Genomic DNA, 60,948 nt, shown 5'->3' with positions numbered 1-60,948 from the left:
TTATTTTATATAAGTATATGTACATATTATGTATATATATTTTAACATTACAAATTATGTTTTTACTATCTTAAGTATTATTTCAAATACTATATATAGTATATCTCTAGCATTATCACTATCTATATATATGTGTTTTATGTAACTTCTCTAAATGTCATTTTTTACATATGTGTATTCATTGTGTTCTCGTATTTGATACTAGAACTACATTTAATCTTGCATGCATAGTTAGTGCTTGTTAATATTATTGTCATATTCATTATTTGCTTCTATGTATTTCTATCTTTTATTTTTATTTCATATCCATTTGCTTTACATCTAAAACGAAAATCTTTTTCTAATTAATTTCAATAAGCAAGGCAACATACCGATTTAATATTAAGTCATCGATTTCATCGCTATGTTGGGTGAACATCAATCGACTTGTGTTACAATGGTATGTCCTTCTCAAAAACCAAAAAAATTAAAATTTCTCGTGTTTTGATCGGATCACGATTCAAAGTTACTTTGAACTTGCAATTTTGAATATTAAGATAACACTTGTTTATAAGATACCAATTTTGGGCGTTGCGAGGGTGCTAATACCTTCCTCGCGCGTAACCGACTCCTGAACCCTAATTTTTCTCTGGATTTTGACGTAGACCTAAACTCAGCCTTCTTTTTGTTTTAAAAATAAATTTATTAGGTGTCCGATCTCACCTAAGAAAAGATCGGTGGCGACTCCCTTCTTTATTTTAAAATCAAACTTCAGTTTTCAAGTTTTCAATAAATCGCCTCAATTAGCGACCGGAAACCAAATTTTATGTCGCTACAATATTATATGTGCAACTATAGTAATAAACATGTGACAATTATTCGGTTTTACATGTGAGTAATAAATTGGCCCAAAAAAAGATAAATGGTTCGACATGTTCTTATTGTTAATGCTTGCTTATTACACTAATATATAACTTACAAGTTAATATTTTGTCAAAAGATGAAATATTAATGGTGTCCGATATCTTGAGATGAGTTTTATTTTTATTTAAATAATTTTGGTTTAAATTTGAAGTCTTATGTGAAGTTGTTTATGATATTTTTTTAATTTATTAAAATATTAAAAATGAGAATTTTTGTATGTGTGAAATTATTAAGAAATATGATACTTTTTTTGATCAAATGACATTAAATTCAAGTCATCCGCGTAAATAATACTTCTGCCTAGTTGTGCAGGACTATGAATATCAGGCGCCGCGGCTGGAGTGTGGAGTGCGTTTCTAAGATATTGGACATATATGAGTGGACTTAAGACTTGTATATCATCTACCCAAAACGCAAGTTTAATTTGCTTTCGATTGCTTTTCTTCTATAAATTACATTGATGCTGACCAAAGCAAATAAACAATAAATTATAAGAAATGTTCATCAATCGTACTTGTTAAAGTAACATCTAAAACAAAAACAAAAGAGGAATGTTCATCAATCACACTTATTAAATTGATATTTATGTAAAAAAAAGTAAATTAAGTGCTCATCTTTATAAAGCAACATGAACATCATCATTTTATGACCAATTTCATGGATATATGGAGCATTATCTCATCATCTTTCATCAAATGGGCCCTTTAGTTACTTTTTGTGGTAGTCAAGATAAAGACCGTATCATTTTGATCAATGACTTAAATTAGTGGCTATGACTAAGTCATCCCGTAAGTAGTATTTGGAAATTTATACTTGTATCCTAGGGTTTGATGCATGTCCATCTTATTCCAGTCACCTTCCAAATGTTTAACCTTCATCAATAATAGTAGGCTTCATGTAGATTTGGCTTTTTATTATTTGGAAACTGGAGTTGCTTGGAAAATTTGTATCTCAGTTGACCCTAAGACTTCAGCAAATCTTAGATTTGATTTACCACAACACCCACATTAATTGCATATCACTAGTCTACCACTGATGTCTTAAATTTCTAAGTATTTGCCTTCATTTTTCTTCACTTTCCTGATGGCTTTCAAAATTTCAAAATTATCTATTCATAAATTTGAAAGTAGATTCGGTCATCAATGCAAATTTGCCTAACCAACCATATTTAAGAGAACCAAAAATGCCTACAAACAACAAATACCTTTGCAGCATTAGTATCTGTAGGTGCTTTTTCAACGAGAAACAGAGAAAAAAAAAAGCAAAAAACGACAGCAAAAACGTTGCTGAATTGATCTGTATTCCACTTCTTTAAAAAATACAACATATATAGTAAAACCAATACCAAATACAACCAAACTTTTAACTACTCCCATTAATAACCTTGTAACTTGCAAAACTTTGTTGCACATAAGTGGATTATGTCAATCAATACCTAAACACGTCAAAACATCAACAACTAAATTCATTTTCAAGTGAATTACATAACAAAGGAACTAAAAAAATGTGTCACGCTAACTCGATGTTAAGTACTAAAAGTAACATGTCTTAATCTTATTCTTAATTTTTTGGGTGATTATTCGATGCTAAAGATGAATTTTATACATTTAATATTTTAAATTCATGTTTTTATACTTTATAGAGCACTTGGGATCAAAAAGAGGAAAAAATGAGCGCAAACTTGAAAATCAGAGCAAGTTACATGAGCCACATAGACTAACCCATTCTACACGGCCATGTGGTAGGTCGTGTCAATTTCACAAATTTGCACTCTGAATTGAGGAAAATTGCTATTTTTAGGTTTATCGGGCATTTTAAGACGTATATATGACAAAAATAAGAACATAGGAGAGGACCGTCATATAATATTCAAGAAAACAACTTGAAAAATATCATTGAAGCAGATTTCTATCAAGATTGAAGATTCCATTTGATTTCTTAAGAGATTATCATGAGTTTCTTTATTTCTTTCAATTATACTATCTCTTGAATGTTTTTATTTTCAAGCATAAACTAATTTTTAAAAATACCTAGGGAAGATAAATCATATGATGAATTTTGTTGTTTGATTTTTATTTTACGAAATAAAAACTTAATTTATTGTTCTCAATTATGTATGCTTACCTCTTGGTTTGCTATTTTTAGATTATTAATCTATATTTGATGTGCTTAAATCGGTAGTTGAATAGACCCTATTTAAGAGTAGATCTTGAGTAATTGAGTGAAGTTGCATGCAATCCTAGAAATAGGATAACATAAATTTACCGGATTAGAGTTCAATCTAATAGGGGAATCCATAGTACAAGTTAATACGATGATAGAGATTTTAATTAGAAAGAAATTTCAATTAATCAACCTAGAGTCAATTGTTCTTATTCTTAAAAGAGATATTAGCATAATTTAGGAATTTTTATTGATAAAGTTACTTAGTAAAAAAATTACGTAATTTAGATTGATAGTGACAGATGAAATCTTGGTGAATTCTTTCTTGCATATTGTTTTGCTTCTTGGTTGTTATTCAATTATTTTCGTGTTTTGTTCTTTGCCGTGTTTGTTAGCTAATTAATTTAGTTAACTTTAATTTTTAATCAATTACTCGATTTATTCGGTTAAATAATAGAAAGATGGTAATAATTAGTACGTTTAGTCTTCATGGGAACGATATCTTTGCTCACCACAGTTATATTATTAATTGATAGGTGCACTTGTATTATTCAAAATTTTAGTTGATTCATGACTTATCACTCAACAAAGTTAGCATGCACCAAAGCTTCAATTGTATCTCGCACCTTGCCACTTCGCGGTGCCATCTCGCTGTTTGCCTCTTCACGGAATATTTCGTACTTTGGCACTTTGCGGAGCATCTCACACTCTGTCATGTGTGGAGACAGCTCGTATATTTACAAAAAGTTATATCCTAGGAGTGAGTTACAAAAAGTTCCTTTCTTGCAGCTACCATGGTGCTAGAAGATTTTAACATGAGACATTGAGCTTTGTTGTCGTAATGGAAAAGTTAAATTAACCGCAATTGAAATTCCAGGTGAATTATATAAGCCTTTTACTTCTCAATCTGGCGAAACTTTATCATTTCAAAAGCAAATAAGTGTTAACATTAATGGAAGACAATTAATAATGGTTGCCATTAACATTAATGGGAGGCAATCAATAATGACAACCACCAACTTTGGAAAAGTGGCAAGGGATAATTTTTTTTTGGTCCTTGAGATAATGGGCTATTTATTGTTTGGTCCTTGAACCTCAACTATAAATAGGCCTTCTCATTTCTCATTTCAATTCATCCCAACCAATCTTTCTCCCTTAGTTTTCTTTTTCTCCCATTTGAGAATTCTTAAGGAATTCTATTTGTTTGTAATACTTTGAAGATAGTAAAGTTATCATCTGGTGTTAGTGCCTGAGGACGTAGGTATAATTTACCGAACCTCGTTAAAACTATTGTGTTCTTTCTTATCCTATTTTTCTTTCAATATTTGAGGGTATAATAGTAATATTTAATTGTGCTATTAAATTACTATAGAAGGGATATTCTGTCTAAGGAAAGACTTGGTATTTAAGAGATCCATGTGATCCACCTCTCTTCCCTGGAAATTGAACTTTGTGTGATTTTTTAGTACAATAATTTACACGCTTCCGACCCTATTGGAACAACAATAAGAACATATAATAAGAACATATAATACTATATTTCCACTCACATAGTTTGGAGTGCATTTGGATAAAAAAATATGCATCTTCAAGAAACTATACTTACACATTTCGATCTCAAGGACAAATATATCATGAAAGTTTTTGTAGCAGAATCAAATTGTATTTTATTTTATCTACTAAAATAATAATAAATTAATTCATGTAAAATACTATTTTTTCTTTTCAAAATTTTATCTGTTTTTATTCAAATTTGTTATATATTTTAAAAATCATACGGTAGTCATTTAATTATTAATAATTTTCTTTTATCACTTAATTATAAAAAAATAAAAAATAATCATTTAAATATTAGTAATTTTTTTTAATCACTCAATTATTCAATTTTCTTTTTTTTCATCACTAACAGGCTGTACTAACAACGCAACTTTTAATATTAATATAATAATAATTTTAACCCTCAATATTTATATATTATATCAATTTAATGTTTTTCTTTCTCATCAATCAAGGGAGTTTTATAAAAATAAAGTTTCTAGGTACAAGAGGTCCATTACAAATGCTACAAGAATAAAAGAACAAAAAATTGATGCAACATCAAAACAAATCATCCTGAAAAATAGAAAATCCTATCCACCTGGCTGTATCAAGAGCATCCACCATGAAACTTTAAAAGCATTTTATAAGCTCAAAAACTGACCGAATCAAACTTTACGCTAAACTTTGTCATCCTAAAAGAAATGCGATGTCCATACAATCTAAAACCGTTTAGTCTCTCTATAGCTCTAGTGACATCACTCTCACTTTCGCATCCAATGAACCCAAGCCTACGCCCACTCTTTTCCCTATTTCGCGGAATAAAAGCATCAATGACCTTACCATGGAATTAGAAAATATACCATAATCCTTTCCACAGGATTTTCGATGATAAATTATTGATAAAAATGGTTTGACAGTGACTCATCTGATGGCCGTTCTTAAGTGATTATGTAGTGGTGGTTTATCTTACCGTTGATGCGAAGTCAGAAAATTTTAAAATTAAATTGTAATTTTTAATATAATAAAAATATAATTTCACTATTTTAATAATCTATATTTTTATAATTTTTAAAAGATTAAATTAAAATTTTCTCATTTTTAGAGGGATCAAAATGTAATTTTACTAAGTTAAAAATATATAAAAAAAGAAAATACTTAAAAATTTAAGATAATTTTTATTTTTCTCATTCTTTTAAATTTAACTCTCAATGATATAAAGAAAAGTAAAACTTCAAAAAAAAATTAAATTACACAATTTGTAAATGTAAGGGTTATAAATGTTTTAAAATAAAGACTAAATTGACATAATTTATAAAGTTGAAGGTTAAAGTTACTATTTTACCAACTTTAAAAGCTATCACCGTTAGCCCATTGGTGATAAAAGAAAAAGATAAAATTAAATAGTTAAGTAATAATTTTATAATTTTATAATTTTTTAAAATTAAATGATAAAAAAGAAATTTACATGGTTGAATGATTATTATTGAAATTAATTATTTACGGGATTGCAGACAAATAGTCAATAGCAGTGGAGAGCAGTCTATTGACTTGAAATCGTCTTGGTTAACCACTTCCAACAAACAAAAAGGAAGTCTTCGTCAACCCTATCCACTAATGACATTACAGTGAATTTCAGTGGGTTCACACTTATAATTGTATTGTATCAAGTAATATGGTTACCCATTGTTAATTATTTTTTAGTTAAATTATATAAAAAAGATTCACAATTAAAATATATTTTTAGGTTTTGATGTATTTTATCATATGGTTGAAGTTTAATTCCTATTTATGGAATAAAATATATTTTATAATCAGCCGTTTATCTTTCTTAGAGAGCAGTTGTGGAAAAAGAATAAATAATTATTATAGGTGGTGGATACCTTGATTTTAACAAAAAATATCTATGTTCTTCTAGATTTTGAATTTATATACTTCGAGATTTTGAATTTACTTCTCTTATTTTTATATTCATGATTTTATTTTTCCTATTTTTCGGATTTCAAAATTCAATTCCACTTATATTTAAGATTCAATGATGTGAATTTTTAAACTTGAAAACAAATCTTATTTACTATTCATGCAAAAAAATTATAATGAAACTAAATTTAATAGAAAATTTAAAGAAATTAACATTAGACTTACAATTTAAAATTTAAAAAATAGATTAATTAATAAGTAGTCATTAATTATTATTAATCATTTTCTTTTCTATATTTTGCATGAACTTTGTCTTTGGTTAAGTAATGGTGTATGCCTCATAATTAATAAAAAATACAATACCATTAGTATTATTCCTTTTAAAATTTCTCATTATAATTTAATTTTGCTATATTTGATAATATTTTAATGTTGTATGTTGGGCTAATCACACGAAACTAAAAGACAAGGGGACCTATAATTTAAAATAAGTGTGTGAACGCCAACCTAAGGGCGGAAGCCAAATTCCTTTAAAGAGAGGAAGGTGCAGGTGAAATTACATGTCTTCTAATTTGTCATCAAAGGACAAGCCGAGGGCGGAAACCGAATTCCTTAAAACACTAATTTCAGTTCATTATAAAAAAGTAAATTTTTTTTTTGTTATTCTTAAAAGATAAATTTACCTGAATATTTAAATCAAAATAATTAGTAATATTAATTATTTAAACTACTTAATAAAATTATAAAGTAGAAAGATGAAATTATATCAGAAATTAATATATAAATATCAAATTATGTAAAAATTATTATTATTTTGAATATTGAAAGAAAAGTTTTATTCAAAAACACACCTGAAAAAAGGAATTAAAACGGTACATATTCTTACCAAAGTAGAACATAAACCCATAAATGTAAATTTACAAATAAAAACACCCATATTATCAAAGTTGAATAATAAGCCAAGCAAGAGCAAGCTATCCTCTAACAACACCTTAATCATATCTTTAAACCACTGCGTTGAAAATGAACCCAAAAAGTAAGAACATAGAGGCTTCGAGCCAAATCTGACCGAAGCAGTTGTGCATTTTCCCTCCAATTCACCTCGGGTTCAACTATGACAGATAGAATGGAAAAATTAAGTCTAAATTACTCTACATGTATTATCAATTCAAAAGTAAATATAAATTTTGGTCCAAGTTTAAGCAAAACATATTTGAATCTCACCTATGCAATTTGGATGAAGTGCTAGTTTCTTTTTATTCCAATCCTGCGAACCCATCTTGTAAAATTCCTCTGCCAGTCTCTCTCAACCATTCTAACCAACCACCATGGTCTTCCCGTTGTGAATACTATGTATCCCGTACTCAATCCCAACACTACTCCGCAGCTATACCCCATCATTACAACTTTCCAAATAAAGGGTATTGCTGAATCTTCATCTTCCACAAGCTTTGGTGTTTGTGGCTTTCGTTCCTCCTCACTACCACATTTCTTTGATAGTGGAAAGCCGCACAAATCCAAGTTGCCAGCATAGGAATCAATATCAAAAGTATTGAATTGATATCCAACAGGAATTGGTCCAAAAAAGTTGTTTTGCGACAAGTTTAACACTGCCAGAAATGTCAGTTTCGTCAACTCGGAAGGAATTCTACCACCAAGCTTGTTAGATGACAGATCTAATGATTCAAGTGCTGCCATATTTGCCAATGACGGTGGTAGGGTATCGTTTAAGCTGTTGTGTGAGAGGTTGAGCACTAAAAGAGCATGAAGTTCACCGAGTGCCTCAGGGATTCTTCCATTGAATTGATTGTTTGAAAAATCTATGAGTGTGAAATCAGTTAAAGATTTGTCCAGATCTAGCTCTATCTCCAACCTTTTCATGGTTACTTTCACAAATTTTTTGTAGTTGTGGGATGTTTCATCACCTGGACGACAATATACCCTTACACAATACACACCTCCAATGTGACGTGGTTGTGAAGCTGCAACTAATTTCATACGTTTAAAACTTTGGAAGAATTTTTTCGGAAAGGGGCCAGTGAACTCATTTTTAGAGAGATCAAGAATTTGCAAGTTTAAAAAGATAGAGGTAGCCACGGAATAGTCTAGGCGACCATAAAATCTATTAGAGCGTAAGATAAGAACTTGCAGGACTGGAAGTACACTGAGCCGATAGGGAAAGAGATCGTACAAGGTGTTGTTTGCTAGGTTCAAAAAACGTAGCCCGGTACAATTAACAAAGGACCGTGGCAATAACCCTTCTAATTTGTTCTCATTAAGAGCAAGAGTTGTCAAACTACTTAATTCAACACAAAAATCAGGGATTTTTCCACTCAAGTTATTCTTTTGTAGGTTTATGATACTGATCCCCGAACTAAAATTTCCAAGACATGATGGAATAATTCCACCAAAGTAATTCTTAGACAAATCAAGAATATCAAGTGAAGTCAAATTACAAATTGAAGGAGGTATTTCTCCTGTCAAATTGTTATCTGAAATCAGGAACTTTTGCAATGAAGGTGGCGGAGCTGGAAGAGGACCTTGGAGTAGGTTGGAACTAAGATCAAGGGTAAGAATATTCTTCCCTGGAAGTTGCTCTAAACTCGTCATTGAATTGCTTGAAAGATTTAAATAAATCAATTGTTCCCAACCTTCTGATTCCCATTTGAAAATTGAACCCTGAATTTTGTTATTGGAAAGATCAAGACTGCTCAAGCTTTTCGCAGACTGCAAGAAACTCGGGAATTGCCTTAACTTGTTATTGGAAAGATTAACTTCAGTGAGATTCTTCAAATTTGATGGCACATCTAAGTTGATAACACCACTAAAATTATTTGTCGAAAGATCGAGTGTTTCAAGACTCTCTAGCTGTGAAAGCATATCTCACCTAATGACTCCACTCAAGTTGTTTGATGAAAGATCAAGTCGGGTAAGCTTTGAAAGACCAAAGAAAGAACTTGGTATTTCACCATGGATGTCATTATCCGCCAAATCAACCACTTGAATTGAATTGGGCTTTTGAATTTGATTGAATGGACCTGTGAGACTGTTATTACTGAGCTGTAAGTATTCTAAAGATGGCAAAGTAAAAGGCCAAGATGGAACTCCTCCTGTTAGTAAGTTATCAGTTAAACTGAAGTCCTTCAAATTCTGAAATCCTGTTACATGAATTGGAAGAGGACCTTGTAGCCTATTGGATGACAAGTGCAAAGAAGTAAGTTGTGTGAGGTTGAACATCGATGGGGGAAGTTGACCGCTAAAATTACAAAAAGAGAAATCCAAAGTAGTAAGTTTGTTAAGGTTTCCAAAGACATCTGGAATTTCTCCCTCTAATTTGTTAGAATAAAAACCAAGATGGGTGATTTTTGTGAGGTTACCAAGTGAAGAAGGAATTGACCCTCTGAAATAATTACTGGAAAGGTCAAAGAATTTGAGGGGACTACTCCAATTGGACTTAGGGAGATAACCTGTTAAAGAGTTCACACTGAGATCAACATACTCTAGGTACCCAAGCTGGAATATTTCACTAGGGAAATCCCCCTGTAAACCACACAACCCGAGACTCAAACACTTTAAAGAAGTCAAGTTCATGAACGATGTAGGTGCAACATCAGACATATCTACCGAGCGAAGTAAAAGATTTTCTAATTTAGATAAGTTGCGCGTAAGCATGTCAAAACTGTGCCTGTCAAATTCCAATCTTTCATTTCTAGAAAGGTCAAGTGAAATCAGTTTTGATAGCGAAGATATATCTGATGGAACTGAACCACTGAGGTAAGAACCAGAAAGATTAAGATGTGTCAGACTTACTAACTGATTAAGCCCAGACGGAATCGAAGAAGCACTGAAATTGTTCAAAGAGAGGTCAAGTCGTTTGAGTCCTCGAAGGCGAACAAGGTTGGTGTTTGGGGAAAGGGAGCCAACAAGCTTAGAGCAACTAAGGTCGAGGCTAATCACCTGACCTGTTGCCTTTTCACAAGTGACACCCTCCCATGAGCAACAGTTGGTGCTTTCATTCCAGGAGTTTGTCTTGGGATAACAGTAGGAAAAAAAAGCAGAATCATCAATGGACATAGTGTTCTTGAATTGAAGCAAGGCTGAAGTGTCTTCTGGTAAACATGAAGGAGTTGGATTAATAGAAGAGGAAGACAAACTCAGAGAACAATCAACTACGGAAAGAAAGAACAGCACAAAGAGGACACTACGGATTTGACACAACCATATAAACTTTCCCATTTTTAGAACCTAATAAGGAAGAAACTATGAAAGGGGGCAATGTTTTAAGGAAAACAAAATTGGAAATTTGCTATAAGTTGAGGGTTGTAAACTTGAGAGATGCCATGCAAAAATTATTCACGGGCCTATATTTATATCCTCTAAATTCGTGTGGACTGTTATAAAGTCTTTCCCAATTCTTTTAAATTTATTTAAATTTGTAATTTGTTTAGATTTCATAATCGGTATCATTCATGATTTTAATTAATTGATAGGGGTGTTTAAATTTTGATTAAAATTTAGTTAATTGATCGAATTAATTTAATTCGATTAATTGATTTAATTCGGTAGAAAGTCAATTAATATTTTTTTGAAAGTTCGATTATCAATTAATTCGGTTTGAAATTAGATTATTAATTAAATTAAACAAACTAACTTAATTTAATAATTAATAATATAAATTATATGTAATTTTAATTCAGTTAATTTAATTAATTTTGTCAAATGAATATTATTAATTTATTTTTCATATATTTTATACTTGTTTTAACTAAAAAATAAAAGTAAATAAATTTCGATTAATTTGATTAACTGATCAAATTAATCAAAATATTTGACTTCAGGTAATTTTTTTAAAAAAAATTTAATTTAGTTAATAATTAAAAAAATTAAAAAATTAATTTAATTTAATAAATATTAATTTAATATAATTAAATGTTCGGTTAACCATTTAGACACTATAATAATTTATCATAATTTTAGTAGTTGTGAACAAATGTGGTATGATGTGATTTCTCTTTTGACTGTGAGACATATAACTTTAAGTCATTTCAAAAAATATAGAACAAATATAATAATTGCACTGCTTTCATGGTCTTCATTCCTAGCAACTGTAATTTCTAAGCATTCGCACAATAAAAATTGGAAAACAAAATAAAATAAAATAAAATAAAGAGAGAGGTGTGGAAGTAGAGGTGTGCATGGCCGGGCTACCTGATCCGGCCTGAAAGCCAGTCTGAAATGTGGGAGGGGTTAGGTAAAAATAGGCTCAAAAAATGGACTTAGACAAAAAAAGGCCCGTTTAAAAATGGGTCGGGCCTCGGGTAAAATATTTTTAACCCAGGCCCGGCCCGGCCCGAATTCACTAAAGGACAAAAAAATCTGCATATTTTTTTTATTTTTGAATGTTATTTTCTTGTTATTTTCTCCATATTTTGCTACCATTTTACTATTATGTTGCTATTATTTTGTTGTTATTGTTTGGATATTGTATAAAATTTATTTTATTGTTAATTTTTTATTATTTTAAAGGTATTTTTTAATTTTTTTATTATTTTAGAATCATTTGCTTGTTAAGTTACATTTATCTTAGTGTTATTTAAGTCTACATATTTTTCAAAATTTATTTTCAATTTGTTGGGAAATATTTATTTTGATTTTTTAGTATTTTTGATGTATTATATATATTTAAAAATAATATAAAATAATATAAAAAATTAATACGGGCAGGCCTGGCAGGGTTCAGGTTTTAGTATTTTTATCCGGGTCGGGCTTGGGCAAAATTTTAGGCCCATTTTTTAGGCCCGGCTCGGCCCAAGCCCAATAAATGAGCTTAATTTTTTAGTTGAGTCTAACCCAAACCTGACCCGGCCCGGCCCATGAACACCTCTATGTGGAAGACAATTATGCATGATTGATGAAGATAAAAGTAGTACTGGAGAGCAGTATATTGACCTGATATGGTCTTGGTCGTCAACCATGTCCACATCATAAAAATTAATTCATTTAAAAGAATAGTTACATGTTTTTTTTATGTTATTACCCGATTAGCTGACTATAAAAAAAAATTTTGGGTGCTGGCCTGTCAATGGCCAGCACCCAGTATAACAAAAAAAATTCAAATTTTTTTTAAAAAAACTCTTATTTTTAGAGAGGAAAAAAATTTTTGAATTTTTTTTTGTACTGGGTGCCGGCCATTGACAAGCCAGCACCTAAATTTTTTTTTTAAAACTCGTATTTTTAGAGAGCAATTTGAATTTTTTTGGCACTAGGTGTCTGCCATTAACAGGCCAGCACCCAAATTTTTTTTTTAAAACTCATATTTTTAGAGAGCAAAAAAAAAATTTTTGAAAAAAATTTTGAATTTTTTTTTGGTACTGGGTGCCGGCCATTGACAAGCCAGCACCTAAATTTTTTTTAAAACTCGTATTTTTAGAGAGCAAAAAAAATTTTTGAAAAAAAATTTGAATTCTTTTTTGTACTGGGTGCCGGTCATTGACAGGCCAGCATCCAAATTTTTTTTTTAAAACTCGTATTTTGTATATCAATATGATACAATTTAAAAAAAAAATACCCTGGTGCTGGCCATTGACAGGCCAAAACTAAAAAAATTTTTAAAGCCTGACACAATCATTTGGCAATCATGGGTACAAAATACGAGTTAGTGCCAGCCATTGATAGGCCAAAATCTAATTTTACTGTTCATTTCAAGTTATTTTTGTAATTGTTTTTGAATCTGGGTTATTTTTATAAATATCAAAATTTTTTAGATTATTTTAGTAAAATAGCCACCATGCCCACATCATAAAAATTAGTTCATTTAAAAGAATGGTTACTGTTTTTTTATGTAATTACCCGATTAATTGACTCTAAAAAGAGTAATGTGATCTTGGGCTAATGTGAAAGTAGCTTGAAATTTTAAGACTATAAAAATTAATTCAATTTTTGTTGAGCCTCTATTTTTTTTGATATATTATAAAAAGAGAGTAAAATTCTAACAATAATGCAATTAATATGATTCGGATTCGGGCTTCACCCTAAACAATGAATTCCTTAACTATCAAATCAAAGCATTTAGTCAGGCCTATGTTTTGATTACGCATTGATTTTTCAAATGATGTGCTTTTGCTTTTGTACGAAAACTTGATAAAAAATAATGAAGGGACTGGGACAGCAATAATGCAGCCACTAATTAGGTCCCAATACTTGAAGCTATTTAATTTACCATCTCAACCTTTATTTTTCTAATATTTTAGTGATGACTAGCATATGTATTTTAATTACTTGAGCATATATGATAGGAAAGATGAATAATAAAAGTAATTTTATTTAAATAATAATAAGTGAAACTTAAATGTAACGTCCCCTAACCCTATACCGTCACCGGAACAGGGTTACGAGACATTACTAGTCAGTACAATCCAATTCCAGTCATTAATTAAAATAAATATTCACACACATCCTAATTTTAAGATGTCGTCCCTTTAATGGGACCTCGCGGTCCAATATGAACAGCAAATTCAATTCGGGACTAATTTAGAATCACTACGAATTTTTAGTAAATTTCAAAATTCATACTACATACCGTTGCCAACCATAATTTATTCATTTCATCAATACTTTTACAACCTAAATGACTCTCATTAAACATCCTGGGTACATGTCATTATCAATACTCAACATACTTTACCTTAATGAATTCAGGATCGTCCTGGGATGCTGATTTAACGTACTATCTTTACTTGACTTGCGCACGGAAACAAACCGTACGCTGAGTATGGTATACTCAGTGATATTTCTATAATCCGAACATTTAATAATATAACAAATACTTAAGGTCATAATAACAATTACAATTATGCAATTATTTATTCATAGATAAATTTCAACTGCTTACCATATAAATTTTATACAGTTCATATAATAAACACAATAACATAATTGTTCAATTCTTAAATAAATCCATTACTATTTACTCCATTCTTTCACTTACTACTCGGTATAGCTTTCCTTAATTTATTCACAATTCAATATCATTAAACTATATTCAACTATACACTTATCAATCATATTCCATTTTAATTCATTTCAATAACAGTTAATTTTATTTATATCATATCAACTTACTATCTCTGATAGCTTTCACTATAAACATACGATTCATATATCTCAAATCACATTTCGATTCATCAAGTGGCATCATATATCATCAATTCGAACTCCAATCACTTCATGAACCTTTAGTTTATATTTTCAATTCCATGTCTAAATTTTCAATTCTCAATTCAATTTCTCGTTCCATTTCAATAGCTTGATCAATCAAATTTATTCGATTTATCTTTCACTTATTTACCCCTATTAACAAACCCGGACTTTGATGGATACACGGATTCCAACCCAAACACACCAATACGGCACATTGTGCCTAAAACGGTACATAGTACCTGATCAGTATACAACACATAAAGTGTCTGATACGACACACGAGGTGCCTGAAATACGACACATAAAGTGCCTAATCGATAAAGCCGGCAAATCCCGTACACTTCCAGATCCTATGGCATGCCAATTATATCCGACTCAGCTTGACTAGTTAATAGGGTATTTCATTCACTTTCTCAATTTAATAATTCTTTCATCAATATATCATTCTGATAATCACATATATTCACCCATTGTCACAATTCATACAATTTCATTCAATTCAACAATATATTTCAATTATTCACATTAATTCATAATTCAATACAATTCAATTCACTTTTCAATACCAAATATTCAAATATCACAATCTCATATATTCATATCAATTTCCTCATATTTCCAATCAATATATTTGTCAATATAACATTCATTCAATATTCAAATTTTTACATAAATCATATATATTATATAATTCAATTTAGTCTCTGAGCCTAAAATATACAAATTACCCATGCTAGATAAATATTCATACATATTTTTTTTTCTCCTCCTCCTCTCCATTCCACATCCTTAATGTAGATAACACACTTGTAAGTAACATTATCCATAATTTTTATTATTTACTTTTATGAATATTCAAGTTATCTATCTGCGTCATAGTCACTAAATTATTTATATCTGGAGCTATAGAACTCCAAATTAAGATCCGCTAATTTTCCCTGAAACTAGACTCATATACCTTCTTATCATAAAATTTTCAGAATTTTTGGTTTAGCCAATAAGTACAGTTTATTCTTTAAAGTTACCCCTGTTCTGCTGTCTGACAGTTTTGTCCCTTCTTCACTAAAAATTAATTATCTCCTCGTACATAATTCGAATGATGTTTCCGTTTATTTTTATTAAAAATAGATTCATTCAGGATTCTAAAAATATAAATTTAAGCCCATAATTATTTTTCTCCAATTTTTTATTATTTTTCAAAATCAGAACATGGGAACCCAAAATCATCCCGACCTTGTCTCACAAAATTCATTATATCTCATAATTTACAATTCAATTTCTTATCCGTTTCTTCTATAAGAAACTATACTCAATAAGCTTTAATTCTATATTTTATTCATCCTCTAATTCAATTTCTAAATTTTTTGGTGATTTTTCAAACTTACACTACTGCTGCTGTCCAAAATAGTCTTAGTACAAAATGTTGATTTACTTTAATTTCAATTAAATCCTAACTAAATTCACTTACTTTTCTATCTCACTTACTTTTCTATCTTAATTCATACTTTATTTCTACTCAATTTTTAACCAAACTTAGACATAATTATCTATTTTCCATCATAAAACCATAATTTCGAAATTCTTTCAATTTAGTCCTTAAAGCATAAAACTTATGAATCACTTTACAATTCAACCCTCATATCATTTCTAACTTGAATTTCTATCAATTTAGCCCTTAATTCATCATTTTATTTAACATGGATAATATCTAGAAATCTAATAACTTTCAAAATAACAACTTAATTTCATCAAAACTTTATTCCAAAACTTCTAAAACATCAAAATTAAGTAAAAGGGGCTTGATTGACTTACATATTAAAGCTTAAAGCTTCAAACCTTTAATTTTCCCCTTTCTCCCCTTCTTTCTTTCTTTTTCTCCCCTTTCGTTTCATTTTTCTATTTTCTTTCTTTTGTTTCTTTAGTTTATATACATAATATAATATAATATAATATAATATAATTAAAACATAAAGTATCTTTAAAAAAATCTTAGATTTTCTTCACGATAAACCGCCTCAATTTATACTTTTTGTATAATTGCCCTTTTAGTCCTTTTTATTTTCTCTTAATCTATAATTCAACTTTCACACTTTATTCAATTTAGTCCTTTTACTTAATTATTCTTAATTAAATTAAATTCACTTAATTAAACTCTAATTAACCACTCATTTTACTTCGTAAATATTTTTAATAAATATTTACGAATCCGTTTTTCAGAAACATAGACCCGAAAATATACTTTTTTTGGTAACGGTAAAATTCGGGTCATTACACTAAAACATAATTTCGTATTTAATATATATGCACCAAATCAAGATTAACATATATAAAAATTAAAATATTCTACAATAAGCTAGGTTTTTCTCAAATAAAATATTTCCATTCACTCTGCTATTTCATACTAAAGAATTGATAAACTTTTAGGGAAACTATATTATAATGAAAATTTTAATACTAACTCATTGTATATTTAAGTATAATTAATTACAAGAGAAAGATAAAGCTTTAATACCAACACAATTAGCGCGACTTGAATTCAAGTCACACTTGAGACAATGAACACCTTAACCATCAGTATAATTAAAGTATAATGAAAAAATTGACATAAATTTGGATAAGTTGTAATACCCACAATTTTTTAAATAGTTATTATTGTAAAAGCTCAATAATTTTGTGGTTTATTAGTTGTTTTTTTATGACACTCAATTTTATATGTATTTTGATAGAGTTTTTATAAAAGAAAAGAAAAAAAAATTTATTTACTCTACTGCATTTTTCTTAGTTTTGGTAATTTGAGAAATTTTAACTCTAAGGAAGGAGAAGTGATGCGAGTCTCAATGCACAATTTCAGATCCATAAATGTGATGGACTCATACTATCTTAAGGCTCAACAACAATGTTAAAGACCAAGCAAATCAAACCAAGATTCGAGGAAAAGGAGAATGATACATGCACGGATGGGGTGAAATATATTAAATTCCATTCACCGAAGCTACCAACTTTCAAGTCTGGGAAATCAGCAAACTTGCGATGACATTTTGGATGGGATCCTGACATTTCTGAGTTGCGATGTCTTCACGGATGGGATCCTGACATTTTTTAGAAGCCCCACTTTTCCACTCAAAAGGTTTAGTCTCAGTGTGTTTTGGCAGCCACTCAAAAGGTTTGGTTTCAGCATGGTTTGGTAGCAACCTATTAATAGCATAAGGAGGTTTCGAATTCTTGAAAGTAGAATTAGAACTTGTACCTCGATAATAGTGTAATGCACCAAATGGACGAGATTGATGTTACTAAAATTGTTATTCAATCTCAATTGCTTTGTGTACCATCTCCTCAAGATCAATATAGGTTTGAAGATTAAGAGCATTGGCTATCGAAACGTTCAAGCCATTTACAAATCGCACCATGGTAGTATCTTCATCCTCTTATATATTTTCTCTTTGCATAAGCATGTCCATCTCCTTAAAATACTCATCAACAGATTGATTACCTTGAACAAGGCGTTGAAGTCTCGTTTTGACCTCTTCGTAGTAATGAGAAGGAACGTAACGCTTTCGCATCACATGCTTCAACTCGTCCCATCAATTTACCCTTTCCTAGTTTCTTTTACGATCAATTCCAAGTTGAATCCACTAACTCAACACATAATCTAAAAATCCACGGGTTGCCAATGGGACTTTTTCCTCTTCTCGACAGTTATAGTAACGAAACATAAGTTTAATTTTTTATTCCCTCTCACAATATGCTTCGCAATCATACTCCCCTTGGAATGGTGGATTGTTGAACTGTGGTTTAGCTAAAAAAATGTTGCCTATGGTCATTATCAACCAAAGTCTCATCATTTGCACAAGAGACACGTCGAGCATTATTTGCATGAAGACGAGGTTGCACAAAGTCTCAATTACGTTAATGTAAGTGACTAAAATGTAACATTTCAAAAATAAGTGACTAAAATGTAACTTGAAGGAAACAAAAGTGACTATTTTAATAGTTTACCCTTTATTTCTAGAAATATAGCCCTCTACTTTCAAATTTTAAAATTTTATATCCAATTATTACCTCAATTGAAATTCTTCTATTAAATTCTTTGATGTGACATTTTAATAACTTCATAAGCGAATTGAAAATTTGTGATATGTCTTATTTATTTATTTTTTAATATAAAACTTAAGGCCATATGTCAAATTTTCAATTCTAATTGTGGAATTAAAATTTTTCACCACAACTGGACAAAATAATAATATGGTAAGGCAAAAATTTTGAAGTAGCTATCTATTTGTCAAAGGAAGTGATCACTATTGTTATCGTTGCTCTACACATAATTTGCCTTATTTGTTAGCATTTTTTTCCTAAATAACTTGGTTATTTGCTCGAATCTTTTGTTGAATTTGTGTAGCCAATCTCATAATTATAATTAGAGAAGATATTGGATAAAACAATTAATTTTCAAGAATTCTTATATGATCTATTTTCCTTATATCTTGGGATATGCAATCCAAGAAGATATATGCTAACTTTATGATCTTTTGTATCATAGTAAAGATAATTGATTTGATGAGATTTAAGCAGATCAAGAGGGATTAAATGTTACTTTGCGACGATTGTTCAACATTGATAGATATTTTATTATTTTGTCTTCTTTTTTTTTTGAAGTGGTTATTGAAATACAAACAATATTGGCCATTACAAGTAGCACTTATGTAACATAACTTGCCAGTTTTGGAGTCTACAGTCTTTTCAATAAAATCAATTGGACAACAACTTGGATGACTTGGTGGATGTGTGATGACTCATATTTGAAGAATCCATCTTGTAGAGCAACAAAATCTTTGAAGATTGAATCAATCCAAATCAAGTACATTGGATCCCTTGCTTTGTGGAGATTGGTTTAACTGATTTGGAGACTTATATATCTTGAAGACCTTCAATTTATTATGGACTTTACGAGGATATTTGTAAAGACATTTTATGAGGATATTTTTGTGGGATTTTAATTGGAATTGATCTTTATCCTAGCAAGCTTAAAACTCTTATATATTAGATGCTTATTTAAGTTAGAATGTGCTAGAGTTGATAGCACCTATCTACTTATTGAGGAACTTGTTGATTGGTTTTATAAGGTGAGAACTTAAAAGAGAGCGATCTTGTTTTTTAGATACAAAAGTGAGGTCATTATATCGAGGTGTGTTAGGATTTAAATTCTTTGTTATATTTAGATTAAAAATGATAAATTTTTTCATTGAACTAGATTTTCAAAGTGAGAAACATAAAAATCAACAGGTGAATAACGTTGCATCCGTTTCTATTGTCATCCCTACTAAAATATTACATATAAACAACTATCTAAAATAGAGAATTACTTATAAGTGGGTGTTGCAGTTTCTTTCAAAACTTCAAAACAAACAAACTTCTTACCCAAGTGCCAAATCCCATACCATTAAAGCTGAAAAACTAAAAGGGAAAAGAAAAGCTAAAAAACTAAAGCAAGCTATCACGAAGAACATCCCCAATCAAAACATTCCACGAAAAGAAGATGCTATGGATGCAGAACATACATGCCAGCTTGTTCTTAGAGCAGCTGAAGAACTTCATCTTTTCTTGGATTCTTTTTGGAATTTACCTGGCGGATAAAACAAAAATTGTCACTTTGATTTTACAAAATAATTGAGATTTACCTACTTATAATTAATTTAGCATGGAAATGAAGCACATTTATTTTAATGATATTCAGAGACTCACATAATAAAGATGGATTTATAGGACTAATTTCTTTTCTTCTGAAACCAGCTTGAAAATTTATTTTGTAGTTCTCTCTCGATCATTCTTACAAGCCACCGAGGTTTTCTTGTTGTGAATACAATGTATGTCATGCTAATTCCTAATATCATTCCACATCCATACCCCATCATCGCAACTTTCCAAATAAACGCTATTCCATTTCCATTACCTTCTTCATTTTGCACTGCTTCTGGTCTTTCATCATTGTTACATTCCTTTGACAATGGTAATCCACACAAACCCAAGTTCCCTATATAAGGGTCGTTCTCAAATGTACTAAATTGCTTGTCATGGGGGATTGGCCCTACAAGATTATTGTTTTGAAACCTCACCACTTCAAGAAATGTTAAATTTGTCAATTGAGAAGGAATTCTACCACTCAACTTGTTAAATGAGAAATCTAACAATTCAAGTCCTATCAAATTCCCGAATGATGTTGGGATAGGACCAGTTAGGTTGTTATGAGAGAGATTGAGTGCATGAAGCAAGCTAAGCTCTCCAACTACCTCGGGAATATTTCCATGTAATCGATTCATCAATAAATCTATAGTGGAGAATATGGGCATACGTACTCTAATTGTAAACTGTAGCTCCAAGCCTTTTATTGTTACATTAGCAAGGAACTGATAACTATCATTTCGATATTCAATTACTTCCTTCAGAGCCTTGAGATTTTGGAAAAATTTGGTTGGCAATTGTTGTGCGGAAGCGTGTGAAAGAGTAAAATTATTGTACTAAAAAATCACACTAAGTTCAATTCCTAGGAAAGAGAGGTGGATCACGAGGATCACTTAAGTACCAAGTCTTTCCTAGCCAGAATATCCCTCTATCGTAATTTAATAGCACAATAAATCACTACAATCACACTCACAAAATATGAACAATAAATAGTAAAGAACACCAGAATTTTAACGAGGTTCAGCAAATCTTGCTTACGTCCTCGGGCACTACCAAATATATTTCACTCCAAAACACAAGTGAAACTTTACAAATAGGGGGAGAGAACAATGCCTTAAGTAGAGAATGGAAAATGTGGGATGATGAGAATGAGCAATGGTTGGCCTATTTATAGTTGAGGTTCAAGGGCCACCTTGCAAAGTCCCTATTCACTTAGGGACCAAAAATTGCTATTATCCCATGCCCAACACTAAATAAATATTTGGTGCCCATAACTTTGACCTTTCCAAGGTATGGGTAGGTATGGAAAAGGTATGGGCAATGTATGGGGTATATTCTAATAATCTCCACCTTGAAGATTTGATTAGGATAATCTTATCTTCACACAATTCTTTCTGCCTTTGACAACAATACTTGATAGTGCCTTCTTCAACTGTTAAACTTGTAGGATATTGATCAAGTTCAAACAATGTTCGAACTTGGTTGCTGTTACCACCTTGGTCATCATATCTGCGGGATTATCTGCAGTCTTGATCTTCTGAAGACAAATTTCCCCTCTTCACTAATTTCCCGCACAAAATGGAATCGTACGTCGATATGCTTTGTACGTGCATGATAGACTTGATTCTTTGCTAAATGAATAGCACTTTGGCTATCACAATACACGTTAATATGCTCCTGAACCAACCACAAGGTTTTAGCCATACCTTGTAACCAAATAGCCTCCTTTACAGCCTCTGTTACAGCCATGTACTCGGCTTCTGTGGTTGACAACGCAACTGTAGACTGTAATGTAGACTTCCAACTTATTGGTCCTCCAGCAAGTGTAAACACATAACTGGTGATTGATCTTCGCTTGTCTAAATCACCGGCATAGTCAGAATCAACATACCCAATAACACATTTACCAAGTGTATTATCCTGCTTGAACAGTAATCCAACATCTACGGTCTTCTGAATATACCGTAGAATCCATTTCACAGCTTGCCAATGTCCTTTTCCAGGATTTTGCATATACCTGCTCACTATACTAATTGCCTGTGAAATGTCGGGTCTTGTACACACCATTGTATACATCAAGCTACCCACTGCATTAGAATACAGAACTTGCAACATGTATTCTCGTTCCGTATTCGTCGAAGGAGATAGTTGTGCAGAAAGCTTGAAATGAGAAGCCAACGGGGTACATACAGGTTTTGTCTGCTCGTTCATGCCAAACTGTCGTAGTACCTTCTTCAAATACTGCTTCTGAGACAAGCTAACTCTACCATGAGCTCTATCTCTCCATATTTCCATGCCGAGAATCTTTTTAGCTTCTCCTAGATCTTTCATCTCAAACTCGAGATTGAGTTGAGTCTTCAATCTTTCAATCTCAACTCTGCTCTTAGATACTATTAGCATATCATCAACATATAAGAGCAAGTATATGAAAGTTCCATCTTGTAGCTTCTGAAAATACACACAATGATCAAATTTGCTTCTTGTGTACCTCTGCCCTTTCATGAACTGATCAAATCGCTTGTACCACTGCCTCGGAGATTGCTTCAATCCATAAAGCGACTTTGTCAGTTTGCAAACCCAATTTTCTTTTCCAGCAACCTTGAATCCATCTGGCTGAGTCATATAGATTTCCTCTTCCAAATCACCGTGTAAAAATGCGGTCTTCACATCAAGCTGAACTAGTTCAAGATCATATTGCGCAACCAAGGCAAGCAAAATCCGAATAGACGAATGCTTTACAACTGGAGAAAACACTTCATTGTAGTATATTCCTTCTTTCTGAGCGTAACCCTTTACTACTAATCTAGCCTTGTATTGAATTTCATTTTTACCAGGAAATCCTTCCTTCTTTACATATACCTATTTGCATCCAATTGCCTTCTTTCCCTTGGGCAGTGTCACCAACTCTCAGGTCCTATTTTTATGAAGAGACTGTATTTCTTCATTCATTGCTTGCTTCCACTTTACACCATCAGGGTTACTTATTGCTTCTGTGTAAGTAGAAGGAACATCATCATCTGCAAGTGCATAGGCCACTATATCATCAAAGCGAGTAGGCTTACGAATCTCTCTTCTTGGCCTCCTATATGCAATTGAATCTTGTTGCTGTAGAGGTTCTTGGGTAGGAACCTCTTCATCATTTGTCCCTTCAAAATTAGCTGGATCATCGTTAACCTTTTCAAGCTTCACCTGCTGCAAAGTACTACTGGTTTTGTCATCTTTTTGTGAATCCTTGTACTTTAACATGGTTGATTCATCAAAAGTCACATCTCTACTGAAAATAATCTTCCTTGTATCAGGACACCAGAGACGATATCCTTTTACTCCATCAGTTATACCCAAGAATAATGCTTTCTTTGCTCTTGGGTCTAACTTAGATTCTTTTACATGATAATATGCAGTAGAACCAAATACATGTAAAGAATCATAATCAGTAGCAGATTTACCAGTCCACATCTCCATAGGAGTTTTTCCATTTATTGCAGCTGAAGGCAAACGGTTAATTAGATGGCACGCATATATAACTGCCTCAGCCCAAAATTTCTTGCCCAATCCAGCATTGGACAACATACATCGAACTTTCTCCAGTATAGTTCGATTCATGCGTTCTGCCACCCCATTCTGCTGTGGTGTATCCCGAATAGTGAAGTGTCGCACAATGCCCTCATCTTGGCATACTTGTAGAAATGGATCGTTTTTGTACTCAGTACCATTATCTGATCGAAGTCGTTTGACCTTTCGACTAGTCTGAGTCTCCACCATCTTCTTCCATTTCAGAAATGCATCCAAAACTTCACTTTTTCTTTTCATTAGATACACCCATACTTTTCTTGAATAATTATCAACAAAAGTAGCAAAATAGTGCATACCTCCCAAAGAAGCCACTTTGGTAGGTCCCCCACACATCACTGTGAATGTAGTCCAGAATTCCTTTCATATTGTGAATTGCTGGACCAAATTTTACCCTCTTCTGCTTGCCTAGAACACAATGTTCACAGAATTCCATTTTGCAAGAATTTGCACCTTTCAACAAGCCTTGCTTCGCCAATGTCTGCAAAGCTTTTTCACCAGCATGTCCCAATCGCATATGCCATAATTTGGTAGCCTCTGAATCTACATCTTTTGTAGAAACTGTAGATGTTGATCCAATAACTGTACTTCCGTTTAAAAAGTACAAGTTATTTCTTCTTGTGCCTTTCATCACCGTTAGTTGCCCAGCTACTACTTTTAGTAATCCATCTCTCAAAGTGATTGTGAGCCCTTTAGATTCTAGGGCCCCTAATGAGATGAGATTTTTCTTCAGGCTAGGTACGTAGCGAACATCTGTCAAGACTTGGATTGAGCCGTCGTGATTCTTCAATTGGACTGTACCTACTCCAATTGTCTTACAAGCACTGTCATTGCCCATAAGAACAATTCCACCTTCTAGCTCTTTAAGACTAGAAAACCAATCCTTATTAGGACACATATGGTAAGTACATCTTGAATCCAAAATCCACTCATCCGTTTGACATGTCATTTCCATGCCAACCAAGCTAAAGTCTGACTCCTCATCATGTTCCACTACACATGCATTAGAAATAGCCTTGCCCTTTTGTAGCTTAGGACAATTCTTTTTCCAATGCTCTTTTTCACGTCAAAAGGCACATTCATCTTTGGCGGGTCTCCCTTTGGACTTTCCCCTTCTACCAGATTTGCTGTTGTGTGAACGACCTCTTACTGTTAAGACTTCTGCAGTTGTATCTCTGTGATCTCTTTTATCTTTCTTTCGAGTCTCAGATCTATACAACGCACTATAGACTACATCAAATATGATCGTGTCCTTCCCATGAAGCAATGTGGTGGTAAGATGGTCATATTCATCAGGAAGGGAATTCAACAACAATAATGCATTGTCTTCATCTTCAAATTTCTCATCCAAATTTAGCAAGTCTACTAAAATTTTATTGAATGAGTTCACATGGTCATTCATCGACATACTGGGTGCATACGTGAATCGATAAAGTTTCTTTTTCTTATAAAGCCTATTTTCAAGATTTTTCGTTAAAAATTTTTCTTCCAGTGTATCCCATAACTTCTTCGCTGATGTCTCCCTCATGACAGAGTACTTCTGCTCTTTGGCCAAACATAGGCGGATTGTACCACACGCCTGTCTATTGATCTTGGCCCACTCATTGTCATCCATCTTGTCAGGTTTTTCTTCAAGGGCTATATCTAGCTCTTGCTGACATAAGACATCCAGGATCTCACATTGCCACATACCAAAATTATTGGTACCGTCAAATTTCTCTACTTCAAATTTTGCATTTGTCACAGTAGTCCTTGCTGATGACGATGCTGCTGCCATTTTTCTCCTCAATCCCAACTACTGTATACGTGAACAGTACCGTATACGTAAATAGTATTGTATAAGTGAATAGTACCATATACGTGAATAGTACCGTAAACGGTCGTATTCCCCAAGTACGAATCTGACTCTGATACCAATTGTTGTGTGGAAGCATGTGAAAGAGTAAAATTATTGTACTAAAAAATCACACTAAGTTCAATTTCCAGGAAAGAGAGGTGGATCACGAGGATCACTTAAGTACCAAGTCTTTCCTAGCCAGAATATCCCTCTATCGTAATTTAACAGCACAATAAATCACTACAATCACACTCACAAAATATGAACAATAAATAGTAAAGAACACCAGAATTTTAACGAGGTTCAGCAAATCTTGCTTACGTCCTCGGGCACTACCAAATATATTTCACTCCAAAACATAAGTGAAACTTTACAAATAGGGAGAGAAGACAATGTCTTAAGTAGAAAATGGAAAATGTGGGATGATGAGAATGAGCAATGGTTGGCCTATTTATAGTTGAGGTTCAAGGGCCACCTTGCAAAGTCCCTATTTACTTAGGGACCAAAAATTGCTATTATCCCATACCCAACACTAAATAAATATTTGGTGCCCATAACTTTGACCTTTCCAAGGTATGGGTAGGTATGGGAAAGGTATGGGCAAGGTATGGGGTATATTCTAATAGCAATAAGCTAGTGAAGTCATTATGAGAGAGATCAAGCATTTGCAATTTGGAGAAGGAAGAAGTGGCATTGGAATCTTGAATGGAACCATAGAACTTATTAGATCTCAAAATAAGAACTCGTAACTTTGGAAGCATGCCTAACCAATGGGGAAAGGTATCACTTAAGTGATTACCTGCAACATTCAAAGCTACCAGTTCACTGCAATTAATCAAAGATAGCGGCAGTATCCCTTCCAATTGATTGTCACTAAGGGCAAGATATCTCAAATTATTATTTCGATCACAAACGCTATCCGGGATTGTACCTAAAAATTGATTTCGTGAAAAAGCCAGATATTCAGCAGCATTCCAGTTACCAATATCAATTTGGAGGCCCTCTTAGAAAGTTGGTAGACAAGTGTAGCCGCTGGATATGTTTAAGTCTTGTGAAGGTAGTGAGGATGGATCCAACTAGATTATTCCTACTTAGATCTAAAATTACCAAGTTGGTAAGATTGCCAATTTCCCCTGGAATGCTGCCACTAATTTTGCAACCGGAAGCAAAGAAATATTGAAGAGAAACCGAGAGATTTCTTATAGAAGCTGGAAGGTAACCAGTGATCAATGAATTTCCTCTGAATCCCAAGAATCTCAAGTCATTGAAATTTACTAATGATGATAGAAAGTTGATTTCCGAGGATGAAAATGTGTCACTTAAATCATTATACGATAGGTCCAGCAGTTGTAGATCTCTTAGGTTACCCAAGGTAACTGGAACATGTCCTGCAAAATGAATCACTTCAAACGTAAGTTGAGAGGCATTTGAGTGGGTAGTTGAATGGTAAATTTGGTTATTTCTTTCACCTCTAACAAACAATGAATTCTTTATTGTTTTCCAAATTTCAGTACGGTAAAAATAATTTCTAATCAAATGTAGGCAAATAGAAAGATAATGAGCGGGTCTCTTTTTGGTGAAGTTCTTTGTATTTATCGACTATGGTTGTTGGAAGTTGCTCCTTTTTGTGGAAGTTTGTTTGCTATTTGGGCGGGTATTGATGGTGGACTTTGTCATAATTATGCGGAGGTTGTGTTTTTGTTTGTGTGACTTGGGGTTGGGCTTAGTTGAAGGTAAGTTTAGTGGAGTTCATGGGGTTCAGTTTGATGGAACAATGGTTCCTTTGGCTGTGATAGTTTGTGGTATTTTCTATGCGTCTTTTTTTTTTTTTTCAAATTTGGACTCTTCGTATGGACTTTGATGATGAATGTTTTAATAGGTTGGCTTAGTGTCAATTTTTTGGATGGAGTTTCTCCAATGCTAGTGTTTTCTGGTGGTGGTGATGATTGATGTCTCGAAGGTTGTTTTTTTAGTGTGGGACTTTTGTTTTGGTACTTTTACTTCAGGTGTTGTTTGCAAGGAGCTGTTTTTGTTCAATTGTTGGTGATTGTAGGTGTTCTATGCTGTTTCATTGTTTGTATTACTAACCTTTCGGTTAGTTTCTTATTGGTAAAACCAACGCTTGATGCTATTAATGAAGAAAATAGGTATTTTTCATTGAGTTAAATAGATACAAGAAATCGGATTACCTAAACTATTCTTGTTTTGTTTGTTTATTGTTTGTAATTTTAGTAATAAATTTTCACTCTTTTACATTGGTTGCTAATAATATTTAAATAATATTCGATAAGACTGAGTCTGAAGTTTCAATTACTATATCTACTACCTTTATGAACATGATTTAAATAATAATTTTCAATTTATACCTAAAATCATCCCTAAATAAATTTACTTAGAAAACCTTTAAATAAATCAACATTATTTGAATAGAAATAAAATATTTTAGTAAATAAAAAATTCTTTGGGTAAAAAAATATATAGTAAATTACTAAAATAGTTACTTTTGTTTGTTTAAGATTACATTTTAGTTATTTATGTTTGAAATGTTACGTTTTAAATACTTACGTTATCGTGTTGTAACATTTTAGTCACTAAGCCGTTAATTGTCATTAATGGTGTAACGATAAACTAATGTGACACGTTAAATCATCATTTCAAACGAAAATTTTAGGTTAAATTCTACAATTGATCCCTATATTTTTTTTCATTTTGAGCAATTTAATTTTTTTCTTTTATGTTCTTTTAACTTTTTTTTTCATTCTCTTCTGCTTCTCCCTCTGTTTTTCTCCCTTCTTAATTTTTTTAATGTAGTTTTTCTATTTTTTTCATTTGTTAATTAAAACTAGTCCACAAGCTTGCCTCACTCGAAAAAAAACAATTTGTTCAAAAAAAAGTACAGGAACTAGTTTTAACAAATGAAAAACATGAAAAACTACATTAAAAGAATTAGAGAATGGAGGAAAACCGAGGGAGAAATAGAAGAGAAGGAAAAATAAAAAAAGGAAAATTAAAAAAATTAAATTGCTCAAAACAAAAAAATATGGGGATTGATTGTATAAAATAACCTAAAATTTTTTATTTGAAATGACGATTTAACATGCTATATCAGCTTACTGTTACACCGTTAATAACAATTAACGGCTCAGTAACTAAAATGTTACAACGCTATAACGTAAGTGACTAAAATATAACATTTCAAACAAAAGTGACTAAAATATAACCTGAACTAAACAAAAATGACTATTTTAGTAATTTACCCAGAAATTTATATAAAGGATACTTAACAAATGAAATAATTCAGCGTCTTCTTCTTTTTCTATATTTTTGTTGAAGTGTCTATTACATATATAAAAAGAAGAAACATATGAACATTGTAGATGTGTTATACCCTCATATGCGGACAACTGTTTTTTTGCTTTCATTTGGTAAATAGGTAATTTAAAACAAAAAAAAAACTTTAATCTTTAAATTTAGTAATTTTTTTTAAATTTGGTCTCTAATATTTTTTATCAATATTATTTTTGAAATTTAGAAAATTGTTTTAATTTAGTCATTAAAATTGGATTTCATTAAGTGTGATAATGTGACACCTCAAAATTGTTTAACTTCATGACTTACAAATAAAAAAAATTTTGGGTAATGATGTGAGATAATCTCAAAGTATCATGTTATCATAACATAATGGGATTCAAGTGTAGTCAGCAAATTGGGAAAAGTTGTCAAGTTTCAAAATTAATGTGGATAAACAAAGGTTCATGGATCAAGGTGAAGAAAGTTGCCAAGTTTAAGGACTAAATATTGTTTTATCTTGCTATAAAGGGAAAAAAAGTGAAAATAATTTATCAATGATTAAAGTTCCGGATTGATTGTCAGACCATTAGTTCTTAATTCAAAAGGTTAAATAATTACAAAGTTAAAAATTCTAAAAAAATTAAAAAATAATTATGGAAAATTCATGAAAATAAATAATAATGGAAATATAAAAATTCATTTTATATATTAAAAAATTAAATTAAATATTTAAACTAATTTATGATTTAAATAATTTTTTAATCGGGTTTGTGTGAATTTAATCTTTCTTCAAATTTTTGGTATTGGTTGAATAGGTTGAAATATTATTTCTCGGTTTACTCAACTGATTGAATCTCATTCTAATAATTATATAATTCATGTCTCGATAAATTTAATTTATATCTTAATATATTTATATATTAATTTTTATCTATGCTACATTTTAAATAATTTTTAATATCAATCGTTATTTTTTTAGCAAATGTTATGTTTGTTTATTTATTAATTATTTTTAAATAATGAAATTCAAACGTAGAGATATCCGAAATCACAAAGCAATTTCTTTTTAGAGATTAGAATAAAATTATAATTTTTTAAAAGAAATTAAAATTTAATTCTACCATTTTAGCTTACAACATTTACAATTTTTACAAATATTAAATTACAAATTCATTATTTTAGGGTTCAAGGCATCTATCTACTTATCTCGATGCTACCTTTACAACAAAATAAAGCTAGAATAGAATCTTAACTGTTTTCAAATTTGAGTAATATTAGAAGCATATAATTTTAGATATAGATAACCTCAAATAACCATGATGTTAAATGCTCAAGAAGAAGAACAGTCACGATATTAAATATATGTAATGAATAAATGTTATACAATACCCGTTAGAAAATTATTGGATGCGTCCAGATGTTTCAAGCGTGTTAGATTACAGAAGAATGGGAGAAGATGCCCTTTTAGCTTATTGTTATGAATGTCTAATCCTTCTAAGTTAATAATGTACCCATTCGGCCCCAGCCCAACTAACTAAAACTATCCACACTAAACCCATTAACCCAAGTCCATTACAGCCCAAATACCCCAAGCCCAAAAGAACCCTAGCCCAATACATTTATCAAAAGAAAAAGAAAAAAACCTAAACCTAAAAACCCTAGCGGCCGCCCTAGCCTTGTCAGCCACCTGCTCCACCGCTTGTCAACCACCTGCCACCGCTCAAGTTGCACCTGCAAGAAGAAAAGACAATAAGTAATAAAAAAAATGGGTTGTAAATGGCTATAAAAGCCAAGCAAAATGTATTAGAGAGGTTGAATTTTTTTTTTCTTGACAAAAATACAAACATTTAGCAGTCATTTATCAACAAGTAATAGATCCAAATATATTTTCCTTTTTTTCGGACCTATTTACACGTATCTTTCTTTATTTTATATTTAAAAAAACAGCATATATATACATATTCATAAACAAATAAAAAAATACGCAAAAATCTTACCTTTTTCGGTTTCCAGCCACCGTAGTGGACGCGTCGGTCTGATGACCGGACCCTTGATCGGTGTAGGAGCCCTAGCAAAGAAAAAGAAAAGGGGCCTTTTGATTTTTTTTTTATTTCAGCAGAAATGACTGCTTTTTCTTGTTAAAAATAGATTATATATAGGGATAAAACGACGTAGTTTTAATGGGAATTTGAAGACCGCAAAACGGCGCCGTTTGGCCCTCAACCCATGCAGGCAACCCGACCCGCTAGGGGATCCGCGTGTTTTTGGACCAAGGGTCCATTTGCGCCCTTGGTCCTTCTGCTTTTGAGTCTATTTTAGTGTGGCCCTTTTCCCTTTTTCCAATTTTACCACAATCTATTCACTTTGTTTCAATTTAACCCTTGAACCTCTTAGCGGATAAACACCTGAACGGTGTCATTTTGGGGCATTGGAATATTGCCCCATATGGCCCCTACACCTTCTTGCATGTTGCATTTAACCCCTACACTTTCGTCCCATCCCGATTTGTCCCAAAAATTCCGTTTTCAATTCAATTTCGTCCTTTTTTTTTTACTTTTTTCATTATTCTATCTTAATTTTAAATATTATTCATGCTATTATGTTTTATTATTGCTATTATTATATTTTTTTGTGTTTATTGGTGTCCCATTATTATTCTTACTTGATACTTATATATTATATATATATTATATAGCTTTATTAATAGCTTTTAACATTATTGTTTTTTTGTTAATGTATTCGTATATATATTCTTTCAATCATACTCCATGTTACGCAAATATATTATATTATGTATATTTTTTAAAATATATGTATATTCATGTAATATTATTAATAATTGTTCTTTTTACATTATCATTCTTAATATATATGTGTATCTTATATGCCTTTACATATATTATGCGTATATCGTTAGTATTATTAGTTATATGTATTTATCCCATTTCATGTACATCTTTTTATTACCCTTATTATCATTATTAGTATTAGCATGTGTTTTATTATATATCTTTAATGAATATATATATATTTATGTAATATTGCTAATAGTTGTTTTTTTAATATTATTATTATTTCTAATATGTATATACTGTGTAAATATTTTAATATTATATTATGTATACATTTTATATATATATCTTTTAATATTATATTTTTATGTATATACCTTAATACTATACCATTTATATACTTTTTATTTCTCATATTATCTTACGTATGTATTTTTAATAAATACATTATGTATATACCATTACTATACCTATTTATTCTTAACGGTTATTTTTACTATTATTATTATTCCTAACATATATATTATGTATACATTTTTTAACATCATATTATATATATATATTTAATACAATATTCTTGTTATATCTATTTTCACCCCTGTTATATTTTATACATGTATATATAAATACTCTTTATATGTAGTATTATTTTTTTATATATATCATTATATTTATTATTATACTTATTATTTTCACTATTGTTGCTTATTACTTTATTTTAATATTATTATTTATATCATTATTATTACTACATTTTCACCTATTACTTTCTAAATATACTTATTTTATTCTTTCCTCACTCAGATCATATATTATTTATTTATATATACACATGCATATATACACTTTAATATATCATTCCTAAATTATTACCTGTATTATTACTATTAATATTATTATTACCATTACTATACTATCATTCTTTAGTTTTACATAATGATTGTTTATTACTAATTCTTTTTAATTTCGAATATTTCCTAGCTTATTCATTATTTTCTTTTTATTCGTTTTATTCTTTTATCTTTACTCTTATCATTATTATCGTTCACATTCGTCTTTATGTTCATTCTGTTATGCCTGTTAATATCGGAATTTGAATTTATTCACGCATTCTTTGTTATCTCATTTTATTGCAACTTATGTTATATTAACCTTACCCCGAAGAAAACAATTTTTCATAAAAAACGATACTCCGTGTTTGGATTTCGAGAAAATCGTGCCCTAACTTACTGGGTTTCGATTTTTCTCATTTAACCTAAATCACAGAATATTATTTTAGATTACCATACGAGTTTTGAATAAAACGCTTATTTTCAGAGATGCGAGGTGTGGTGCCCTAACTTATCGGGTATGACATTTTGTTACCTCGAAATAAGATTTTTCGCAAATAAAGGCAATATTCGGTGTTCAGAAATTCTAGGAAACGTGCCCTAACTTACTGGGATTCGATTTCTCTCGTTCACTCTAACTAACCGAATATCCTTTTAAAAGAAGTTAAAATATATTAATTTTAAATAGAAGGCAAGCTCAGTCTCAAAGTTCGAGATGTCGTGTCCTAACTTACTGGGCATGATATTTTATTACTTCGGGATGAGAGAGTCCTTAACATCCGTTTTAATTTATTCAATCATTTTTAAATAATACAAAGAGGGATCGTATTTTAAATCCTTTTAAGATTTCAAATTTTCGACACTAAGACACTAATTAATCAACTAGGTACCAATTTTAGGCGTATCGAGGGTGCTAATCCTTCCTCGGCGTAACCGACTCCCGAACTCATTTTCTGATTTTCGTAGACCAAAAATCATCGTTTTAGTAAATCTTAACTTTTACTAGAATGATTAATTTAAGGTGATCCGATCACACCTCATCAAAAAAGGATTGGTGGCGACTCCCGTTTTAATTTTCGTTTCCAAATAAAGTCGATTCGCGTTTTTCAAAAAAATAGTTATGACAGCTTGGTGACTCCACTTGGGACCCAAATAAAAGAGTCAAGCCACAAGTTGATTAACTTTTGTCTTTCTGTTGAAAATTGAAAATTTGGTTTTGAAATACGATCCTTTCATTGCGTTTCATCTGTTATATGCCATGTAATACTTGTTGTGTTAATTCAAGTCTTTAAATAGTTTTGCATATTGCACTGCATGACCGTTATGGTCACACCCTTCTAAGTGGGACTGAGAAACTACTCATTCGTGAGGTTTTCACCTCCGTGCAGGATAGTGGATCGCTTTCGGGATACATCCGTACCTATGTCTTCGTGAGATTTTCGTCTCCGTGTAGCCATAGAAAAATGTATTCTCGTGAACTGAACTCAATCTGTATGAGCCTATAATGGGTGAAGATCGAGGAATCTACTGGTTCAGATACCTTTACTCTAGAACCGAACCTCATATAGTGACCCTTAAGAACCCACCCTAGGTACAGCCACTCCGAAACCCTAGTGGTTATCTGAGCAAGTGCTATATTTGTTATTCCTTGTTTGGTTTAAATTGCGTGTGAAATACTGACTTTTTTTGTTTTATTTCTATTGTATTTGCATGGCATTTTCATCATAAAAGGTGTTGATTTACATTCGGTTGCTAAGAAGATAGCTTATCATGGAAAATAGGTTTTTTGATAAAGTAGAGGACAATACTGTCGTTCGGATATGGGCTGAGACAACACAGCAAGAGAAAGGTGGTAGCCTAACCGAGGGGCACGTGTCAGAATTGTGGGATTTTACTCGGGTTAGCGTAACTCAGAATAATCTCCAAGAGATGAAAGAAATTTGGGGTCAGTAGGATGACGAGATCAAATGGCTATTCTATTGTCATTATGGCGATTTACCTTATCTGCTTGATGTCAAGATAGACGAACGCCTATTTTGAGCCCTCGTTCAATATTGGAATTCTAATTACAGTTGTTTCACTTTCGGGAAGGTAGATTTGGTACCCACGGTAGAAGAGTACACAGCCTTAATCCGATGCTCGAAGATTCAGGTTGACAGAATTTATTCCAAAGCTGCCAATGGCCCAGCATTCTAAAAAAAGTTGATGAACATCACAAGGATGAGCGAGCAGTGGGTTACAGCCTGAAGCAAACAAAAAGGAGGTTGTAGGTGCATTCCTTGGAGAAATTTGAGGGATCTAATCCTAGCGCATCCTGATATAAAGAAGAGGGTAGATGTCTTCGCCTTAAGCATTTATGGATTGGTTATCTTTCCCAAAGCTTTGGGGCATATAGACGAGGCAGTTTCTGATCTTTTTGACAGGCTTACTAAAGGGACCACACCTGTACCCGCGATCTTGGCTGAAACTTTCAGATCATTGAATGATTGTCGAAGAGCAGGTGAAGGGAGGTTTATTGGATGCGCACAGCTCTTGCTCTCTTGGTTCCGCAGCCATTTTTGGAAAGTGAAAAAGGTCTCGTATCGCATCTTCTCTGAAAACTACTCTCCACAGAAAGAGTTAGTGGCTACGCCGGGAAGAAATGATATTACAGGAGAAAATTGGATGACGATCCTTTAGAATTTGTAGGAAGAGAACGTCGAATAGAGAGCCCCGTGGATGGTTCCTGACGAAATATTATACCGATATGGAGACTTCGATTGGGTTCCCTTGTTAGGAATATGGGGAGCCGTCGGGTATGCTCATTTGCTAGCATTAAGACAGTACATATCCAAACAGTTCACACCACCAACATATGGGTTAGCTCAATGCGAATTCATATTCATGGGGAATAATTACAAAAAGAGAGTTCGCGAGATATCGAATGCCTGGAACTAGACTCGTAGAATGGAAAAGTTTACTGTCAAGCCCATGACTACCCCTGAGTGCGACCTGTGGTGGATTCAGAGGATTAACGACAACATCTCTACGTCAGATTAAGAAAACCCTAGATCAATAGAAGAACACTTGAGAGTAATCCCATCTGAGCTAGAAATCATCAGACAAGATTTCGAGAGAAAGAGCCTGAAACTAGAAAAAATGATCGAGCAGTTGGAGGAAGAAAAAATACAGCTGGGGTTGGATGTCGATGTCCAGAAGTTAGAAGCTGAAAGACTCTGAAAAGGAAAGAACAAGGCTGAGGAGGATTTAGACAATTTGAAAACAGAGTATAAAAAGCTGTGAAGGTCAATGAGAATCGCTGGGTTAGGAAAAACGTCTAAGCAGTGGCGGCAGGAAGTTAAAGAAGAGAAAAGTAAAGCCAGGCAATGGGAAGAAAGATTTCGAGATGCTCAAGCTCGAGAAGGTACTCTAAAAGAGAGTTTAGCAAAAAGCCAAAACGAAAAAGAAGGATTAAAGATTCGGGTCTCAGAATTAGAAAGGTCATTGTATCAGTATCGTACCTGTAATTCTATAATCGAGTTGAAAGCCAGTCAAAGCAAAATTGAAGAGTTAAAAGGAAAGATAGAAGAACTTAAGGTAGCATTGCAAGATCGCGAACTTCAGATCGAATTCCTTGATATAAATAATGAGCGATTGAATGAGCAACTTCATCAATCTCAAGACCAGGTCAGGAACAGGGATTACATCTTGGGCAAAGCTCTGACTGAAGTACGAGAAGTGGCCGATCACTTGCAAACATTAGCAGTCCAGGCTGACGTGCTGAGTCTAAAATACGAGTCAAAATCAGACAGAGGCCGAGAGCTAGCATGGCTTCTTAAGTAGGTCAAGGCCTTAAGTATCAGGGCCAAGCCTTCTATGTAATCTATTTTATGTAAAGAAACTTGTTTTCTAAAAAAATTATCTTAATGAAATTGAATTAGAATCAACGTCTTTTTGTTGCATTCATTGCATTCATGCATCAGTATTGCATCATATGCACTAAAACTCACAAAAAACCCTAAAAATCGTGGCAGTTACCCTAGAACATCGTTACGGTGCAAGAGGAAAAACAAAAGCAATGGACCAAAGGTTAGAGAGATTGGAACAAATGCAAAAGGAAATGCAGGATCAACTACAAACACGTTTGCAAGAACAGCTGGCTAAAATCTAGCAGGATGTAAGGGACCAGATGCTGGAGTCCTAAAAAAATATGATAGATCAATTAACGTGTCTATTGGCTGGCAGCTTAGAAAAAGGGAAAACCCCATGATCAATGCAGGAGATGATAATAAAAATCCTATCTACCCTCGAGGTTTTGCCCCAGCAAACATTCAAACACAACCTGATATGTACCCAAGAAGGCCATCGGTCACAATTAGGCCCCAGCCATTTCAAGCTGGTGTTTCGGCATCGATGAATTATCAAGCTGGCTCATGCTCCAATCCGGGAGATAATCCGACTAACCTTGTTGTCCTCAATCTCGATGAAGTAATAGAAACAGAAAAGACAAGGGTAGAACTCCCGAAAGAACTTGAAGAAAGGTGTAGATGGTTAGAGGAAAAATTTAAAGAAATGGAAAGCACCGACTATCATGGTGGAATCGATGCTAAGGAATTAAGTCTGGTTCCAGACTTGGTATTCCCTCCCAAGTTTAAAACTCTAAAATTTGAAAAGTATAATGGGACTAGCTGTCTCAAAGCTCACATCACCATGTTCTGCAGGCGAATGGCAGGCCATGTCAATAACGATAAACTCTTGATTCACTGCTTTCAAGAAAGTTTGGTTAGGTCCGCTTCTAGATGGTACAGCCAACTGAGTCGCACCCAGATCGGTTCATGAAAAGATCTCGCACAATCTTTCATGAAGCAATATGGTCATGTGGCAGACATAGCCCCTGATAGAATCACTTTACAAAATATGGAAAAAAAGCATAATGAAAGCTTTAGGCAATATGTCCAACGATGGAGAGAGGTGGCCACACAAGTCCAACCCCCTCAGTTGGAGAAAGAAACCACTATGCTCTTTATTAATACCCTGAAGGCACATTTCATTAACCACATACTGGGTAGCGCGACCAAGAGTTTCTCAGACATAGTAATGTCTGGAGAAATGATAGAAAACGCAATAAGATGTGGGAAAATAGAAGCTGGAGAAAATACCAAAAGGTCAGGACCGAGAAAGAAGGAGTACGAGGTAAACAATGTGAGCGCATACTCGAAATCGATCACCGTAAGCCAACCAAGGTCGACAACCACTGGTCAACAGGGCCCATCCAGACAAGAGCCCAACACAAAGACAAATAGGGAGAAACTCCAATTCACGCCCATTCCGATGACATACAAGGAGTTATACCAAAGTTTGTTTGATGCACACGTCGGTGTCCCCCTTCTATCTAAAGCCAATGCAACCTCCATACCCTAAATGGTATGACGCAAAGGCCCAATGCGAATATCATGCGGGAGCCACAGAACACTCGATAAAAAACTGCACCACTTTCAAGAAATTGGTTGAAAGACTCATCAACATGGGCATCGTGAAATTTGATGATGCATCTAGTGCAGAGAATCCATTACCTAACCATGGGGATAAGAGGATAAATGCGATAATCGAGAGTTCGAAGAAAGAAATTAAGATGAATATTACAGAAGTGAATATCCCGCTGAAGAAGTATGGAGGAAAATGGTGGAGATGGGGTTGATAACACAGAATTCAAGGGTCAGACCCCGAGAAGTAATGAATTACTGCTAGTTCCACAATCAAGAGGATCATGAGATTCAGAAATGCAGCGAATTCAGGACTTTAGTACAAGGATTGATGGATAATAAGGAGATAGAACTTTTCGAGTATGTCAGGAGCCTAGAAGGAACAAGAGTGTGTACCTCAGAAGAAGGGTCGACGAAGGATGTTTACAAAGTTAACAACCCAGTGGTTATCATATCACGTCCAAGAATTAACGAAGCCGAAGTACAAGTCATGCCAAAAATCGTGATCCAAAAGCCCATTGCTTTCCCTTATAAAGATAGCAAAAGGGTACCATGAAATTATAGCTGCATCGTGACAATACCGGGAGAGGAGATCCCGATTAATACATCAAAGGAAGGTCAAGATGAGAGTTTTTATACGCGCAGCGAAAAGCGTTATGACACCCTAAATGCAAAAGTCGAGCATGTTAAAGGAAAATTATTGGCAATTGAGCAAAAGAAAAAGAAGCTGCCGGGACTTAAACCGACTGTTAATGAATCAGTAACGGAGAATGAAGCTAGAGAATTCTTAAAATTTTTAAAGCATAGTGAGTACAGCGTTGTTGAACAGTTACACAAGCAACCAGCTTGTATCTCAATGCTAGCCCTACTTTTGAGCTCAGAGACGTATCGGAGCGCGTTAATGAAAGTGCTGAATGAGACTTATGTCGTGAACGACATCTCTGTCAACAAACTAGACCGTCTGGTCAATAACATCAGTGCCGACAATTTTATTTTCTTTAATGATAATAAAGTACCTCCAAGAGGCAGGGGATTAACTAAAGCTTTGCACATCACGACTCGCTATAAGGGGTATACATTACCGGGAGTATTGATTGACAATGGGTCTATACTAAATGTCCTACCCCTATCTACACTAAATAGGTTGCCAGTGGATAGTTCCCATATAAAGACATGCCAAAATATAGTAAGAGCATTTGATGGCACGGAAAGGAAGGTAATGAGGAGAATTGAAATACCCCTCTTAATCGGACCGAGTACATACGAGGTAGATTTCCTAGTCATGGACATTAAGCCTTCATATAATTGCCTATTGAGGAGGCCATGGATTCACTCAGCGGGGGTAGTTCCGTCATTGTTACATCAAAAGCTCAAATTTGTAACGGAAGGTCGATTGGTAACCATAAACGCGGAAGAAGATATCATTGCATCCGTTACCAGTGACGCACCATATGTGGGGCCAAATGATGAAGCAAATGAGTGCTCTTTTCGGTCTTTGGAGTTTGTGAATGCGACATTCATTACTGAAAGAAATAAGATTCCAATGCCCAGGTTATCTGATACTACAAGAATGGGACTACGGCTAAATGTCGGGAATGGAGCTATACCCGGAAAAGGACTCAGGAGATACCTCTAGGGAAGGATTAATGCACCAATGATAAAGGAAAAATAATACCGTTTTGGGTTAGGTTTCAAGCTAGACGGAAGCAAAGGAAGAAGGAACTGGAGAAGAAATAAGAGAAAAGGAGAGCACGATTGAGCAAGGGAGAAATCAAAAGGGAACCAATGATCTTTCCCCATATATCGAAGACTTTTGTGTCTGGAGGAGTTATTCACCCTGAGCAGGAGACGTCGAGAAAGGAAATTTTAGAAGGAATGATAGAAAATTTAGATATCAACGCCACATATGAATAAGGAACTAGAGTAGGGAATTTGTCGGGCATTCGCCCTTACGAGCTGGAAAGTGTTCTGGATAATTAGGCTGTGGAAGAAATTCCTGTAGTCTTTAAAACTTACACAGAGTAATGCCCAAAACACATTTATTACTCTAGCCTTAGGAGTAATAAGTGTCCTTTTGTGAAATAGGCTTATGTTCAAAATCGTTATTTCAATAAAATGCATCATTTTGTCTTATTCCGTGCAAATATTCTTTTATTCTTTCATTCATAGTCATACCATACATATCATTGTTCTTAGATTCTTTTGTTCTTTGTATCTTCCTTCGCGCCTACAACAGGTCTCCAGATATCAACAATGTGAGTGACATTGTTACTAACTTAGAGTCTCCTTTTGAGCGGGATGTGTGTCTAGAGGGATCTCAGGACTTTGAAGATGATAGAGACTGTAATTTATCCCCTAATTTGTTAAGGATGGTAGAACAAGAGGAGAAGTAGATCCTAACTCACAAAGAGTCAGTAGAAGTTATGAACTTGGGAGATAAACTAGAAAAGAAAGAAGTAAAGATCGGAGCTTGCATAACCCTAGGGACAAAGCGAGACCTTATTGAGTTACTCCAAGAGTTCAAGGATGTCTTTGTATGGTCATATCAAGATATGCCTGGGCTAAGTACTGATGTTGTGGTACACAGGCTCCCCATTAAAGAAGAATGCAAGCCAGTTCAACAAAAGCTTCGAAGGATGAGGCTCGATGTTTTGTTGAAAATAAAAGAGGAGGTCAAGAAGCAATTTGATGCTGGTTTCTTACAAGTAGTTAAGTACTCGGAATGGGTAGCCAACATCATCCCCGTCCCTAAAAAAGATAGAAAAGTACGAATGTCTGTAGACTACAGAGACTTAAACAAAGCCAGCCCAAAGGATAATTTTTCGTTGCCTCATATTGACACTTTAGTGGACAACACGGCCGGTTACTCACTCTTCTCCTTCATGGATGGTTTCTCAAGGTACAATCAGATCAAGATGCATCCTAAAGACATGAATAAAACCATATTTGTGACTATGTGGGAAACCTTTTGCTATAAGGTGATGCCGTTCGGATTGAAAAATGTGGGAGTAACATATCAGAGAGCCATGGTAACCCTGTTCCATGATATGATGCATAAAGAAATTGAAGTCTATGTCGACGACATGATCGCCAAATCTCAGACAGAAAAAGAGTATGTACAAGTCTTGCGGAAATTATTTTGAGGTTAAGGAAATTCCAGCTGAAACTCAATCCAGTGAAATGTACCTTCGGGGCTAGGTCAGGAAAACTGCTAGGATTCATAGTCAGTGAAAAAGGGATTGAGATTGACCCAGACAAAGTCAAAGCCATATAAGAGTTACCTCCACCGCGAACTCAAAAGGAAGTTCGAAGATTCTTAGGAAGATTAAATTACATCTCTCGGTTCATTTCACAACTAACCGAGAAATGTGATCCCATATTTCGTCTCCTTAAGAAACACAACCCTGGTGTTTGGGACGAGGAATGCCAGAAGACTTTCGACAAGGTTAAGAAATATTTGTCTAATACCCCAGTGTTGACACCACCTAGTCCAGATAAGCCACTGATACTGTATTTGGCGGTATTCGAAAATTCTATGGGATGCGTGCTTGGCCAACATGATGAATCAGGAAGGAAACAAAGAGCGATATATTACCTCAATAAAAAGTTTACTGAGTGTGAGACGAGATACTCGTTCATTAAAAAGTTGTATTGTGCCTTAATCTAAAAAACCCGAAGACTGAGACAATACATGTTGTATCACACAACTTAGCTGATTTCTAAACTGGATCCTCTGAAGTACTTTATGAAGTCAATTGTTTTAAACGGAAGAATGGCCCGATGACAAATTCTACTCTCTAAATTTGATATCGTCTACATAAACCAGAAAGCTGTAAAAGGAAGTGCAATAGCAGACTTTCTAGCTAGTAGAGCTCTAGAAGACTATGAGCCTCTAAACTTTGATTTCCCAAATGAAGATCTGATGTATGTGGCAACCACTGAAGAAAACCCTCGAGAAGGTCATTCTTGGAAGCTAAACTTTGATGGAGCATCAAATGCTGTTGGTAATGGAATTGGGGCAGTCTTGGTATCCCCAGATGGAGATCATTATCCCTTCACTAGTAAATTGGATTTTGACTGCACGAATAATATAGCAGAATATGAAGAATGCATCATGGGAATTCGCGCGGCCATAGAAAGTAAAATCAATGTGTTAGAGGTATATGGAGATTCTGCCCTAGTGATTTATCAACTCAAAGGTGAATGGGAGACGAGAGATCCCAAATTGATCAATTACAGAAATCTGGTCCTCAAATTAATTGAAAATTTTGATGATATCGTTTTATGCTACCTCCCTCGAGAAGAAAATCAGATGGCTGACGCTCTAGCAACTTTAGCTTCCATGATCAAGGTGAGCAAACAAGAGGATGTAAAACTGATCCAAATGAGTATTTACGAGGCTCCAGCTCATTATTGCAACCTCAAAGAAGAAGCAGAAAATGATGACCATCCTTGGTACCACGATATCCTGCGGTGTGTGAAGAATCGTGAGTACCTCGACCAGCTACTGAGAACGACAAAAGAATGTTGAGAAAGCTAGCCAGTGACTATGTCTTAGACGGGGAGATCCTATACAAAAAAAGGAAGGATCAAGTATTGTTAAGATGTGTAGAGCTATTGAGGCTAAGAAAATATTAGAAGAAGTCCATGAGGGCGTCTGTGGGACACACGCTAATGGCTTTACAATGGCCAGGAAAATTATGAGGTTCGGTTATTATTGGTCCACCATGGAAGGAGACTGTATTAACTACTCCAAAAGATGTCATAAGTGTCAAATGTATGGAGACAAGATTAATGTGCCTCATTCATCTCTACATGTCATGACTTCTCCATGGCCTTTCTTGATGTGGGGCATTGATGTGATTGGGCCAATTTCACCAAAAGCTTCAAACAAGCATCGATTCATCTTTGTAGTCATTGATTATTTCACCAAGTGGGTAGAAGCCGCTTCATATGCCAATGTTACAAAATCGGCAGTTAGCAAATTCCTAAAAAAAGAAATCATTTTTCGATATGGAATGCCAGAAAGGATCATATCTGACAACACATTGAATTTGAACAACAGTTCAATAGCAGATGTCTACAGTCAGTTCAAGATCAGACACCACAACTCATCACTATACCGTCCGAAGATGAACGGTGCAGTTGAGGCGGCTAAGAAAAACATTAAGAAGATTGTTGGGAAAATGACTGAGGCTTATAAAGACTAGTATGAAAACTACCATTTACCCTCTATGCTTATCGAACGTCTGTCAGAACTTCTACCGGAGCAACGCCTTTCTCATTGGTCTGTGGAATAGAGGCGGTTTTACCTATCGAGGTCGAGATTCCTTCTCTCAGAGTTTTGTCAGAAGTAAAGTTGGATGAAGCAGAATGGACCAGTCCCGATACATCAGTTGAATTTGATTGAAGAAAAGAGGCTAAGGGCTATTCGCCATGGTCAGATGTACCAAAAGTGAATGATGAGAGCTTACAACAAAAAGGTTCGTCCTAGAGAATTCCACGAGGGAGACCTAGTATTGAAAAAGATCCTACCCGTACAAAAGGATTCAGAGGAAAATGGATGCCGAATTTGGAAGGACCTTATGTGGTAAAGAAGGTCTTTTCTGAAGGAGTATTGATATTGGCCGAAATGGACGGCAAGACTTTACCTAATCCTGTGAATTCAGATTCCATTTATAAATACTTCACCTAAAAAAAAAGGAGAGGCCAGGGTGAAAACTCGCAAAGAGCACCTTGAAACCAAAGGGATTTTGAATTGAAACTCGTAAAGGGCGATTCAAATTTTGATCAAAGGTGGGGCATACGGCGGCCTTACGATACCTAAATTAACAAGGAGGAGAGATGTTACATCTTTAGGCATCTACAAGGGTACTTTAGATCCCCTAAATGCACATTGAGCAAAAAGGGAATCCTCAAGAAGTTCGTACGGAGAAGCTCACGCTGCGATATCCGGGGCATTTATTTTCTTTCTATTCATTTTGTATTCCAGCAATATTTGTTGACCGTGATTAATCTATTCCCTTCAAATTTTGTTTCTGACAAATCTCAGTTCCGTTATTGTTATGATCTTTTTCAAGCATTTTGTATTGAAATGATGATTAATGGACTAAAGTCATTTTCGCAAAAAGAGTTCTGCATATTACTCTGAAAGTCTCTAAATAGTACATGAACCTGAAACAGGGCTATTATTTAGAACTAACCAAACTTAAATATTGGAAACATTTGAGAAGAAAGAGTTTAAATTGGGACTATCTCTTCAGGTTTTCTGTTCAAAGATCTAAGCTGAACCAGAAGACAGGGTACCGTTTCAGTGAAAGAACCTTGAAGAACAAAGAACAATGACAACCTAAACATTAAAAAGGGATTCATGCTCACAACATACTGCACTCATGCATTTATAGATTATTCATAACGTATCTCATTAGGAACATTTGATTCATTTTGATCATAGCATCCTAATTCTTTAGCATAAGCATAAATACATGGAACTGATTCTACAGGTCATGTCCCTAGAATCAGTGAACTCACGAGCCTTAAGCCCTTAAGCAGTAGGGTAGCAAGCCAAATTTACAGACCTTAAACCCCTAAGCAGTAGGGTAACAGGTTGAATTTACAGATCTAATCCCTCTAAGCATTAGGGAAACAGATCGAGGGTGACAAGCCTTAAACCCCTAAGCAGTAGGGTAACAGGCTGAATTTACAGATCTTAACCCCCTAAGCAGTAGGGAAACAGATCGAAGGTGACGGGCTTTAACCCCCTAAGCAGTAGGGTAGCAAGTCGAATTTACAGACCTTAAACCCCTAAGCAGTAGGGTAACAAGTTGAATTTACAGATCTAAACCCCCTAAGCATTAGGGAAACAAATCGAATGTGACAAGCCTTAACCCCTTAAACAGTAGGGTAACAGGTTGAATTTACAGATCTTAACCCTCTAAGCAGTAGGGAAACAGATCGAAAGCGATGGGCCTTAAACCTCTAAGCAGCAGTGAAACAGATCGAAAGCGATGGGCTTTAAACCCCTAAGCAGTAGGGTAACGGGCTGGAAATTACAAATCTTTTCTCCTTGAAATGGCACTGGAGAGGTTAGAAGCCACATCAGATCTCCTCGAAGTTTCAGCGGAGTAGATTGAAGTCACATGTCTTATCTCCTTGAAGTTGCAGTGGAGCAAATTAAAGATAGCAAATCTTATTTCCCTGAAGTTGCAGTGGAACAGATTGAAGCTATGAATAAACAGATCTTATCTCTCTGAAGTTGCAGTAGAGCAGATCAAAACAAACCTTATCTTACTAAAGCTGCAGTGGAGCAGTGGAGCAGATTAAAGCAACAAGATGTACTAGGCTTGTAACGCCCCTAACCCGAATCCGTCACCGGAATAGAGTTACGGAGCATTATCGGAGTTACCGATTCATTTATCAGATATTTCATTAATCCGATATCGTTTCTTTTCTACGTTCAAGTTTCGTATTCAAGTCATCCGGATCTTGATAAAGAAATTTGATCGTCGTTTTCATTTATTTCATGTTATAATACATTCAACTAATGCTCTAAACAAAATTATCATTTTACTCCTAAACTTTTAATTAATGACGATTTCATCCTTAGGTTAAAATAAAATAAAATTATTGCAATTTAATCCTTATTTCCAGCTGTTATTCTCATACAAATTGATAACAACCTATGAATTCTATAAAATGTCAGAATTTTTCATAATTTCAACACTTTTCAATCTAATCCTTAAAACATGTTTTTCCCTGATCTTGAGCTAAATTAATAATTTCATTCAATTTTGTAATTTAAATAATAAAATAATCCATTTCATGCAAATTGGTCATTTTTAACTTTTTTTTACAAAATTGCCCATAAAATTTTACTTTTATTCAATTTAGTCCATGAGCCTAAAACATACAAATTAGCCATGCTAGCTGAATATTCATATATATTTTCCTCCTCCTCCTCTCCATTCCACATCCTTAATTTATATAACATGCAACAAGTAACATTATCAATAATTTCACTATTTACTTATGTATATTCAAAACTGTCCATTTGCGTCATAGTCACTAAATTATTTATATCTTAAGCTAAAGAACTCGAAATTAAGATCCGCTAATTTTTCCTGAAACTAGACTTACTTATCTTATTACCATAAAATTTTTAGAATTTTTGGCTTAGCCAATAAGTACAGTTTATTCTTTAAAGTTTCCCCTGTTCTGCAGTCTGACAGTTCCGACCCTTCTTCACTAAGAATTAATTATCTCATCGTACGAGATTCGGATGATGTTCCCGCTTATTTCTATTGAAAATAGACTCTTTAAGTATTTTAAACATATAAATTTAATCCCTTAATTATTTTTCTCCAATTTTTGATGATTTTCCAAAGTCAGAACAGGGGAACCCGAAATCATTTTGACATTGTCTCACAAAACTTATTATATCTCATGATTTACAATTCCATTGCTTACACCGTTTCTTCTATAAGAAACTAGACTCAATAAGCTTTAATTTCATATTTTTAGATTTCTACAATTTTTTGAGATTTTTCAAAGTTAGACTATTGCTGCTGTCCAAAACTGTTTTAGTGCAAAATGTTGATTTTCATTTTGCCCCAAATTTTACAATTCATACAATTCAGTCCTTACTTAATTAACCCCTCAATTAAACTAATTTTCTCAATTAATACTTTTCCTAGACATTATAAGTTATTTCATAACTATTGAAATTCAGAATTTCCACATAAAACTCTAACTTCAATCTCTTTTACAATTTAGGTCCCAAACATTCACTTTCTATTCAATTCTTTCAATAAAATCAGCATATAAACAATTTAAAGCTCTAATTCTATATCAAATCATCATATACTTCCAGCACATATTCATAGAAACTTTCAATTTCTTTCATAGAATCAAGAACTAATGAATTCAACAAATGGACCTAGTTGTAAAAGTCACAAAAACACAAAAATTTCAAGAAATAATCAAGAATTGAACTTACTTACAGTAAAAATATGTAAAACGAGCCTAAGGGAACTCTTCCATGGTGTTTTTGCTGATGAGAATGCAGAAAAATAAAGAGAAATCTAAATAATTCCACTTTAGTCCTAGCTTTATTAAGTAAATTTTGCAATTTTGCAATTTTGCCCTTATTTTCTTGGTGATTTCATGCTCTTGCCGTCCAGCCCAAATATACCTTGGGTCTATTTTCCTTTTAAACCCTCTTTCTTTTATCATTTAAGCTATTTAATCATTTCCCACAATTTTACATTTGATACAATTTAGTCCTTTTTGTTCAATTAGCTATCAGTACTTTAAAATTTCTTGACGAAACTTTAATACTAACTTATTAACACTCCATAAATATTTATAAAAATATTTATGGCTCGATTTAAAATTCCCGAGGTCTCGATACCTCGTTTTCAATTTTAATTATTTTAACATATATATATTTTTAGTACATTTCACTATTTCAAAATTTTTACTAACTTCACATTTAACTTATACTCACTAAATTAATAATATTTCCTACTCATTTGTCGGATTTAGTGATCTCGAATCACTGTTCCGACACCACTGAAAATTAGGCTGTTACAAGGCTGAACGATGTTATCTAAAGAAGAGGGGCACCAAAGAAGTCAAGACTCGACGTGGCCGGGCCAAACTGGTATTTCTTGAGAGTCTTTGCTCTGTTCTCGTTACACGACAACAAGCAAAGAGGGACAGCTGTACAAGCCCATTTGGCCTGAGCCCAACTAACCAAAACTACCCACACTAAACCCATTAACCCAAGTCCATTACAGCCCAAATACTCCAAGCCCAATACATTTATCAAAAAAAAAGAAAGAAACCTAAACCTAAAAACCCTAGCGGCCGCCCTAGCCTTGTCAGCCACCTGCTACACCGTTTGTCAACCACCTGCCACCGCTCAAGTTGCACCTGCAAGAAGAAAAGACAATAAGTAATAAAAAATGGGTTGTAAATGGCTATAAAAGCCAAGCAAAATGTATTAGAGAGGTTGAATTTTTTTTTCTTGACAAAAAATACAAACATTTAGCAGTCATTTATCAACAAGTAATAGATCCAAATACAAGCATAAAATCGCAGCAAAGAAAAACACCAAAGGGGGTTCAAAGATTTCAAAACAAGGTTTATCTATTTTCCTTTTTTTCGGACCTATTTACACGTATCTTTCTTTATTTTATATTTAAAAAAAACAGCATATATATACATATTCATAAACAAATAAAAATATGCAAAAATCTTACCTTTTTCGATTTCCAGCCACCGTAGTGGACGGCGTCGGTCTGATGACCGGACCCTTGACCGGTGTAGGAGCCCTAGCAGAGAAAAAGAAAAGGGGCCTTTTGATTTTTTTTTATTTCAGCAGAAATGACTGCTTTTTCTTGTTAAAATTAGATTATATATAGGGATAAAACGACGTAGTTTTAATGGGAATTTGAAGACCGCAAAACGGCGCCGTTTGGCCCTCAACCCATGCAGGCAACCAGACCAGCTAGGGGATCCGCGTGTTTTTGGACCAAGGGTCCATTTGCGCCCTTGGTCCTTCTGCTTTTGAGTCTATTTTAATGTGGCCCTTTTCCCTTTTTCCAATTTTACCACAATCTATTCACTTTGTTTCAATTTAACCCTTGAACCTTTTAGCGGATAAACACCTGAACGGTGTCATTTTGGGGCATTGGAATATTGCCCCATATGGCCCCTACACCTTCTTGCATGTTGCATTTAACCCTTACACTTTCGTCCCATCCCGATTTGACCCAAAAATTTCGTTTTCAATTTAATTTCGTCCTTTTTTTTTTTACTTTTTTCATTATTCTATCTTAATTTTAAATATTATTCATGCTATTATGTTTTATTATTGCTATTATTATATTTTTTTGTGTTTATTGGTGTCCCATTATTATTCTTACTTGATACTTATATATTATATATATTATATAGCTTTATTAATAGCTTTTAACATTATTGTTTTTTGTTAATGTATTCGTATATATATTCTTTCAATCATACTCCATGTTACGCAAATATATTATATTATGTATATTTTTTAAAATATATGTATATTCATGTAATATTATTAATAATTGTTCTTTTTACATTATCATTTTTAATATATATGTGTATCTTATATGCCTTTACATATATTATGCGTATATCGTTAGTATTATTAGTTATATGTATTTATCCCATTTCATGTACATATTTTTATTACCCTTATTATCATTATTAGTATTAACATGTGTTTTATTATATATCTTTAATGAATATATATATATTTATGTAATATTGCTAATAGTTGTTTTTTTAACATTATTATTATTTCTAATATGTATATACTGTGTAAATATTTTAATATTATATTATGTATACATTTTATATATATCTTTTAATATTATATTTTTATGTATATACCTTAATACTATACCATTTATATACTTTTTATTTCTCATATTATCTTACGTATGTATTTTTAATAAATACATTATGTATATACCATTACTATACCTATTTATTCTTAACGGTTATTTTTACTATTATTATTATTCCTAACATATATATTGTGTATACATTTTTTAACATCATATTATATATATATACATATATTTAATACCATATTCTTGTTATATCTATTTTCACCCCTGTTATATTTTATACATGTATATATAAATACTCTTTATATGTAGTATTATTTTTTTATATATATCATTATATTTATTATTATACTTATTATTTTCACTATTGTTGCTTATTACTTTATTTTAATATTATTATTTATATCATTATTATTACTACATTTTCACCTATTATTTTCTAAATATACTTATTTTATTCTTTCCTCATTCACATCATATATTATTTATTTATATATACACATGCATATATACACTTTAATATATCATTCCTAAATTATTACCTGTATTATTACTATTAATATTATTATTACCATTACTATACTATCACTCTTTAGTTTTACATAATGATTGTTTATTACTAGTTCTTTTTAATTTCGAATATTTCCTAGCTTATTCATTATTTTCTTTTTATTCGTTTTATTCTTTTATCTTTACTCTTATCATTATTATCGTTCACATTCGTCTTTATGTTCATTCTGTTATACCTGTCAATATCGGAATTTGAATTTATTCACGCATTCTTTGTTATCTCATTTTATTGCAACTTATGTTATATTAACCTTGCCCCGAAGAAAACAATTTTTCATAAAAAGCGATACCCGTGTTTGGAATTTTGAGAAAATCGTGCCCTAACTTACTGGGTTTCGATTTTTCTCATTTAACCTAAATCACAGAATATTATTTTAGATCACCATACGAGTTTTGAATAAAACGCTTATTTTCGAAGATGCGAGGTGTGGTGCCCTAACTTATCGGGTATTACATTTTGTTATCTCAAAATAAGATTTTTCGCAAATAAAGGCAATATTTGGTGTTCAGAAATTCTAGGAAACGTGCCCTAACTTACTGGGTTTTGATTTCTCTCGTTCACTCTAACTAACCGAATATCCTTTTAAAAGAAGTAAAAATATATTAATTTTAAATAGAAGGCAAGCTCAGTCTCAAAGTTCGAAATGACGTGTCCTAACTTACTGGGCATGATATTTTATTACTTCGGGATGAGAGAGTCTTTATCATCCGTTTTAATTTATTCAATCATTTTTAAATAATACAAAGAGGGATCGTATTTTAAATCCTTTTAAGATTTCAAATTTTTGACACTAAGACACTAATTAATCAAACTAGGTACCAATTTTGGGCGTATCAAGGGTGCTAATCCTTCCTCGGCGTAACCGACTCCCGAACTCATTTTCTGATTTTCGTAGACCAAAAATCATCGTTTTAGTAAATCTTAACTTTTACTAAAATGATTGATTTAAGGTGATTCGATCACACCTCATCAAAAAAGGATTGGTGGCGACTCCCGTTTTAATTTTCATTTCCAAATAAAGTCGATTCGCGTTTTAAAAAAATGGTTACGACAAATAACATCTCCAATTTGGTGAGGGATTTCTGTTAAAGAATTTCAAAATAAATTTGATTTTAAAAAATAATAATAATAGTGAAAATGGACACAAATGGTAGTGAAGATATATTATATAATACCTGTTAAAGAATTTTTGTATAAATTGAGAATTCTCAAATGTGTTAGATTACCGATGGATGAAGGAATATGTCCTTTTAACAAATTGGTAGAAAGACCTAATATTTCTAAATTGAAAAGATTTCCAATTTCGCGTGGGATTATACCTGCATAATCAAATTAATTTGTTAAACAAATATAAAATATTATTTATAACCTTACTTTTTTTAGATTAAAATATATTAGAATTAAATAAAAAATATTTTTGAAGTTTTAGTGTTATTTTATAGTTAGGATCATGTGTATTAAATTAGATAAAATTATAAAGAAATTTGAAAAACTACATTTTTAGGTGGAATTTGAAAAGAGAAATTGAGCTAATTAAATCCTCTCTTAAAATTATTCACGAATTTTGAAATTCTTCTAATCTTTTACCTAAACAAGTATTCACTTTTAGAATTTTGAAAACATTGATACAAGTAAAATTTCGATTTTATTTGATAAAAAAGAATTGAGGTTTTCCTATATTATAATTGGAGAAATATAACAATTGTTTTAAATGCTAAAATTGTGTAGAAGTGCTTTACGTTTTACCTTAGATCAGGTTGTTGTGGAGTTGAAGTATCTTAAGCATTGTCAAGTTTCCTATTTCTTTTGGTAGAATCCCCTCCAACTTATTACCCGCCAAGTCTATATCCTGTAACTCTTTGCACTCGAATAAACTCATTGGAATTTTGCCAGAGAGCCCGTCCTTAGCCAAATAAAGCACTTGCAATCTAGGTAGGCCTTCAAACATATTTGATGGGATCTCACCTGTGAAATTGTTATGGCTCAAAGACAAGTATTTAAGTTTAGGGAAAGAACCAAACCATGATGGGATTTCTCCATAAAAACCATTAAAAGACAACTGTATATATTTCACCCGATGTAAATTAGCCAACTGGGCGGGTAATGGACCATGAAAATTGTTGTTTTTCATGTTGAGCCAAGTAAGGAAAGATAGATTCCCAATGTGAGGTGGTAAAAAACCAGAGAGACTCATGTTAGAAAGATCGAGAGCTATGACTCTTCGGTGCCGAGATCCACAAGTGACACCGATCCATTTGCAAATATAGAAAGCTGAGGACCAATTGGTTGTCAAGAGATTTTGAGGATCATTAATGACATGAGCTTTCAATGCGAGAACAGCCGACTGATCTGTACTGATATTGGTTGTTATTTTGGTAGAGAACGAAACCACAAAATTAAGCAACAGCAGTGCGACTGTAAGAGTTGGAATGAAACGAGTGTTCCCCATGAAGTTTGAGGAAGTGGAATTTTGTGATCAGAGGGAAATCTTTGAATTATAGATGATGGGGAAGAATGGGTGCATTCCAAAGTTATCTTAATGGTGTTGGCATGTAAAAATATAAATTATTGCAAATACAAAAAGGATATATTATAGGAACAGAGTAATATAGGATCGTTATACGTAAAGGCATAAAATAATCCTAAAAATCCAGAACCATAGAATGAAAAACTCCCGAATAGTCAAGCCTAGTATTCGTCAACCGTATACCCTATAGCTTTAACTTTGACAGATGAGCAATAATGGCTTGATTTGGACGCAAGACTTTGTTGCCAACCATATACCCCAATGAAGCAGGGATCACATCATTATACTTCAATTTTATTCAATTCAACCATATACCCCATGGCTTAATAGAGAAATAATGGCTTGATTTGGAGCCAAAACTTCGTCAACTATATTCCCCAATGAAGTAAACTAGTTATTAATGTGAGTTATAGAGTAGAATTTATAAAAGCTAGAATTAATTAAGAATATAATAAACGCATTTTATATTTAAAAAATTATTTTAATTATTTAATTCTATTTTATTATATTTTAATCATGTTAAATTGTAATATAAGTTGGAAAATTTGACTGTTCCATGAATTGTTCAAATGGGTTTTGGAATCAGCTATTGTCTTCCCATATTCTGAGTTGTTTAAACAAGTTATTGCGCTCTAGTTAAAAAGGATTTTTTTTTTTGGCATCTTTGACTGAATGGGTTTTAGGTTGATTTAATCCACTCAATGGTCATCTTCAATTCTAATTTTATCATTGAATCTAAACACATATCTCTGTTGATTTTTTGAGTTTAAATAGTTTTTGGAGTGTTGTTTAGTTAACATTGGTATTATTTCAAAAATAGAAATACATAGGTTTGAGTGTGTTGAAATGCGTTTATCCTCATATATAAGAGCGACAAGGAGTTACGAGTAGTTTTAGGCTCATTGTATAAAAGAATAATTTTCGGATTGCTAGTAAAGTTTTACTTTGAAAATTTGAAATCTCAAGTTTAAATAGCATCCTATGTTAATTTAATCTAGATATATTTTAATTATTCAATTAGTCTATTCAAATTCAAATATTTTCAAATAAATATTCAGATGAGTTAACTTTTTTCACCTGCATTAATCAATAACATTAAATTAATCAATAACATTAAAATATTAAGTTGACAAAATATATACATTGAAACATGAAATCTAGACATACAGTACAACTAGTTAGCGACTAAATGTAGGTCAATTATTGAATTAAAACACGATTTTGTGGCAATAACTAAGTCATCAATAAGACCTGTAAATTACATTGGCTCACTCAAGACTCATTATAGTAACTTCTCAAGCCATACAAGTTGACTTATATTACCAAAAAAGAAAAAGAAAAAGAAAGGCCATGTCATGCAAAAGCATACTATACATTAGCTTCTCCAACCATATACAAACTCACTTGTATTATTCAGAATATGCATTGGTCTACTCAAAGATTCATAATTATTCTAACATCTAACCAAAATGCAAGTTTTTTATTGATATAATACAGATTTTAACATCTAACCAGTTGCATACTCTGGATAGAACATGCTGTTTTCATTTTACCCCTCAAGTTTATTATTTTTATTATTTTAATATAATACTGATTTTAATTAATATTTAGTATAACATAAATTTTCTCAGCAAATATAACATAATTTAGTGTAAACTAGTGGACTATTATGTAAATTTTATTTTGAGAAGTGAGAGATATATGTAACATCAAGTCATATCAAACAGTATGGAAAATAAATAGTAATTGCAATAGTCATGATCATTCATCCTAGCATAGCGCACATCAACCCTTTTGGTTTGGGGCATTCGAATTAAAGTGGAAAAACAACAAAAATAAAAAGAAGGGTGACAAAGATAACGGAGTAGTAGTAGTCTTTAAAAAGGAAAGAAAAACAAGGCTAGTATGAATAAGTGTGCTACCATGTACCTTGACTTTGTAAAAAGAAAAAAAATCAAATAAATGCCAGTCAATTAAATTTTAATTTAAAAAATGATGGCTAGTGTGAACAAATGTGCTATGATATAATTTACGTAACATTAATTAAGTTCATTTCAAATAATATGAAACAAAAATAGTAATTACAGTAGTCATGTTGTGCGGAAGCGTGTGAAAGAGTAAAATTATTGTACTAAAAATCACATTAAGTTCAATTCTCAGGAAAGAGAGGTGGATCACGAGAATCACTTAAGTACCAAGTCTTTCCTAGCCAGAATATCCCTCTATCGTAATTTAATAGCACAATAAATCACTACAATCACATTCACAAAATATGAACAATAAATAGTAAAGAACACCAGAATTTTAACGAGGTTCGGCAAATCTTGCCTACGTCCTCGGGCACTACCAAATATATTTCACTCCAAAATACAAGTGAAACTTTATAAATAGGGAGAGAGAACAATGCCTTAAGTAGAGAATGGCAAATGTGGGATGATTAGAATGAGCAATGGTTGGCCTTTTTATAGTTGAGGTTCAAGGGCCACCTTGCAAAGTCCTTATTCACTTAGGGACCAAAAATTGCTATTATTCCATGCCCAACACTAAATAAATATTTGGTGCCCATAACTTTGACCTTTCCAAGGTATGGGTAGGTATGGGAAAGGTATGGGCAAGGTATGGGCAAAGAATGGGTATATTCTAATAATCTCCACCTTGAAGATTTGATTAGGATAATCTTATCTTCACACAATTCTTTCTGCCTTTGACAACAATACTTGATAGTGCCTTCTTCAACTGTTAAACTTGCAGGATATTGATCAAGTTCAAACAATGTTCGAACTTGGTTGCTGTTACTACCTTGGTCATCATATCTGCGGGATTATCTGCAGTCTTGATCTTCTGAAGACAAATTTTCCCTTCTTCAATAATTTCCCGCACAAAATGGAATCGTACGTCGATATGCTTTGTACGTGCATGATAGACTTGATTCTTTGCTAAATGAATAGCACTTTGACTATCACAATACACGTTAATATGCTCCTGAACCAACCCCAAGGTTTTAGCCATACCTTGTAACCAAATAGCCTCCTTTACAGCCTCTGTTACAGCTATGTACTCGGCTTCTGTGGTTGACAACGTAACTGTAGACTGTAATGTAGACTTCTAACTTATTGGTCCTCCAGCAAGTGTAAACACATAACCGGTGGTTGATCTTCGCTTGTCCAAATCACCGGCATAGTCAGAATCAACGTACCCAATAACACCTTTACCAAGTGTATTATCCTGCTTGAACAGTAATCCAACATCTACGGTCTTCTAAATATACCGTAGAATCCATTTCACAACTTGCCAATGTCCTTTTCCAGGATTTTGCATATACCTGCTCACTATACTAACTGGTTGTGAAATGTCGGGTCTTGTACACACCATTGCATACATCAAGCTACCCACTGCATTAGAATACAGAACTTGCAACATGTATTCTCGTTCCGTATTCGTCGAAGGAGATAGTTGTGCAGAAAGCTTGAAATGAAAAGCCAACGGGGTACTTACAGGTTTTGTCTGCTTGTTCATGCCAAACTGCTATAGTACCTTCTTCAAATACTGCTTCTGAGACAAGCTAACTCTATCATAAGCTCTATCTCTCCATATTTCCATGCCGAGAATCTTTTTAGCTTCTCCTAGATCTTTCATCTCAAACTCGAGATTGAGTTGAGTCTTCAATCTTTCAATCTCAATTTTGCTCTTAGATGCTATTAGCATATCATCAACATATAAGAGCAAGTACATGAAAGTTCCTTCTTGTAGCTTCTGAAAATACACGCAATGATCAAATTTACTTCTTGTGTACCTTTGCCCTTTCATGAACTGATCAAATTGCTTGTACCACTGCCTCGGAGATTGCTTCAATCCATAAAGCGACTTTGTCAGTTTGCAAACCCAATTTTCTTTTCCAGCAACATTGAATCCATCTGGCTAAGTCATATAGATTTCCTCTTCCAAATCACCGTGTAAAAACGCGGTCTTCACATCAAGCTGAACTAGTTCAAGATCATATTGCGCAACCAAGGCTAGCAAAATCCGAATAGACGAATTCTTCACAACTGGAGAAAACACTTCATTGTAGTCTATTCCTTCTTTCTGAGCGTAACCCTTTGCTACCAATCTAGCATTGTATTGAATTTCATTTTTATCAGGAAATCCTTCCTTCTTTGCATATACCCATTTGCATCCAATTGCCTTCTTTTCCTTGGGTAGTGTCACCAACTCCCAGGTCCTATTTTTATGAAGAGACTGCATTTCTTCATTCATTGCTTGCTTCCACTTTACACTATCAGGGTTACTTATTGCTTCTGTGTAAGTAGAAGGAACATCATCATCTGCAATTGGAAGTGCATAGGCCACTATATCATCAAAGCGAGCAGGCTTACGAATCTCTCTTCTTGGCCTCCTATATGCAATTGAATCTTATTGCTGTAGAGGTTCTTGGGTAGGAACCTCTTCATCATTTGTCCTTCCAATATTAGCTGGATCATCGTTAACCTTTTCAAGCTCCAGCTGCTGCAAAGTGCTACTGGTTTTGTCATCCTTTTGTGAATCCTTGTACTTTAACATGGTTGATTCATCAAAAGTCACATCTCTACTGAAAACAATCTTCTTTGTATCAGGACACCAGAGACGATATCCTTTTACTCCATCAGTTATACCCAAGAATAATGTTTTCTTTGCTCTTGGGTCTAACTTAGATTCTTTTACATGATAATATGCAGTGGAACCAAATACATGTAAAGAATCATAATCAGTAGCAGATTTACCAGTCCACATCTCCATAGGAGTTTTTCCATTTATTGCAGCTGATGGCAAACGGTTAATTAGATGGCACGCATATATAACTGCCTCAGCCCAAAATTCCTTGCCCAATCCAGCATTGGACAACATACATCGAACTTTCTCCAATATAGTTTGATTCATGCATTCTTCCACCCCATTCTACTTTGGTGTATCCCGAACAGTGAAGTGTCGCACAATGCCTTCATCTTGGCATACTTGTAGAAATGGATCATTTTTGTACTCAGTACCATTATCTGATCGAAGTCATTTGACCTTTCGACCAGTCTGAGTCTCCACCATCTTCTTCCATTTCAGAAATGCATCCAAAACTTCACTTTTTCTTTTCATTAGATACACTCATACTTTTCTTGAATAATCATCAACAAAAGTAACAAAATAGTGCATACCTCCCAAAGAAGCCACTTTGGTAGGTCCCCACACATCACTGTGAACGTAGTCCAGAATTCCTTTCGTATTGTGAATTGCTGGACCAAATTTTACCCTCTTCTGCTTGCCCAGAACACAATGTTCACAGAATTCCATTTTGCAAGAATTTGCACCTTTCAACAAGCCTTGCTTCGCCAATGTTTGCAAAGCTTTTTCACCAGCATGTCCCAATCGCATATGCCATAATCTGGTAGCCTCTGAATCTACATCTTTTGTAGAAACTGTTGATATTGATCCAATAACTGTACTTTCATTTAAAAAGTACAAGTTATTTCTTCTTATGCCTTTCATCACCGTCAGTTGCCCAGCTACTACTTTTAGTAATCCATCTCTCAAAGTGATTGTGAGCCCTTTAGATTCTAGGGCCCCTAATGAGATGAGATTTTTCTTCAGGCTAGGTACGTAGCGAACATCTGTCAAGACTTGGATTGAGCCGTTGTGATTCTTCAATTGGATTGTACCTACTCCCATTGTCTTACAAGCACTATCATTGCACATAAGAACAATTCCACCTTCTAGCTCTTTAAGACTAGAAAACTAGTCCTTATTAGGACACATATGGTAAGTACATCCTGAATCCAAAATCCACTCATCCGTTTGACATGCCATTGCCATGCCAACCAAGCTAAAGTCTGACTCCTCATCATGCTCCGCTACACATGCATTAGAAATAGCCTTGCCCTTTTGTAGCTTAGGACAATTCTTTTTTCAATACCCTTTGTTCACGGCAAAAGGCACATTCATCTTTGGCGGGACTCCCTTTGGACTTTCCCCTTCTACTAGATTTGCTGCTGTGTGAACGACCTCTTACTGTTAAGACTTCTGCAGTTGCATCTCTGTGATATCTTTTATCTTTCTTTCGAGTCTCAGATCTATACAACACACTACAGACTACATCAAATGTGATCGTGTCCTTCCCATGAAGCAATGTGGTGGTAAGATGATCATATTCATCAGGAAGGGAATTCAACAACAATAATGCCTTGTCTTCATCTTCAAATTTCTCATCCAAATTTAGCAAGTCTGCTAAAATTTTATTGAATGAGTTTACATGGTCATTCATCGACATACCGGGTGCATACGTGAATCGATAAAGTTTCTTTTTCATATAAAGCCTATTTTCAAGACTTTTTGTTAAAAACTTTTCTTCCAGTGTATCCCATAGCTTCTTCGCTGATGTCTCCCTCATGACAGAGTACTTCTACTCTTTGGCCAAACATAGGCGGATTGTACCACACGCCTGTCTATTGATTTTGGCCCACTCCTTGTCATCCATCTTGTCAGGTTTTTCTTCAAGGCCTATATCTAGCTCTTGCTGACATAAGACATCCAAGATCTCACATTGCCACACACCAAAATTATTGGTACCGTCAAATTTCTCTAGTTCAAATTTTGCATTTGTCACAGTAGTCCTTGCTGATGACATGCTGCTGTCATTTTTCTCCTCAATCCCAACTACTGTATACGTAAATAGTACCGTATACATGAATAGTACCATATATGTGAATAGTGTCGTATACGTGAATAATAACGTAAACGGTCGTATTCCCCAAGTACGAATCTGACTCTGATACCAATTATTGTACGGAAGCGTGTGAAAGAGTAAAATTATTGTACTAAAAATCACACTAAGTTCAATTCCCAGGAAAGAGAGGTGGATCACGAAGATCACTTAAGTACCAAGTCTTTCCTAGCCAGAATATCCCTCTATCGTAATTTAATAGCACAATAAATCACTACAATCACATTCACAAAATATGAACAATAAATAGTAAATAACACCAGAATTTTAACGAGGTTCGACAAATCTTGCCTACGTCCTCGGGCACTACCAAATATATTTCACTCTAAAATACAAGTGAAACTTTACAAATAGGGAGAGAGAACAATGCCTTAAGTAGAGAATGGCAAATGTGGGATGATTAGAATGAGCAATGGTTGGCCTATTTATAGTCGATGTTCAAGGGCCACCTTGCAAAGTCCTTATTCACTTGGGGACCAAAAATTGCTATTATTCCATGCCCAACACTAAATAAATATTTGGTGCCCATAACTTTGACCTTTCCAAGGTATGGGTAGGTATGGGAAAGGTATGGGCAAGGTATGGGCAAGGAATGGGTATATTCTAATAAGTCATGATCTTTTTTTCCAACCCAACATCGACCTTTTGGTGTCAGGATTTGTAGTTTTTTTTTACAATTTCTCACCATTCACACTCAATTGGAAAAATAAGAAAAAAAAAGCAGAAGAAATGTGACAAAAATAAAGGAGTACTAGTACTCTTTAAAACAAAAGAAAAGCAACCCATATGTTATAACCAGAACTTTTTTCCAGTTACCAAAAAACCAATATTTTTTTTACAGAAAAATCTAAAATTGATTCTAAAAAGATAAAATAGAGGAAATTAAAAAATTAAAATAATTTTTCCTGTAAAAATTCAGAATTTTCTTATAAAAATCTAAATAAATTTCTACAAAACCTCATATCTTTCCCTTTAACTAAAAAAACCTAAAAGTAATTGTCGAAACTATTTTTTTATTTATATTTTGAAAAGTGGGGAATCGACTTTAAAACAAGGTATGGAGTCGCCACCAATTTTTTTTATTTAGGTGTGATCGGATCACCTAATGATTTTATTTTTAAAAAAACAATTTTGGCCTACAAAATTAAAATAACAGGTTCGGGAGTCCGTTACGTACAAGGAAGGATTAGCACCCTCGTTACGCCTAGAGTTGGTACCTAGTTGATTAAATAATGTCCTTATGTCTAAAATTTAAAAAGATTTTGAAATACAGTTTCTTTTAAAACATTTGAATAACTCGAATTGGACGTTAAAATTCTTTTGTTTCGAAGGAATACAATATCACATCCAGCACGTTAAGACATGATTTTTTAAACCCTCGAAACCACGATCAATTCTTGATTTCCAAAAGCTCATATATTTGAAAATTACAAAAGGATATTCGATTATTTGGTCCAAAAAAAACCGAAACCCAACATGTTAGGGCACGATTTCTCAAATTTCCAAACATAGAACATTGCATTGTTTTAAAATTTAGAA

At 33.2% G+C, this 60,948-nt stretch overlaps 4 protein-coding genes and 1 long non-coding RNA gene across 5 annotated transcripts; all 5 read right to left on the bottom strand.

The window, feature by feature from the left end:
* Window positions 1–7,360: 7,360 nt before the first annotated feature.
* Window positions 7,361–10,839, bottom strand: LOC107917688 (receptor-like protein 19). The gene is made up of 2 exons (XM_016846976.2): window positions 7,747–10,839; window positions 7,361–7,634 (listed from the first exon to the last, which is right to left on the bottom strand). The coding sequence occupies exon 1, from the start codon at window positions 9,400–9,402 to the stop codon at window positions 7,768–7,770; it is 1,635 nt and encodes a 544-aa protein (XP_016702465.2). The 5' UTR covers window positions 9,403–10,839; the 3' UTR covers window positions 7,361–7,634; window positions 7,747–7,767.
* Window positions 9,406–10,758, bottom strand: LOC121207541 (receptor-like protein 9DC1). The gene has a single exon (XM_041077857.1). The coding sequence runs from the start codon at window positions 10,756–10,758 to the stop codon at window positions 9,406–9,408; it is 1,353 nt and encodes a 450-aa protein (XP_040933791.1).
* A 6,884-nt stretch (window positions 10,840–17,723) lies between the features above and the next one.
* On the bottom strand, window positions 17,724–21,035 carry LOC121207462 (receptor-like protein 9DC3). Its single transcript, XM_041077848.1, has 2 exons — window positions 20,623–21,035; window positions 17,724–17,913 (listed from the first exon to the last, which is right to left on the bottom strand). The coding sequence occupies exons 1-2, from the start codon at window positions 21,033–21,035 to the stop codon at window positions 17,724–17,726; spliced, it is 603 nt and encodes a 200-aa protein (XP_040933782.1).
* Window positions 21,036–30,456: 9,421 nt separating this feature from the next.
* Window positions 30,457–31,200, bottom strand: LOC121204674 (uncharacterized). Its single transcript, XR_005899862.1, has 2 exons — window positions 31,093–31,200; window positions 30,457–30,826 (listed from the first exon to the last, which is right to left on the bottom strand). It is a non-coding gene; the product is annotated as an uncharacterized lncRNA (long non-coding RNA).
* Window positions 31,201–51,304: 20,104 nt separating this feature from the next.
* LOC121204671 (receptor kinase-like protein Xa21) lies at window positions 51,305–52,698 on the bottom strand. Its single transcript, XM_041074962.1, has 2 exons — window positions 51,887–52,698; window positions 51,305–51,459 (listed from the first exon to the last, which is right to left on the bottom strand). The coding sequence occupies exon 1, from the start codon at window positions 52,587–52,589 to the stop codon at window positions 51,888–51,890; it is 702 nt and encodes a 233-aa protein (XP_040930896.1). The 5' UTR covers window positions 52,590–52,698; the 3' UTR covers window positions 51,305–51,459; window position 51,887.
* Between the last annotated feature and the right edge of the window lie 8,250 nt (window positions 52,699–60,948).

The sequence above is a fragment of the Gossypium hirsutum genome, chromosome A01, assembly GCF_007990345.1.
Source record: "Gossypium hirsutum isolate 1008001.06 chromosome A01, Gossypium_hirsutum_v2.1, whole genome shotgun sequence".
NCBI classification, from domain to species: domain Eukaryota; kingdom Viridiplantae; phylum Streptophyta; class Magnoliopsida; order Malvales; family Malvaceae; genus Gossypium; species Gossypium hirsutum.
The sequence above is the reverse complement of the archived record's forward strand: the minus strand, read 5'-3'. Positions and strand labels throughout refer to the sequence as shown.

What these genes read in the sequence shown, in the direction of transcription:
- LOC107917688 (XM_016846976.2), bottom strand. Translation starts at nt 9,402, where the DNA reads ATGCTTTCACAGCTAGAGAGTCTTGAAACACTCGATCTTTCGACAAAT.
- LOC121207541 (XM_041077857.1), bottom strand. Translation starts at nt 10,758, where the DNA reads ATGGGAAAGTTTATATGGTTGTGTCAAATCCGTAGTGTCCTCTTTGTG.
- LOC121207462 (XM_041077848.1), bottom strand. Translation starts at nt 21,035, where the DNA reads ATGAATCGATTACATGGAAATATTCCCGAGGTAGTTGGAGAGCTTAGC. An exon ending in TGGAAAGTTGCGATGATGGG is followed by an intron (nt 17,914 to 20,622) that starts GTATGGATGTGG and finishes TGCTATTAATAG; the next exon opens with GTTGCTACCAAACCATGCTG.
- LOC121204671 (XM_041074962.1), bottom strand. Translation starts at nt 52,589, where the DNA reads ATGGGGAACACTCGTTTCATTCCAACTCTTACAGTCGCACTGCTGTTG.